Below are 72,089 nucleotides of genomic sequence, written 5' to 3' on the forward strand. Positions count from 1 at the left end.
AGGGGCACATGTACCCCAGTGTTAATAGCAGTGCTTTCAACAATAGCCAAATTATGGAAAGAGCCTAAATGTCCATCAGCTGATGAATGGATAAAGAAGATGTGGGTTATATATACAACGGGATACTTGTATACTTGTATACTTGTATACTTGGCAATGAGAAAGAATGGAATAGTGTCATTTGCAGCAATGTGGATGGAACTGGAGGGTATTATGCTAAGTGAAATAAGTCAGTCAGAGAAAGACAGATACCATATGTTCTCATTCAGATGTGGATCTTGAGAAACTTAACGGAAGACCATGGAGAAGGGGAAGGGGGAAAAAGTTACAGAGAGAGAGAGAGGCAAACCATAAGAGACTCTTAAATACTGAGAACAAACTTTGGGTTAGTGGGGGTGGGGGAGAGGGGGAAGTGGGTGATGGGCATTGAGGAGAGCACTGGGTGTTGTATGGAAACCAATTTGACGATAAATTATATTAAAAAAATAAAGTGATACACAAGTATCACTTCACATCAGATTGGCTAAAATTAAAAGGACTGCTAACACAGGATACAGGGATATAGGAAATGTAAACTCAATTTATTTATTTATTTATTTATTTATTTATTTATTTATTTCCCCCGTTTTTTTCAATTTACATTTTAGTTAGTTAACATATAGTGCAATATTGGTTTCAGGAGTAGAATTCAGTGATTCATCACTTATACACAACACCCAGTGCTCATTCCAACAAGTGCCCTCCTTAGTATCCATCATCCATCTAGCCCATCCCCCAGCCATGTCCTTTCATCAACCTCTACTTTGTTTTCTGTCATTAAGAGTCCCTTGCAGTTTGTTTCCCTCTCTTCTCTATTTTCTCTCCCTTCCCATATGTTCATTTGTTTTGTTTCTTAAATTCCACATATGAGTGAAATCATATGGTATTTGTCTTTCTCTGCCAGACTTATTTCACTTAGCATAATACATTCTAGTTCTATCCATGTGATTGCAAATGGCAAGAGTTCATTCTATTTGATGGCTGAATAATATTCCATTATATATATATATGTATATATATATATACACACATATATATATACACACACATATACATATACATATATATACACATATATATATATATACATATACATATATATATATATACACCACATCTTTATCCATTTATCAGTTGGTGGACATTTGGGCTTTGTCCATAGTTTGGCTAGTGTTGCTAATGCTGCTATAAACTTTGGGTGCATGTACCCCTTCAAATCTGTATTTTTGTATTCTTTGGGGAATTACCTAATAGTGCAATTACTGGGTCATGGGGTAGTTCTATTTTTAACTTTTGAGGAACTTCCATTCTCTTCTCCAGAGTGCCTGCATCAGTTTGCATTTCTAGCAACACTGTGAGAGGGTTCCCCTTTCTTCACATCCTCACCGACACCTGTTATCTCTTGGGTTGTAAATTTTAGCCATTCTGACATCTGCAAGGTGATATATCATTGTGGTTTTGATTTGTATTTCTCTGATGATAAGTGATGTTGAGCATCTTTTCATATGTCTGTTAGCCATATGGATACCTTTGGAAAAGTGTCTATTATTCATATCTTCTCTCCATTTCTTAACTGGATTATTTGTTTTCTGGGTGTTGAGTTTGACAAGTTCTTTGTAGACTTTGGATACTAACCCTTTATCAGATATGTCATTTGCAAATATCTTCTCCCATTCTGCAGGCTACCTTTTAGTTTTGTTGAGTCGTTCCTTCACTGTACAGAAGCTTTTTATCTTGATGAGGTCCGAATAGTTCATTTTTGCTTTTATTTACCTTGCTTCTGGAGATGTGTACAGTAAGAAGTTGCTATGGCTGAGGTCAAAGAGGTTGCTATCTGTGTTCCCCTCCAGGATTTTGATGGCTTCCTGTCTCATATGTAGGTATTTCATTCATTTTGAATGTATTTTTGTGTATGGTATAAGAAAGTGGTCCAAGTTCATTCTTCTACATGTTGCTGTCCAGTTTCCCAGCACTATTTGTTGAAGAGATTGTCTTTTTTCCATTGGATATTCTTTCCTGCTTTGTTGAAGATGAGTTGACCATATGTTTGTGGGTCCATTGTTGAGTTTTCTATTCTGTTCCATTGATTTGTATGTCTGTTTTTGTGCCACTACCATACTCTATTGATGACTACAGCTCTGTAATATAGCTTGCAATCCAGAATCATGATGCCTTCAGTTTTGTTTTTCTTTTTCAGGATTGCTTTGGCTATTCTGTGTCTTTTGCGGTTCCATACAAATTTTAGGATTGTTTGTCCTAGCTCTGTGAAGAATGATGGTGGTATTTTGGTAGGGATCACATTGAATGTGTAGATTGCTTTGGGTAGTATAGACATTTTGCCCATGTTTGTTGTTCCAATCCAGGAGCATGGAATGTTTTTCCATTTCTTTGTGTCCTCTTCAATTTCTTTCGTATGTGTCCTATAGTGTTAGAGTATGTATCTTTTCTCTCTTTAGTTAGGTTTATTCCTAGGTATCTCATTGTTTTTGGTGCAATTGCAAATGGGATTGATTCCTTGATTTCATTTTCTGCTGGTTCATTATTGGTATACAGACATGCAAGAGATTTCTGTACATTGATTTATACCCTGTGACTTTGCTGAATTCATGTATTAGTTCTAGCAAATTTTTGGTGGAGTCTTTCGGGTTTTCTACATAGAGTATCATGTCCTCCACAAATAGTGAAAGTTTGACTTCTTCCTTGCCGATTTGGATGTTTTTTTATTTCTTTTTGTTGTTTTATTGCTCAGGCTGAGACTTCTAGACTATAGTACTTCTAGTACTGTTTTAAATAGTAATGGTGAGAGTGGACATCCCTGTAATGCTCCTGACCATAAGGGAAAGGCTCTCAGTTTTTCCCCATTGAGGATGACATGAGCTGTGGGTCTTTCATATACGGCCTTTATGATGTTGAGGTATGTTCTATCTATCCCTACTTTGATGAGGGTTTTTTTTTTTATCAAGAGTGGATGCTGTATTTTGTTAAATGCTTTTTCTTCATCTATTGACAGGCTCATATGGTTCTTACCCTTTCTTTTATTAAAAAATGGATGAATTTCATAACAGCTTATGTTGAACTAGAAAAGACACAAGAAAGTCACATCATAAGATTCCATTCCAGCAGGGTTGGCCACATAATGTGGAGCCATTGTTCATAAAGCAAGAGAAAAGTGTCATTAAAGGTATATATAAAGCTTTTTGTTTCTTTCAAAGTCTTTTGAATTGTCCTGGCATTTTAAATTTGTTATTCAATCTTGTTCTAAGCAAAGAAAAATTAAAATTAAAATTGTTATATTTAAATTTAATATTAAGTATTATAATTTGTTGTTCATATTTATATTGTGCAATGCTAGTTTTAAATGCAAATGTAAGAACATTTATCTTGTATGCAGAATAATTGGTATTATAAACTGTGTATTTTGTAGCTCATGCATGCATATGTATTTTGTTCTTTTTTTAAAAAAATTATTATTTAAATTCAAGTTAGTTAACAGACAGTGTAGTGTTGGCTTCAGGAGTAGAACCCAGCAATTCATCACTTACATATAACCCCCAGTGCTCATCCCAACAATTTCTCCTTAATGCTGGTCACCCATTTAGCCCATCTCCCCACCCACCTCTCCTCCAGCAACCCTCAGTTTGTTCTCTATATTTAAGAGTCTCTTATGGTTTGCTTCCCTCTCTGTTTTTATTTTATTTTTCTTTCCCTTCCCTATGTTCATCTGTTTTGTTTCTCAAATTCTGCATATGGGTGAGATCATATGATATTTATCTGTCTCTGACTTATTTTGCTTAGCATAACACACTCTAGTTCCATCCACATTGTTGCAAATGGCAAGATTTCATTCTTCATGATTGCTGAGGAGTATTCCATTGTATATATGTACCACATCTTCTTTATCCATTCATCAGATGATGGAAATTTGGGCTCTTTCCATAATTTGGTTATTGTTTATAGAGCTGCTGTAAACATTGGGGTGCACGCACTCCATCAAATCAGCATGTTTGTGTCCTTTGGATAAATACTTAGTAGTGCAATTGCTGGGTCATAGGGTAGTTCTTTTTTCAATTTTTTGAGGAACCAATACATGGAAGTAATACAACGAGGAGAGGATATGATAGTGTTCCTTGGTCACTAATGTTTCTTAGATACACATTGCTTCCTTTCTGTGTTTGAAGCAAGTTATGATTAAGATGGAGAGTGTGACTTTTGAGGCTATGGGGGCCCGTGCTTATTCATACCTGGAGGTAACATGCTTACTTCACACTGAGTCTCACTGAATCATCACTTGTCATTTGTCCTCTGGAATTCTATCTTCATGGGGCATTGTAAAGTCCATATGAGATGGGGCAACAAGCAACAGCAGACACACACATTGCTCCTTTGTCCAATCAGACTCCACTAACAAAACACAAACTCAAAGATAAAATTATTAAGAAGAATTTCAAGAAAATAATAATATCAGAGCACTAAGCTAAATATGAAGCCCTTTTGAGCACAGTTATATGTGTATACATTTTAGTTAACATATGTATACATTTCTCAAAATTTAGCAATTTAGTTTAAAACATTTAGTTTTTCTGGTGACTAATCCTATACTAAACAAAATAGATTAAAATGATCAGTTATCAGACTCTTCCTCCATTTCCTCCCAGCTATGTGGCCACTTCAATAGTTTAGAATGGCAAAACTATTACACGGTCACAGAAGATAAATTTTTTGTCTTGTTCCATATTTTTTTTTAAATTTTTTTTTTTCAACGTTTATTTATTTTTGAGACAGAGAGAGACAGAGCATGAACGGGGGAGGGGCAGAGAGAGAGGGAGACACAGAGTCGGAAACAGGCTCCAGGCTCCGAGCCATCAGCCCAGAGCCCGACGCGGGGCTCGAACTCCCGGACCGCGAGATCGTGACCTGGCTGAAGTCGGACGCTTAACCGACTGCGCCACCCAGGCGCCCCCCATATTTTTTTTTCAACAAAGAAAATGTAATTATCCCTTTGAATAGTATAATATATGAAAAAAAGATTGTAATGATCAGGCCACAATTTCAACAAAAGTACATTTCTTGCCTCTTTTATGTCTTATGAAATATGTAATGTGTCTGCAATTCATGAAGAATTTATATTCATTTTTCTCTATGACAGTTTAAGCCCCTAGGGAGAAAAGGCTTTGATAGGGATCATGGTATTTTGCCTCAATGTAGTCATTTGTCCTGGTCAAGGATGCAAATTGAAGGATGTTTCTTTCAGTGCCATTTTAATCACACCACTGAGAAGGAAGAAAGTTCAGTATTGCTGGATTTCGGGTCACACTTATCACATCTGCAATGCAATCAAGAGCTTTAAAAATTTTCTGAAGATTTTATTTTACCATTTTCCCCATGGCTAATATGCAGCAGGATAGTGAATTATTTTTACATTTGTCTGTAATACAAAAGCTAACGTACTGTTTAATTTTCAGTTCACGGAGGCAATGTTTGAAAGAAGTACTTCATAAGGAGGAAATTTATGAGTATATATTTTCCAAGTACTGTATTATTTGTTCAGAGCTAATATCATTACCTTGAATGTTTGCTATATTTAAAAGGAAAAATCATTTTAAGAAAATATTACAAATGGAAAAGATTTCAGGCGAGAAAAAAATTTTTAAAGCATATTGCAGTCCAACAGATTTCTCAGTGCCTTTATATGTTGCCTATGTGAGCTGATGTGCAAGCTAAGTGTACAGCCAGGAAAGTCAAGAGCATTACAAACTTGTCCAAAGGAAAAGCACAAAACGTGGAAAATGCTTTTTGAATCTCAAAAACCATCATCAGAATTATTATTGTCTGAATTACGATTATTTACTAACACTTCAACTTGTCCTTTTTTCTGTGTGAAAATTATATTGTATAGTTGAAGATGCTTCTCCTCTTATTTGGAAATAATATTTTTATCTTTTCGCTGAATGGTTTATATTGTGGTCCCCCTGGGACTTAATTCAACAAGTTTGAATCCGAGAATATCATTCTCCTCCTCAAATAAGCTCTTCCTTTTCTCTTAATTCAATTTTATCATCCTTCAAACCATCAGGAGATTCTGTCTGCAAAGTGTCTCAAGAATCAGTTCTCTCTTTTCCATGCTTACTCTACACTCTTCTGCTAGGCCTTCCTTCTTTCCCTGTGACTGTTGCAATAGCACACTACTTTTCTTTCCTTCTGTAGATTCTCCCTCTTTGCACTGCATCATGTATAGTCCCAGCCAGATGCATCTTTGTAAAATGCAGTTTTGAATTTACAACTTTTAAAGAACTCAGTTAAGACAATTGATCTTTTCAAAGGAAGACTGATCATGTGAGGGAACAAATATTAGCTGTTACTCACTATCATTTGCATTGGATGGATTTGCCTCAGATGTGGAGTTGGAGAATAGTCCTCATGTAGGGGTCTTAGTGGTCAATATCCTTCATGATATTGTCAGCCTATTGGGATATAGAGAATTAGAGCTGCCAGATTCCTTTGTGTCTTTCTGACCCCAAAGAAATGTGCATTCCTAATCTTTACTCTCAAAAATAGTCCTTAATGACCATTTTATTTTTTAACATTATGGACTACACAAAAAATTATATTGGGACATCTGGGTGACTCAGTTGGTTAAACATCTGATTCTTGATTTCGGCTCAGGTCTTGATCTCATGGTTGTGAGATTGAGTCCGGTGTCAGACTCTGCGCTGAGTGTGGAGCCTGCTTGGGATTCTCTTTCTCCCTCTCTCTGCCCCTCCCCAGCTTGTGCACACTCACTCTCACACACTCTCTTGCTTCCTCTATCAAAACAAATAAGCCTTTAAAACAATTATAAAATTATAATGTATAGTACCCTGGAGTAAACTGGAGGGGACCTGGAGACATTTATATCATGTTTAGTGAAAAGATCCATTACATTTATATGATATAATTACATATATTGTAGATATTAGCTATTGAGTGTGCTTAAAATTTTCAGATACAATCTTTCAGGGTTTTTAATCAGAAACTTGTACTTGTTTCCCTGAACATAACATTTTAAAATTAGGTTTTATGTTTTCAGTGGCTATATTTAATTCCTGATTAATACTTTTGGATAATGATTTCTTCATTTTTCTTGATAGTCACCATCAAAGAAGAATTGTTGACATAGGTATGTGATTTTAAAAATTAAAGCCATTTGTTTTTCATTTTAGAGACAGAGAGTGAGTGGGGGAGAGGGGCAGAGGGAAAGAGAGAGAGAATCTTGAGCAGGTCTGTGCTGAGCATGGCTCAGCTGATGTGGGTCTTGATCCCATGACCTTGAGATCATGAACCTGAGCTGAAATCAGGAGTTGGACGCTCAGCCAAATGAACCACCCAGGCACCCCTTAAAACCATTTTTAAAGCATTCAAATTAAGTATTTATAACAGTTGAAACTGTATTTAAAGCAGCTCTTCCTTTTTTTCCTTCAGAAATGAGAAACATTGAAATAATGTTTAATGTTAATAGATATTTAAAAAACATTTTTATTTATTTTAATAAAAAAAACCATTTTATTTATTTTATTTATTATTTTGAGAGAGAGTAAGAGAGAGAGCACGCAGGGGAGGAGCAGAGACAGAGACACATACATAGAATCTGAAGAAGGCTCCAGGATCTGAGCCGCCAGCACAGAGCCCAAGGCAGGGATTGTACCCATGAACTGTGAGATCATGACCTGAGCTGAAGTCGGACGCTTAACCGACTGAGCCACCCAGGCGCCCCTAGTGTTAATAGATTTTGAGTCCACTTAAACTTTTCCATATCAGAATTTCAAAATCATCACGAGGCTCTAATTTTCAGAAGGTGGTTGCATTTTAGAACTATCACCTGAAGCTAGTTTGAATGAGAAAAGGGACAAATCAGCCACAGACACACAGAAATCTTATAAATAGGTGATGGCAGAGATTCAGAGCCACTGCATTGGTGGTGCCTGCCAAGAATTTTGCCTGACTCCCATCCCCATTCCCATTTCCTGCTAGTAAGTGTACTTAGGGTTGGCCGCTGGCCTCCCTTGGTACTTAGGACATGAACTCAAGCAGTTCTGTAGCCTCCTTGTCCATGCATGCTCCAAGTGGGCCACTGAAAGTGATGCCCCATGCTGGACACCCATGCCGCCTAGCCTCACGGCAGGGAAACAGCAGGGACTACATACAACTCATGCTCCCTTCCTGCAACTGTGAGGGCAGCCAGTTCAGTCCTTACTCTGCTAGGGCCGCCTCCTGGAAACCCTGTGCAGCAATGCTCATTGTCTGGGGCAACCGCTCTAGGAGCTCCTGGTCATCGCAAATAGAGACAATTTCTCTCCTGAACTCCTGAACCTTTGTACTTTTTATGGTTCTCCTCTCACTTTCATGTTAAAAAATTTTTTTTTAACATTCAGTTTTGAGAGACAGAGAGAGAGTGTGAGCAGAGGAGGGGCAGAGAGAGAGGGAGACACAGAATCTGAAGCAGGTTCCAGGCTCTGAGCTGTCGGCACAGAGCTGGATGCGGGGCTTGAACTCATGAAGGGTGAGATCATGACCTGGGTTGAAGTCGGATGCTGAACCAACTGAGCCATCCAGGCACCCCTCTCACTTTCATGTTTTATAGTAAATTGTTTTATTCTTCCTAATAGGAAGCAAATCTCTTTGAATACTGAAACTGTGACTGAATCCTTTTGTCTCCTAAGGCACTGCATCGGTAACATACTTAGCACTCCATGGATATTTGTGGAATTGAACGTAGGTACAGAAATAAAATCTCTAAGAAGTTTCTTTGTGATTAGCTCAAGGTTGTAATGGGCAGTCAGTAAGTCTATTAAACATATTGAGGAAAATTTGGCTTTTATAATTTGTTTTATAATGTAGTGCAGATAAGCGGAATGGAGTATTTATTTTTTCTTCAAAAACAATGCCAAGAGAGTTTTGCAGTTAGGTTCATGAACCTTCAAGTTCAAATGATTTTTAGGTTTTGTTGTTGTTACTGATATTAAACCAGGGAAATCATGTATATTTTTCCACAAATGCGATTTTACATGAGGTTCCAATATATAAAACAGATAAAAGCAGAGCAGCCTAGGGTGATGCATAGGGCAAACACGACCTTTCCCCACCAACCTGTGCGCTATCAGCATCTGTGAGGAACCTGGGGCCCCATGGAACACAGTTTGAAAACTGCCACCACGGCATTTTCACTTGCGGGGTTCTCATTGCGTAAAGACATGGCAGGTCAGACATCAGAATCGCAGGCCCCATCCTGGACCTACTGTATTGGAATATACTTTTTAAGAAGATTCCCAGGTGATTCTTACCTGTGCATTAGAAGCATTAACTTAGAGGATATGGGGGATGTTAGGATAGGAAAGGAGACCAAATAAGAATTTGCTATTACAGATACGAGAAATAAGATAGAATGAGTTGTGTTCGTGAGAAAAAAAAAATGACGCTGGAATCGCGTTTCCCGTATGATTCTGGGTGCGGACTGGGCACAGGAGAAATGTGTGCAGTAATTTGGAAGGTAGAGGAAGCAACGACAGTGACACCGGCGACTCTTGCAGGGTTGCAGTGCCGCTGCAGCTCGCGCATGTGGCGGCTGATCTGTAATCCACTTCCTTGGGCTGGGGCAGCGCTGAGGCTTGCACTACAGCTGCAGCTCGGTGTGCAGCTGCATTTGACTTTGCTGCTGCTCCTCCTGCCGCCCCTCCAAGTCCTGGGCCAGGCACTTGGGCAGCCCCGCGGGTGCCGGTCTCTGGAGGTGTCATGGGAAAAGACGCATATTCCTGCTTGTCCTTGTCGGTGTTACTTTGTCTTTGTGAATTCTGGCTGGTCTTCGTGGGTTCTAGTTTTTCCCTGATTGCTTCCACTCTGCAGCGCGACCTGTTCCCTCCCTCTGACCCAGCTGACCTACAGCACTCTCCGCCTGGCCAGCAGGCGGCTACAGACACAGCAGCTTTGCATAGACTTCTGCACCAGCTCTCCCTGTGGTTCCGGCTTAGAGATGTTTCTCGGGTTCTCCAGCTACCCCCTTCCGGAGTTTTCCTTCCCCAGCTTCTCCGACAATTAAGTTTAAACCCTATAAGGAACCCCTCACTCCATATTAGTCACTGTGGTCCTGGTTCTCCAATTAAACCCTGATATGTGTATTTGATTCTTTCAGGTCTCGCAGGACCAGTGGAGTATATAGTCAAAGGCTAATCGTTCCCCACAACTAAGGCAAATCCCATCTGATGCCCCATGATTTAGGAAGTTTTCCTCTCTGGCTGGTGGGAGCAGACACTGTTCCAGGTCTGTGAGTGCCTCGAGTGCTGTTCTCTTTAATCCTTCCAGGTGGTTCTTTTTCTGGCTTCAGATTGTTTGCTCACCTACAGGTGCTGATCAGTACTTGGCTGAGTACTTAAAGAGAACCATCTGCACATTCCCAGATTTCTCTCTTCAGTGAGAAGATTTCTTTAACCCTCTACATGGCCAGTTCTAGCCTCCTTCATCTCCCCAGAATCTTGCTTGCTTCTCCTCAACTCAAGGAGACCTTGCCCTCAGGTTGTGCCTTCCTGCACTGGGGTCTGGAAACTCTTAAAGCAGTAAACTGGGACAGCCCCAAGGATGTTTATTATCTCTTAGGGATCACTGCCCTTCACTGTCTGACGCTCGGTGTCTTTAAAATCGTTGTTCCAAACAACTTCATTTAGTATTCTTGGTTGCTTTAGGCAGGAGGGTAAATCTGATCTGCTATTTCATCTTGGCCAGAAATAGAAGACTATTGTTTTCATTCATTCATTCATTCATTCATTCATTCATTCAAAACTGCATGTTTATTTTATTTCCATTAGAAAAAATATTATCTCTTAAAATTTTGGTCTGCTTTTGTCTTCTTTACTTCTACCACTCAAACTCCAGTACTTCAATTTTACTCAAGTGAAAGCAGAAGTAGATAGCTGATGTGAGAACTAAGTATTTCACATCATTAAATTAATAGAATTTAATTGAATGAGGTGTGCGCTTTATTATTTATCAGGAATAGTAACTCATCTCTCCTGCACGTTATTTCCCTTTACTATTATTTATGAGAGTAAGTATGTAATGAGTGTCTCTTTTCCCACACGCAGTCACATGAGTGTGCTTAAGGGTGGTTTATAACACCGGGAACAGGATTTGTCCTCTGATCTTCAATTCATGCTCAATCCCCCTTATTATAGGGTATTTCCACAATAACTTCAAATGTTTTAGTCAGACGTGCACTTTCCAACATCAGCTGTAAAAATTAAGATGTTAATTTAAAAACATTATTATAATTACAGACTAAATAATGCTGGACCCACTTACAGCGATGCTGTTGTGAGAGGTCCTTGGACAGCCACTGGCTTCAGTCTCCACATGGCCTCCTTTGGCAGAACAGCAACCTGGTAAGTGGCTCCAGCAGGAAAGCTACTCTTGAAATGTTGCTTGTGGGTTTCATTGACGGTTTTGAAGCCATTTATGTCAGCCCACAAAACAGTTGTCTTTACATTTTAGTGAAATCACAACCTGCAGCTTTCAGAATTTCACCCATGTGGACAAGGGCTTGTTTGGTTTCTTCTGCCATCCCTCCTAGCACCAGCTGTCCACTGGAAGGTTCATGCCTACCTGTCCTGAAATGTAAATAGTACTACTGTTGACTAACAAAGCTTGACTGTAGGGACCAACAGCTCCTGGGGCTTTCGCAATGCTGATCACCTTTCTGATCAAAGACACCGTGGCTAACACTGCCATCTTGCTGTCCCTCCAAGAGAACAGTCCCGTACACTGTCTCTCATAGCATCTCACCTGACTAACCAGAAGACTATTGCTTTTGTTCTCTTAGTTAAGAGTCACTTATGTTTTTCCTCCCACTCTGTTATCTTATTTTTCCTTCCCTTATATTCATCTCTTTTGTTTCTTAAATTCGATATATGAGTGAAATCATATGGTATTTGTCTTTCTCAGACTGACTTATTTCACTTAGCATAACACTCTGTATTTCCATCTATGTCATTTGCATATGGCAAGATTTCATTCTTTTTGATGGCTGAATAATATTCCATTCCATTATATATATATATATATATATATATATATATATCTCACATTTTCTTTAACGATTCATCATAGGGTAGTTCTTTTTTTAACTTTTTGAGGAGACTCCATACTGTTTTCCAGAGTGGCTGTACCGGTTTGCATTCCCACCAACATGGCAAGAGACTGCATCCTCACCAACATCTGTTGTTTCCTGAATTGTTCATTTTAACCATTCTGACAGGTGTGAGGTAGTATCTCATTGTGGTTTAGATTTGTATTTCCCTGATGATGAGTGATGTTGAGCATCTTTTCATGTGTCTGTTAGCCATCTAGATGTCTTCTTTGGAAAAATGTCTATTCATGTCTTCTGCCCATTTCTTCACTGGATTGTTTGTTTCTCAGGTGTTGACTTTGATAAGTTCCTTATAAATTTTGTATACAAACCCTTTATAAGATATATCATTTGCAAATATCTTCTTCCATCCTGTAGGCTGCCTTTTAGTTTTGTTGATTGTTTCCTTTGCTGTGCAGAAGTTTTTATCTTGATGAGGTCTCAGCTCAGTTTTGCTTTTGTTTCCCTTGCCTCCAAAGATATGTCTAGTAAGATGTTGCTGTGGCCAAAGTCAGAGGTTGCTGCCTGTGTTCTTCTCTAGGATTTTGATGATTTCCTATCTCACATTTAAGTCTTTTATCCACTTGGAATTTATTTTTATATATGGTGTAAGAAAGTGGTCCACCTTCATTCTTCTGCATGTTGTTGTCCAGTTTTCCCAACAACTTTTGTTGAAGAAACTTTTTTTCCATTGGATATTCTTTCCTGCTTTGTCGAAGATGAATTGACCATATACTTGTGGGTCCATTGCTGAGTTTTCTATTCTATTCCATTGATCTATGTGTCGGTTTTGTGTCAGTACCATATTGTTTGGATGACTACAGCTTTGTAATACAGCTTGAAGTCCAGAATTGGGATGTTTCCAGCTTTGCTTTTCTTTTTTCAGGATTGCTTTGGCTATTCGAGGTCTTGTGTTCCACACAAATTTTGGGATTGTTTGTTCTAGCTCTGTGAAAAATGCTGGTGGTATTTTGATAGTGATTACCTTAAAAGTGTAGATTGCTCTGGGTAGTATCGACATTCTAACAATGTTCTTCCAATCCTTGAGCATGGAGTATTTTTCTATTTCTTTGTGTCCTTTTCAACTTCGTTCATAAATGTTCTGTAGTTTTTGTGAAGGGGACATATTTTGGGGTGTCAGGATATAGGTGGGGTGATATTTGCAGTTGAGATTCCTCCTTGGTGTGCTTTACCTTCCAAATGAGCAGGTCTGGATATGAGTCAAGGCGTTGACAACATGGGAAGGGAACCAATGGGTTTGGTTCTGTAATTTTCAGGGCATTGTGCATTTTGTCTCATTTCAGCCTAACAGTTACCTAAAGACCCTTTGAACAAATCCTAATTCCTTAAAGCATACACCTGATTCTTTTCCTAAGCAGTTTGACATACTACTTCCCTTCAGGATTAACTACTGTAATAGTCTTTTCTGCATACAAATAGACCTGCTCACTTAAATCCTAGTAATTTCTTAAGTCCTATTATCTTTTTCGGCCTCAGAACAAGTCCAAATTCCTGCACAAATCAAACACATATTTTATACTTTATTCTAATATCTCCACGTTGCCAATTTTCTGGTAGGATTCATTTAAATTTCAGTGAGAATTAATGCATATTGGACACAAGCAATATGCATGTCCAGCTGGAGTTCACAGATAATTTCTGATAATTTTTCTCTTTGAAAATTCCTGCCTTCTCTGTATTTCTCCCTCTGAAGATAGGAAGTAAGTTTTCTCTGTGAAATATAAGTTTGTGTTGCTGTTGTGACTTTTAATCAAACCTAGTTTTTGGCTTTTACTGTCACTGTAATATGTTGCAAAATTATATTACATTTTTGAAATTTTCCAAATTTGTTTCAGATACAACCTTTTCCCTTTTGTCACAGGTTAATGAACCTAAGCTTCCTGTTTGGTTTATGAATTTTATGTAATAATATCATATGAGAAACATATAAACAAATCTCCCAAGTTTGTTATGGGCCCAAGGCAATAAAAAGATCTTGTTAATTTATTAAAAAAAAAAAAAAAACCTTTTCAGATTGTTTGTCCAAAAGAAAAACCTCTACTCACCCAAAAGAAATAATAAATTACCTTTTAGTCAGCTGCAAATACATATAAACAAATCTAGTCAGGAATTATCTTGGCAGGATAGGGTCAGATTTTTCTCTGGAAGATTTCTTTTTATTTTCACATGACACACATGCTAGTGAAGTTTGAGAAATTGGGGGTGAAGTGGACTGAATGAACCCCTTGGCACACAGCATTGCTTTACCTTCCTGTGACATTTCACAGTCTCACTGTCTCTCCCTTTAGGACTCGCGTCCATGTGAGAACATCACTGCATGTCTGAGCCCAATTACGGGACTCATGCCTGGGGACCAATTCACTGCAGACAAATATAACTGTATCTCTTGTAGACAAATACTGGTTAGAATGGATTTCCAATACTTTGTTTTTCAAGAGGTACATTTTATTTCATCTGTATTCTTGCAATCTGTTCCCTAGACACATCTTTGTTATTTTAGTCAGTGCCAGAAACCCACTTGACCAGTGAGGGGGAAATTTTTCTGCTGAAGTATTCAGGGTTTTTTTAGATAAAATTATTTGTTGTCACTAAACTTATGAGTCTGATTTTTCCAAGCAATTTACATTGGGTACAGAGAGAGCAAGGTTTATTAACAGAAGTATTTAAATAGTTATATATTTAAAAATTTTTTTTAAGTTTATTTATTTATTTTGAGAAAGAGCACAAGCAGGGGAGGCACACAGAGAAGGAGGGACAAAATCCCAAGCAGGCTGCACACCATTAGTGAAGAGACTCATGCAAGGCTCAAACTCAGGAACGGTGAGATTATGACCTGAGCTGAGATTAAGAGTTGGGTGCTTAACCAACTGTGCTACCCAGGTGCCCCTTAACTAGTTAGATACATTTTGATATGGTTCTTTAATGAGAGTTTTACAATGGGGCAGTACCACTCTTAGAACTGGGCTACTAGAACCCCTACTCTGGGTGCCCTGTCCTCCATTCACCACTTCCTCACTGGGCCAGAACATCTCCAAACCAGGAGCTTCCATTCTCCTGCCTCCCCACTTCTACTCCTGCTCCAGGCTCTCCAGGACCATAGAATTCCCTGTGCAAATGCGTGGGCTTGCTTTCATGCCCCAAGCCTACTTTTAATGACTGCTCAGGAATCTTCCCCCAATGGATCACCTGAGGTCTACCTGAGTTCCAGTTGTTCACCCCTGTGGTTATAGGCCAAAGGACACTGTTGAGGGGAACATTATCAGAGCCTGGGAATGTGGTTTGGCTTCTCCCTAGTTGTGCACTGAGGACCCTTGTAATACCAAGTGGATCCGCTGGTGGTAGGTGGGAACTGCAGGGGCATAGGAACCATAGTCTGTGCTCCTCTTGGGCTGTAAATGATAGAGGAGGGCCTTGGACAGAGGAGGAAGAAATCATGAAAAAGTGAACATCGTGTGGTTTTTCTCAAAGACAGTTTATATACAGTATGCAAGGGATATGTACAATGAGAGAAGATGACAATCAAATCAATTGTCAAGGGCAAGGGAGCTTTAAATTATATAGATTGAGCTTGTTCTGGAGTCTTCTTTCACCTGTGTGCCTTTCTCCTAAGTCTTGGAGGCTAGAATGTTTCTAGTCAAGGTGAGGAAGAGCAGGAGGCATGCTGAATGGCCATTGCTAGGTGCAGGTCACCATCCAGTTGGAGCAAAGGTGAGACTGGCTATTAGTGGTAGTGAGAAGCATCATGGAATTAGCTGAAGGCAATCAAATGTTTGTTCATCAACTGGGAAGATGAACTGCTTTAATCAGTGCAGGTGCTTATTTTAATTTTCCTGTCAGAAATTAAGGTGGGAGACTTTTTACAGTAATAGGGAACTAGGTTTACTCTCTTGCTTAAACAATGAAAAACTGGATAAAATACATGAAACAATGGTTTATCAAGACACGAAACAGCCAACAACAAAGGTTAGGATTCTCTGAGAGAGGAGAAACAAGTGAGGTGAATCCTGTGATTGCCCCAGTTTACCACTTGAGAATTTCCAGGCCATGGCACAAGGAGGAAGAACCCAGATGAATGTCAGTGGTACCCCTGAGTTGAGGAGAAAAAGCTGAGAAATCAGGTGGGCTAAGAGGCTAAACTATATAGGGTATCATGCTAAGTGAGATAAGTCAGAGCAAAGCAAATACTGCATGATGTCACTTATATGTGGAATAGAAAAAAAGCTTACCTTGTAAAACATGGAGTAGAATAGTGGTTGCTAGGGACTGGGGGTGGGGGAATTGGGAAGATGTTGTTTAAGTATATATGCTTGCAATTAGTACCTCAGTTCTGGAGACCTAATGCACAGCATTGGGATTGTATTCAACAATATTATATTATAAACTTCAAAGTTGCTAAAAGACTAGATCTTAATTGGTTGCCATCATAAAAAATAATTGTGATATAATAGAGGTGTTAGCTAACACTACAGTGGTAATCATATTGCACTTATGTAAGTGTATTAAATTAGACAGGTTGTGCACCTTAAACTTACACAGTGCTATATGACAATTGTATCTCAGTTAAAAAAAAAAAAAAGGTGTAGAGGTCAGAATGCCTGAAAAGGAGCTTTCAGAGAATTTAAGAGATCTGTAGAGGATCCCCTGAATTCTTTATCTGAGTATGGGACAATGCTTATGTGTCAGGAAATTATCTGAGGCCAAAGAAAAAAAGGACACTCAAAAGGTTCAGAAGGAACAATCTCCATGTAGTCTAAATACTCATTTAAAAGGCAGAAATTCTGACTGAGTAAAAAAGCAATGTGGTTGGAATGTAAAATGGTACCTTGACAGAACAATTAAAACTTTTAATATTAAATCAAATCTTATTTGCCTGAATTTAAAAAAAAACCCAAACATTAAGTCTGTAATGAAAACAGATTTATGATCATTGGGAAGATTCGTATAGTTTTATAAAACTTGTATAAAAACTATATTTCAACGATTTTTGTATTCTGACAAAACTAATTACATATGATGATTAAAACACTTTTTCTCTAAATTTCTTTAACTCCCATCCAAAACTATGGATGAATAATTTCATGCTATAAAAAATTCTCCATATCATATGCCATGGAACATACTGTTTTCATGGCATAGAAGTAATTTTTACTTGTAAAAGACATACTGAATATTCAGTATGGTCTAAATGAAAAAATGATTTGTTAATTTTTTTGGAGTCTTTGGAGTCTATGTTTAGTCTTCTGGACCAACATTATTTATGAACTGAAATCAATATGCAGATAGGCCAGGGCGTTAAACATTAGTTGAGAATTTGCTACAAGCCAGGGACTTTTCTAAAATCCTCACGACAATTCAGTGATACAGGTACTATTATTATTATTCTCAGTTTTACAGATGAGGACACTGAAGTCAGAAAGTTAACTAATCCAGTGTACTCAGTAAGTAGCTCAACACGAATCTCATGCATTGTGATCGAAAGGGCAATTATCCTGAGTGTTCAATTTTATCATGTTGGCATTTTTATTTCAGTCTTTCATGGTAATGTGAAAAGTACAAATTTCTTATGTTTAAATTGAAATTATTTGTCAACCACTATGGTGAGTGAATTCTGAATTAATCTCTTTAGACTGGGATTCCTCTTGCCCTCTTAGTGGTGTGCCCACTTTGAGGAGGTTTTGCTGGGTCAACACGACTCATATGAGCCTCAGCAAGGGAGCCAGCAGGACATGACTATTCCTTTTTATTCAGATCTACATAAATAATTCCAGAATTGTTTTTTTTTTTTTTCAACGTTTATTTATTTTTGGGACAGAGAGAGACAGAGCATGAACGGGGGAGGGGCAGAGAGAGAGGGAGACACAGAATCGGAAACAGGCTCCAGGCTCCGAGCCATCAGCCCAGAGCCCGACGCTGGGCTCGAACTCGCGGACCGCGAGATCGTGACCTGGCTGAAGTCGGACGCTTAACCGACTGCGCCACCCAGGCGCCCCAGAATTGTTTTTTTTTTAATCTTACGACTTATTTTAAAATGTTCATGGATTACATTCAGAATAATATCTTTATTTCTGTAATAATATACACATTAATTTCAACATACTCAAAAACTTTTGGTGATAATAAAAGTATGTAGAATCCTGTTTTAGTCAGCTTCGACTGCCATAACAAACTACCATATGCTGGGTGGCTTAAATAATAGTAACTTACTTCTCACAGTTCTGGAGGCTAGAAGTTCAAGATCAAGTTGCCAGCATGGTCGTTTTCTAGTTGAGGACTCCCTTGACTTGTAGATTGCTGCCTTCTTTCTGTGTCCTCACATGGTTGGGGAGGGGAGAGAGCAAACTCTCTGTATCTTTTCTTCTAAGGGCACTAATCCCATCATGCGGGCCCAATTCTCATGACCTCATCTAAACTTAATTGTCTCCCACTGGTACCATCTCTAAATAGCATCATGATAATTTTATTTTCTTAATTTTTACTTCAGTGAAAAGATTTCCTTTTATTCTAGTGCTGTTACAGAGAGTAAATTGGAAGTAAAAACATTTAGATAAAGGAGGCTTTTCTTTGCATTTTATGTAAAATTTTGTGATCTGAATCTTTGTGACTTTCTCATTATAGCACATCACAAAAAGCATACTCATTTCAAAAACCTACTGGTCTCAGTGGTTTCTATGGACAATACAATCTGAATAAGTGTCACATGGTACTATGACTTTAAAAAAAGCAATATCACCCCAAAGTGATGTGGTGTCCAAAAAAAATCACATTGTGAAGCGCAATCTAGCAGTGAGAATAGTGCCACCCAGAAGATGGGCAGTCTGTGTACTAAATAATGAAATTACTGATCACAAGTTAATCTGTGAAACATTTTCGTAAGAGTCTTCTCTACTTCCTCTTCCTTCTAAAGCCTTTAAAATAATCCATTCTAATTATGTTAGAATGTAGTGTGGAATTTAATAGTAACAACAGTTTAAGTCCAACACAAGCCTTGCATTTGCATGACTGTGTATTAGCAATTCACAATTACCCTTGAGACAATATTTTGTTTTTTAAAAAATATTTATTTATTTATTTATTTATTTTGAGAGAGATAGAGAGAGATAGAGAGTGAGGCAGAGAGAGAGGGTGAGAGAATCCCAAGCTGTCAGTGCTGAGCCCCATGCGGGACTTGAACTCATGAACCACAAGATCATGACCTGAGCTGAAATCAAGAGTCAGATGCTTAACCAACTGAGCCACCCAGGCGCCCCAAGACACCTTTTTAGGGATTATTGCACAGAGGCTCAGAAGATTCTGTAACTGTCACAGGTTCACAGAATTAACATGGGTTTGAGATGGACTAACAGTTCAGGCGTTAGACTCTAGAGCCCAAGTTTTTAACCACTACGTTGGTGTTGATTGATTCTGATATACATACTTATTCAGGGATAATCCTCAGATATGCAGGTGGAACTTGATCTCGGACTGTCCTCTCATGTGAATTGATTATCCTTATTCTTAGCCATTGGCTGACTCCATCTCCAACTTCCTCATCAAAGAAGCCCATGCAGTAACTCACCATGAGAAACTGGTTGGTTATGCTGTTTCTGTATCCAGATGAATTAGACTCTTTCACCCTTAGGGTTGGCTGAGAACAGAAGATTTGAAACTATAAAATATCAAGTATCCAAAGGCAACTTGTTTTAGTTATTCTGACTTGGAAACTGCTCTGGAACATATCTTCAAGTGACAAAAAATCTTTACTATGGTAAGATGGAAATTTTAAGGCAATAATTTAAGGCTGGTTTTAATATCTATTGCATATGTACTTTTCCTGTAGTCTCAGAATTGTGGCTGAAACTCAAAGCTGAAGACACAACAAGGCACTAAATATTCCTAAGGCATTAATGGCTTCCAGGGCTTACTAAATGGCATTTGTCCCTTCCATCACCATTAGTAACCATCTCTTTTCTACTCCCCCATCCCATTTCCTCCTACTGCCCCAGAATTTGAGGGAGGGAGAACATTCACAATTTATGGCTGGAAGTTCCTCCCTCCCTTCAGTTGGAGGAGGAGACAGTGGTGCTTTTCCATCCATGGAGCCAAATGAGTCAGCTTCGATAAAATCTTCATGAAGATTGGGGATGTCTCAAAAATGGGGAGACTGACACCCTGTTCCTCTGATATTTATTTAGCTGCAGACTCTGGAGACTTATTCTGTCACTAAATGTGTGGCATGGTTTTGAAAGGTAACAGAATATGCCACTTCAAAATATGCCACTTTGGCATAAGAATTATTTTGAGCTAAAGGCAACTGAGAATCAACAGATACAGGGAGAATTCTCTGTTTTCCACTTATCTGCCTAAAAGAAGAACATAAGTTTCCCTTTCAGGAAAGTTTCTTCCTATCCCCCCTAAACCCCCACCAGGGTGAGAAGAGCAAGTCTTCTCGCTGTAGATGGGCAGTGGATAACAAGATGAGTTTGCAAATGCGGGTCTTCCTAAAATAGCCCTTATCATCCATTAGTTACCCCATATATTTCCTAGTCATTTCTCCATAATTTATCATCCCTTGAAGCCAAAACCCTCTTTCCTTTGTTAAAAGGATATATAACCTCATGATTCTAACCCTTCTTTGAGTTTCATTTCTTTTCTGTAAACGCCTGTGCACATAAATATTAATAAAAATTGTGTGTCATTTCTCCAGTTAAATCTATCTTTTGTTAGTTTAATTTGCAGGCCCTCAAGCACTTAAAATAAATGGGTAGGGAAAAGTTTTTCTTTCCTAACACTTTTCTTCTCAGTTCTCTCTCATTATGGGAGAGAAGAGGGAAGTGCTTGGCTGTGTTTCCTGATGTTTGAAGACATGTTATGATGAGGCTGAATGAGATGAGTTGCTCCTTGGAGGGGCCCTTGCGGCCTGGGAGGATTTCAGACAAGAGAGGTCCAGCATAAAACATCACATGTACACCACTTAGATAAAGGCTGCCACATCAGGTGAGGTCACCAGTACCAGGTGGAATCAGCCTAAACTAGAAGTAAAGCAGAGATCCTCTCAACCAACACTGTGGAGACACGTAAGGAGAATTTCGTAACTCCCTATACCCATTTCCATTTTATCCCCAAATCCAGAATAGCAAGTGTCCATAAGAAGGAATAAAAAGGGGTGTCTCAGAGACAACACACCCCCTCCCACCATTTCAAACAGTAAAGCTTACTTGGGGTGGGTCAGGGAGTAAGGGAAGACAGGAGCTTAGAGTCAAGTGTGAGATTCAAGTTAAAAAAAAAAAGCAGCATAAAATCCTAATTACCAGAAAAAAGACTGTTCTAGTAACTGAACAGGGTTATGGAACCAATGTAAGACACTATTAAGGTAGCAATTACCCAGCTGGAAAAACAAATTTCATCTAGTGTTGCTGGTGTGCATAGTTGGAAGAAAAAAGTTATCACGTAATTAAACTCCAAAAATTGAGACTCCTCCATCAGCAGGTATATTTATGAGTGAATTGTTTTTCTCAGCAAGTTCCATGTAATTTTCTTTATGGGCAAGGCTTCAATTGCTTTTTATGTTATCTAGACCAAGGCTGTCCAACAGAACTTTCTGTGCTAAAAATGTTCTCTGTTTGTACAATCCAATATAGTATCCAGGAAATACATGTGGCCATTGAACATTTAATATGTAGCTTATGAGATAGAAGAACTGAACTATTAACTAAAAATTTTTAATTTTAATTTTGATTTAAATTTAAGTATAAACAGTATCATATGGCTAGTAGTTAAAGTATTTTTTTTATATGAAATTTATTGACAAATTGGTTTCCATACAACACCCAGTGCTCATCCCAAAAGGTGCCCTCCTCAATACCCATCACCCACCCTCCCCTCCCTCCCACCCCCCATCAACCCTCAGTTTGTTCTCAGTTTTTAAGAGTCTCTCATGCTTTGGCTCTCTCCCACTCTAACCTCTTTTTTTTTTTTTTTTTCCTTCCCCTCCCCCATGGGTTCCTGTTAAGTTTCTCAGGATCCACATAAGAGTGAAACCATATGGTATCTGTCTTTCTCTGTATGGCTTATTTCACTTAGCATTACACTCTCCAGTTCCATCCACGTTGCTACAAAAGGCCATATTTCATTTTTTCTCATTGCCACGTAGTATTCCATTGTGTATATATACCACAATTTCTTTATCCATTCATCAGTTGATGGACATTTAGGCTCTTTCCATAATTTGGCTATTGTTGAGAGTGCTGCTATGAACATTGGGGTACAAGTGCTCCTATGCATCAGTACTCCTGTATCCCTTGGATAAATTCCTAGCAGTGCTATTGCTGGGTCATAGGGTAGGTCTATTTTTAATTTTCTGAGGAACCTCCACACTGCTTTCCAGAGCGGCTGCACCAATTTGCATTCCCACCAACAGTGCAAGAGGGTTCCCGTTTCTCCACATCCTCTCCAGCATCTATAGTCTCCTGATTTGTTCATTTTGGCCACTCTGACTGGCGTGAGGTGATACCTGAGTGTGGTTTTGATTTGTATTTCCCTGATAAGGAGCGACGCCGAACATCTTTTCATGTGCCTGTTGGCCAGTAGTTAAAGTATTAGTGCAGTCTAGACTCAAGGAAATTGTGGTAGAGGCAAATACAAAGATAAGGAAAGTTTGGGGCGCCTGGGTGGCTCAGTCGGTTAAGCGGCCGACTTCAGCTCAGGTCACGATCTCACGGTCCGTGAGTTCGAGCCCCGCGTTGGGCTCTGGGCTGATGGCTCAGAGCCTGGAGCTTGCTTCCGATTCTGTGTCTCCCTCTCTCTCTGCCCCTCCCCCGTTCATGCTCTGTCTCTCTCTGTCTCAAAAATAAATAAAATGTTAAAAAAAAAAAAAAGATAAGGAAAGTTCTATGTTGATAGGTGTTTTTCTTTTCCTGTGAATTTATTTATTCTTTTTCAAAAGGGTAGTATAGAAGCATCAATGTATACTAATCCAGCTAGGACTCATTTTAATCCAGTTTAAAGAAAATCGTGACAATTAAAAAAAATAAGTCACATTTTTAATGACTCATTTGTTAACTCGAGTGTTGAAAGAATGGAATGGAATGCTTGGATTCAACTCTGCAAAAAACTAAGCCATCTTTATTCAAAGATTATTTCCTCATGGGTCATTTTTCCAGAAATATTTGTTTTGACCTTAAAAGTCAAAATTTCTTCCTTAAATTTATTCTATTTTTCAATATTGCTATCTTTCAGTTTGACTGTTTATATCAAAGAATGGATAAATTAAGGAGTAAAGGAAGCCACAACGGGGAGGGAGTTTTTTTGTTGTTGTTGTTAATTTTATTTTTAACTGATCTCTACACCCAGCCTGGGGCTTGAACTCATGACCCTGAAATCAAGAGTCACATGCTCTACCAACTAAACTAGCCAGGCAACCTAGCATAAGGACCTTTCCAGTGCATAAGAATTCTTCATCATACTTCTGTAAGAATCAGATGGAAAAGATGGTGTTCTGCTCCATTTCAGAGGGACATAAATGAAAGCTATGTTCTGTTCTCTCTTCTTATCAATATAAACCAACAATCTGGTTGTTATTATTTAGATTAATTTGCATCCTTTTGTTATAACAAAGGGAAAAGCAAACAGCTTCTTGGTACTGATAATGTGGTGGTACTATCACGGATTAGGAGGAACCCATCATCCAGATTGCCTATTACTGTTAAGAGAACTAAAATAAGTTTTCGTGGCTAATGAAGCCCAACATTCAAGTAGTGAATATTTTAAATATTTTTATCCAGTAACTTGGCTGTACATTTTACAGCGAACTCATTCTGGTTGGCTTCATAGGAAGCATTGCTGCTCCAAATCAGTTATTGTCAGCAAGTGTCCCACATGGCCTCCAGTAGGCCAAATTCTGCCAGGAGACTGGCTGCCACACTATTTTTGTATTTTTGAATGTGAATGCCTTTAGGTGAGTATCTCCAATTTGCCACTCTCACGTGGGGCCCTATTGCATGGGGCCGTTTAGTGACGGCTAGGGCTTTTGAGTTGTGAAAGCCCTTTCATTCTACTCAAACTGTCCTGAGATTCCTCTATGGTCAAAGCAGCTCATTGACAAAATAGCTACCCTAAAAGGTTTGCAGGCCCAATCATCTACATCGAGCTCTCTGGGGCTCAACTTAGCGGTTATATAGGCTTTTGAACAAATTGAAAGAGTTAAAGTAAAAGTTGATCCTGCTGTCGGGCAGTTCTGGAGTTCCCAACCATTGAAGTCCTGCTAATTTATGATTAAAGGGACAGATGTTGGAAAGAAGCCATACATGGGACCATTAGAATAAGGTTCTCTAGGTTCAATTCTTGTAGCAACTTAGATCAAAAGACATCTACTTGGACTATATTAGCTTTTCCTATAAAAATCTTTCCCCTGAAATAAAATATAGTATTGTGCCTTTGGCTTTGTAAAGAAGAAAAACACTTTATTGATCACTGTCTTCATATAAAGACACATGGAATACATTTCCTTATCCCTAGTACCAGAGGAAAAGTTTGATTCTTTTGAATTGGTGTGCTTCTTTTCATCACATGGTGAGAGTTTCCTCACCTACAATGTTTACTTTTTAACCTTGGTTGTCAGAATATTGAAATTAACTGAAAATTAACCCATGGCTTCTTCCTTACACAGTTACTCTCCTCTTTCTTTATATGGGTTTTCCCCCCATCTCTCTTTTACTTTTAATCCTTTTCTACATAAATATATAAGAATTTACTGGTAACCACTTTCAATGACATTCTGAAAATATATGCATCTAAAACTGCAAATAAATCATTAATCATGAAACATAGCCATATTTAAATATGACAAATAACTTTGTTAAAGATTCTATGACTTTTTGTATTACTCTTTCTTTTTTTTTTAACAAATCGAAGAAAGTGTAGAAAAATCTAGTGTTTTAGAATATAAATTGTCTTAAGGAAATAGAGATGTGCAAATACTTAACCAGATATATCCTTTAACCGCTTTTTGTAATAAGAGAACAAGGACATATCTATCTGTATTTTTAAAACCAGAGGCAATCTGTTAAATGAATTAATGTGTATCCATGCAGTGGAATATTGTGCAGTTTGAAAAGATGCTGTTGTACAAATATATTTGTTAGATGAAAGTCGTTAGAATATTGTGATTCAAAACAATATAGTGTTGTTTGTTGTTGCTTTTGTTTTTTGTTTTTTGTTTGTTTGTTTGTGGTTTTTTTTGGCACAGAAAATCTAGAACTATGTACACCAAAGAGTTAGCAATAATTGCCTCTGGGGCAGTTGGAATTATATTTAACATGTATTTTATTTTTGCCTGTTTGTATTTTGTTTCTTTACTTTTTCTAAAATAAACATGTATTACCTTACTAATAAAAGCTAACAGATTTCAAATTAAAAAAAAAAAAAAACAGCCAGTGGTTGGGGATTTTTTGTCAGGGGTGTCTGGAATGGTAAAGGAACACAAATGAAAGACAGTGGTCCATGCCAATCTGTCAGGAAGATGGGGCCCAGAGAGGAACTTCAAAGAGCAGCTTACAGATCAGCCAGGTGCTTTGATCTTTGGTGAGGACTCCCCTGAGCACCATTTAATTCCTCTTTGTTAGTGTCTGCTGATAAGAAGACAGGATTGGAGATCCACCTGCTCAGTAAAGTAGCTTTGATTTAGCAGAGGTGGAAATCAAGGGATTTTTATTGATTTGATCCATGGATGTCTTATTATCAAAGTTTATTGATTGACATTTCTGAGAGATTTTCAGAGAGGGGCATAAAATAATGCAGTTAATGTCTATAAGATAACCTCTTTTTAAGGTAGAGGCATTTATGGATTTAGAATAAATGGATTTAGAATTTAAGTGTATCTGGAAAAAAAAACAAAAAAACAAAAAAAACAACCCTTGATGCCTAGCAGCATTGCAGGAGGAATGATGGTTGACCTGTTATAAGCCAGTCCTGTTATAAGTTAGTTCATTTAGAAGCTAGTTCTCCAAAGCTTCTCAGTGAAGTCTTTTATTCTTTTTTACTTTCTTCTGATTCTTTTAAAGTATGGGGATTTTATAAATTCCCTGCTTCCACTTCTCCATATGACAATTTGTACTGAAACCCGAGGTTTCCATTTCCAGAGCAGAATCACTTTTAAGAAACAGGACCCTTGTCATTTTCCGGAAATGGTAGCTAATCCTGACTCAGTCTTCAGGAACACTTTAAAGGTACAGTTTTCCCCACAGTCTGCTGGAAAATAAAATATCGGGCTTGTGGATGGTGTCTGACTGATGTGGAGAGTGTGGAAATGAAGGTAGCCATTTGGAGAACTGCTCTGTTCATGCGAAGATTGAGAGAAATGTGCTCTTCTAACCTGTGAGGTACCATCTGTCTATGGGTTTATGTAGTCGTAAATCAGAGATTTAGATGTTATGGTCTCTGCAGCAAAAACCTCACTTGAAATGAATCTCTCACTAGCTGTTCCCAATATGACCATTAAAGTCTACCTTCTGTGGCAGTTTATATTATTATGCCTGATCTCTGCTAGGTAGTAAGAGACCTGAAGAGACTGTGTCTTAGATTTTTATTCCATATAGTGTCTAGTAGAGTGCTTTTCACCCTGTTCACATACAGTACATGTTTATTAAAACAACTCTATTAATATTTTCTTCTCTTTAAGCTCACAAAGAAAAACTGTCAGCTAAAAACATTAGTAGTTCAAAATCTTAGGCAAAGAAAGTCTATATAAATTTGAAAGGTTGAAATCAGAGTTAGGGACTGGTAAGGCAAGTTAAATGGAAGGGAGAGTGAATTAAGGAACTGTGACTGTATTGGTGAAAACAGAGTTGAGATCATTGATCGTGCTGTGCAGGCTGGAAAAGGAAGTAAGTGAATCCAGGAGAGGCCAAATTGGCTGCAGAACTGGGAAAGGCTCAGCATCAGTGGATTTGGATGATGTTGACGAGTAGTAATAGTGGTGAAAAGGAGTTCCAGGGCTAGAAGCAGAGCAAGTTATCATCAGTCTTGAAACAAGCTCAGAAATATGGCTAAAACAAATAATGGAAAGCCTAAATGTCCTTCAACTGATGAATGGATAAGGAATTTGTGGTTTATATACACAATGGAATACTACATGGCAATGAGAAAGAACAAAATATGGCCTTTTGTAGCAATGTGGATGGAACTGGAGAGTGTTATGCTAGGTGAAATAAGTCATATAGAGAGAGACAGATACCATATGTTTTCACTCTTTTGTGGATCCTGAGAAACTTAACAGAAGACCATGGGAGAGGGGAAGAAAAAAAAAAGATGTTCGAGAGGGAGGGAGCCAAAACATAAGAGACTTAAAAACTGAGAACAAACTGAGGGTTGATGGGGGGTGGGAGGGAGGGGAGGGTGGGTGAAGGGAATTGAGGAGGGCACCTGATGGGATGAGCACTGGGTGTTGTATGGAAACCAATTTGACAATAAATTTCATATTAAAAAAAAGAAATATGGCTAAAACATTTTCATTTATTTATTCATTCATACAACAATGATTTCTAGTAGCTTACTATGAGAACCTATAGGATCCATGCTCACATTTTTAGTAGTTAAGTCAGAGAACATTGGCTGGCAAAATGTTAGAAAATTTTATTTGTGCATCATGATTGTGATTCTAAAAGAAAAATTTTTGAAAAGATATTCCAAGCCAGACCTTGGTTGTTCCCTCATGATAGCTACCCCATTCTAAAAGAAAAATTTTCATATTATATTGCCCAAGGATCGTATCTGAGTTTTTAATGTAATGGAGTCATCAGTGCCTCATGCCAAAAATAAAAAGCCTAAATTGATTACATTTTTATGTCAGATCCGAGAAACAGATATTCATATTTTTCCATTTACAATACCCATTCCCAAGGCACTCAAATTAACAAGCTTAAGGTTGAGGACATGTTACTTTAACAGAGAATCAATCCCTGATCTAACCACCTGGAAATGAAAACAAAGGGCTGGACCTTCATACCTATGTGGCCTTAAGATATTCCCAGCTAATAATGGAGAGGGTGAGTTATAATTTTTTTCTCTCCTATGAGTTTATTTCTGTCTTCATTTTAATATTAGATCTTGGGAAGTAGGCAGAGAAGGCTGAAGAAGTGAATGGGGACTAAAAGTAGACTGAGAATGGCAGGGCTAAGAGTGTGGCCTTTATTTGGTACATTAAGAAGCCAATTAAAGTTATCTTCCATTAAAAAAATGATATATTCATAATATATACCAAGGTCAAGAGATTGATGCCAAGTTGGTGTAAAGATGCAAAATATGAATCAGGACTACCTCTTATACTCCAGCATTTATTTAGTACATGTGTTGATTATAAAGTATCTATATCTTTTATGGAGGGTACCGTAAAGAACTGCATCATGTTTATATATATTGTGGCAATGGTGAAGTGTGTGTGTTTTAGGTGGTGGTTGGAAAGGAAAAATGATAGTATTAAAAATGTGCAGGTAAAGGGCGCCTGGGTGTCTCAGTCGGTTAAGCGTCTGACTTCAACTCAGGTCATGATCTCATGGTTTGTGGGTTCAACTCCCGCGTCTGGCTCTGTGCTGACAGCTCAGAGCCTTGAGACTGCTTTGGATTCTGTGTCTGCCTCTCTTTCTGCCCCTTCCCCACTCACACTCTGTCCCTGTCTATGTCTCTCTCAAAAATTAATAAATATTAAAAAATAAAAAAAAATGTTTAAAAAATGTGCAAGTAAAGAATTGGAAGTTTCCATGAGAGTTATGTTGTTGATGCTGTTAATTGAATTTACAATACCTAATTTTTGAGTAGGTATTTTTCCTAAAGAAAATGGTATTTTTCCTAAAGAAAATGGTATTTTTGTATTTAATAATTTATTCTTACAAACTTCTGACAATATGTATGTTAGCAGTGGATTTTCAAATTCCATAGGAATTTAGAAATATACATTATTGATGACAAGATACATCAAAGGCAAAAAAGGTTTTAAAGAAAAATAATATAAATCTCATATATTTTACATTTTCTGTTTGTAACTGTCTATTCTAGGTATCTCCAGAGTACTCTTTGATCTTTTTTTTGACAGAATTTACAAGCCAACTGCTGCACCAGCAGCGGTAAGGAGATGGTGTGATTTCAGAGGTATTAGAGAAAATTTTAACTTATGCAGGGTTTTTCTCCCCCAGAAATGTAATGCTATAAATGTTCTTAACTGCACCCCTTTCACCTCTTTTACTGCTTGAGCAAACTGCACCCATGTTTCAAAACCAGTTTATTTTATTTTTATTTTTTTTAACTTATTTTATTTTTTATTTTTTTAAATTTACATCCAAATTAGTTAGCATATAGTGAAATCCAGTTCCAGTTCCATCCATGTAGTTGCATATAGCAAGATTTCATTCTTTTCGATTACCGAGTAATATTCCAGTGTGTGTGTGTGTGTGTGTGTGTGTGTGTGTGTGTGTATACATATACCACATGTTATTTATCCATTCATCCATCGATGGACATTTGGGCTCTTTCCATACTTTGGCTATTGTTGCTAGTGCTGCTATAAACATGGGGGTGCATGTATCCCTTCGAAAAAATATAACTGTATCCCATGGACAAATGACTAGTAGTGCAATTGCTGGGTCATAGGGTAGTACTATTTTGTTTTTTGAGGAACCTCCATACTGTTTTCCACAGGGGCTGCATCAGCTTGCATTCCCACCAACAATGCAAAAGAGATCCTCTTTCTCCGCATCCTTGCCAACATCTGTTGTTGCCTGAGTTGTTAATGTTAGCCATTCTGACAGTTGTAACCTGGTATCTCATTGTGGTTTTGATTTGTATTTCCCTGATGATGAGTGATGTGGAGCATTTTTTCATGTGTCGGTTGGCCATCTGGATGTCTTCTTGGGAGAAGTGTCTATTCATGTCTTTTGCCCATTTCTTCACTGGATTATTTGTTTTTGGGGGTGTTGAGTTTGATAAGTTCTTTATAGATTTTGGATACTAACCCTTTATCTGGTATGTCGTTTGCAAATATCTTCTCCCATTCTGTCGGTTGCCTTTTAGTTTTGCTAATTGTTTCCTTTGCTGTGCAGAAGCTTTTTATTTTGATGAGGTCCCAGTAGTTCATTTTTGCTTTTAATTCCCTTCCCTCTGGAGACATGTTGAGTAAGAAGTTGCTGCAGCCAAGATCAAAGAGGTTTTTGCCTGCTTTCTCCTTGAGGATTTTGATGGCTTCCTGTCTTACATTTAGGGCATTCATTCATTTGAGTTTATTTTTGTGTCTGGTGTAAGAAAGTGGCCCAGGTTCATTGTTCTGCATGTCGCTGTCCAGTTTTCCCAGCACCGCTTGCTGAAAAGACTGTCTTTATTCCATTGGATATTCTTTCCTGCTTTGTCGAAGATTAGTTGGCCATACGTTTGTGGGTCCATTTCTGGGTTCTCTATTCTGTTCTATTGATCTGAGTGTCTGTTCTTGTGCCCGTACCATACTGTCTTGATGATTACAGCTTTGTAGTATAGCTTAAAGTCTGGGATTGTGATGCCTTTTCTTTTTCAAGAAAAAGAAAAGGGTTTTCTTTTTCAAGATTGCTTTGGCTATTCGGGATCTTTTCTGGTTCCATTCAAATTCTAGGATTATTTCTTCCAGCTCTGTGAAGAATGCTGGTGTTTCTTTGATAGGGATTGCATTGAATATGTAGATTGCTTTGGGTAGTATTGACGTTTTAACAATATTTGTTCTTCCTATCCAGGAGCATGGAATCTTTTTCCATTTTTGTGTGTCTTCTTCAATTTCTTTCATAAGCGTTCTATAGTTTTCAGTGTATAGATTTTTCACCTCTTTGGTTAGATTTATTCCTAGGTATTTTATGGTTTTTTGTGCAACTGTAAATGGGATCAATTCTTTGATTTCTCTTTATGTACCTTCATTTTTGGTGTATAGGAATGCAACCAATTTCTGTGCATTGATTTTATATCCTGCAACTTTGCTGAATTCATGAATCAGTTCTAGCAATTTTTTGGTGAAATCTTTTGAGTTTTCCATATAGAGTATCATGTCATCTGTGAAGAGTGAAAGTTTGACCTCCTCCTGGCCAATTTGGATGCTTTTTATTTCTTTGTGTTGTCTGATTGTGGAGCTAAGACTTCCAATACTATGTTGAATAACAGTGGTGAGAGTGCACATCCCTATCTTGTTCCTGACCTTAGGGGGAAAACTCAGTTTTTCCCCATTGAGGATGATATTAATGTTGGGTCATTTTTTATGGCTTTTATGATCTTGAGGTGCGATCCTTCTTTCCCTACTTTCTTGAGGGTTTTTATCAAGAAAGGATGCTGTGGTTTGTCAATTGAATTTTCTGCATCTATTGAGAGGATCTTATGGTTCTTGTCCTTTCTTTTATTGATGTGATGAATCACATTGATTGTTTTGTGGATATTGAACCAGCCCTGCATCCCAGGTATAAATCCCACTTGGTAATGGTGAATAATTTTTTTAATGTATTGTTGGAGCCGGTTGGCTAATATCTTGTTGAGGATTTTTGCATCCATGTTCGTCAGGGCAATTGGTCTATAGTTTTCCCTTCTAGTGTGGTCTCTGTCTGGTTTTGGAATCAAGGTAATGCTGGCTTCATAGAAAGAGTTTGGAAGTTTTCCTTCCATTTCTATTTTTTGGAATACCTTCAAGAGAAAAAGTGTTAACTCTTCCTTAAATGTTTGGTAGAATTCCCCTGGAAAGCCATCTGGCCCTGGACTCTGATTTTTGGAATATTTTTGATTTCAAATTCGATTTCCTTACTGGTTATGGGTCTGTTCAAATTCTGCTTCTTCCTGTTTCAGTTTTGGTAGTGTATATGTTTCTAGGAATTTGTCCATTTCTTCCAGATTGCCCATTTTATTGGCATATAATTGCTCATAATATTCTCATATTATTGTTTTTATTTCTGTTGTGTTGGTTGTCATCTCTCCTCTTTCATTCTTGATTTTAGTTATTTGGGTCCTTTCTTTTTCCTTCCTGATCAAACTGGCTAGTGGTTTATCAATTTTGTTAATTCTTTCAAAAAACCAGCTTCTAGTTTCCCTGATCTGTTCTACTGCTTTTTGGTTTTGATAGCATTAATTTCTGCTCTAATCTTTATTATTTCCTGTCTTCTGCTGGTTTTGGGTTTTATTTGCTGTTCTTTTTTCCAGCTCCTTAAGGCGTAAGGTTACATTGTGTATCTGAGATCTTTCTTCGTTCTTTAGGAAGGCTTGGATTGCTATATACATTCCTCTTATGACCGGCTTTGCTGCGTCGCAGAGGTTTTGGGTTGTGGTGTTATCATATTCATTGATTTCCATATACTTTTTAATTTCCTCTTTAACTTCTTGGTTAACCCACTCATTCTTTAGTAGGATGTTCCCCAGTCTCCAAATATTTGTTACCTTTCCAAATTTTTTCTTGTGGTTGATTTCAAGTTTCATAGTGTTGTGGTATGAAAATATGCACGGTATGAGCTTGATCTTTTTGTACTTACTTAGGGTTGATTTGTGTCCCAGTATATGGTTGATTCTGGAGAACGTTCCATGTACACTGGAGAAGAATGTATATTCTGCTGCTTTAGGATGAAATGTTCTGAATATATCTGTTAAGTCCATGTGGTATAGTGTGTCATTCAAAGCCATTGTTTCCTTGTTGACTTTTTGATTAGATGATGTGTCCATTGTTGTGAGTGTGGTGTTGAAGTCTCCTACTATTATGGTATTACTATCGATGAGTTTCTTTATGTTTGTGATTCATTGATTTATGTATTTGGGTTCGTCCACATTTGACACATAAATGTTTACAATTGTTAGGTCTTCTTGGTGGATAGACCCCTTGATTATGATAAAATGCCCTTCTGCCTCTCTTGATACAGTCTTTATTTTAAAGTCTATATTTTATGATAAGTCTGGCTACTCCGGCTTTCTTTTGTTGACCATTAGCAATATAGATGGTTCTCCATCCCCTTATTTTCAATCTGAAGGTGTCTTTAGGTCTAAAGTGGGTGTCTTGTAAACAGCATATAGATGGATCTTGTTTTCTAATCCATTATGTTACCCTATGTCTTTTGATTGGAGCATTGAGTCCATTGATGTTTAGAGTGAGTACTGAAAGATATGAATTTGTTGCCATTATGATGCTTGTAGAGTTGGAGTTTCTGGTGGTGTTCTCTGGTCCTTTCTAGTCTTTGTTGCTTTTGGTATATGTGTATATATATGTATATATATATATATATATATATATATATATATATATATATATTTTTTTTTTTTTTTTCCCTCTTTTCTCCCCTCAGAGAGTCCCCCTTAAAATTTCTTGCAGGGGTGGTTTAGTGGTCACAAAATCCTTTCATTTTTGTTTGTCTGGAAAAATTTTTATCTCTTCTTCTATTTTGAATGACAGCCTTTCTGGTTAAAGAATTCTTGGCTGCATGATTTTCTGATTCAGCACACTGAATATATCCTGCCACTCCTTTCTGGCCTGCCAAGTTTCTATGGATAGGTCTGTTGCAAACCTGATCTTCTTCCCTTGAATGTTAGGGACTTTTTTTCCCCTTGCTGTTCATTATCACCCCTTGTCACCTTCTCTTTTTAAAAAGATTCTTAAAAAGAGCTTTATTGAGGCATAATTGACATATAATAAACTGTACAAATTTAAAGCATACAATATAAATTGAGATACAAATATATAGATATATTAGAAACTATCACCATAATTCAAAAATAAACAGAGAGAGGGGTTAAGATGGTGGAGGAGTAGGGCAACCCTAAGCTTACCTCCTCCCCTAAACAGCTGGGTAAATATCAAATCATTCTGAACACCCAAAAAATCGAAGTAGAGAACAAAGATGCATGTCTACAAAAAATGACCCATGGAAGTTAGGAACTGTAGAGAATTGATCTGTGGGAGAAAAGAGCTGTAGGTGCTTCAGTGAGGAGGGAGCCTGACTTCAGAGAGATGAGCTAGAGAGAAAGAGAGAGAAAGAGTGGGGGAAAAATGAAAACATGTGCAAAGGATTGCCCAAGAAAACTTTTCCCCAAAACCATTTACAGGGAAAAAGGAAAGGGTTTCAATATTGTCAGTTTTTTTTTCTTAATAAACAGAGGACAGAGTCTGAATTTTTTGAGATCAGCATCTGGCAGTGCTCTGGTGAGGAAGCAGGACAGGGTCCCAGAAAAGGGCAGCTCAGTGTGAGGATTCCCTGAGTCACATGGGGAGAAATGTATTTTCTAGAGGCGATAGGGCCTCTCCATGGGTAAAGGACCCAGCAGGCACCATAGAGTGCCCCATTCACTGGTATAGGAACAAAGATGCCAGCTGAGGGCAGTAAACCCTCACACCAGGTTGCAATTTACCATAAACCCTGAGTCTTTGCATGGTCACTCAACTGTTTTCTGGGACAATCCGGCACTAGCCACAGTTCAGCAACCCCTCAGTGTGGGTCCAAGCCGCAGGAATCTCTGAAGTATGGGGTTTTGAAACATAACCATACTTGGGATAAAACCCAGGAGGGTAGTGCTGCCTAGTCAGGTGAACAATTTGGTCAAGTACAGGGTGAAAGTGGGGATCTGATAGTAGTTGGGTCACAGGAGGGGTGATTGTTTTGTGCATCTGTGAGGGTGCAAACTTTTTGTTCTGGAGATTAGAGAGTGGGGCAAAACCACTTTCATCCCTAACCCACCAGCAAAAATCACCTCAGTGAGCTAAACAGTGCCACCAAGTGGAGAATGGAGCCATTACACCGAGCCCCGCACTGCTGCGCCCTACAGGCACATCTCCATTAGGGCATATCCACCTGAGAATCAGAGCAGCAGGTTCTTCCCCCAGAGGACCAATACAAACCCCTTTCATTCACTAAGTCTACTGATCATAGAGTGCTACAAAGCTTCAGCCCTAGGGAAAACAGGAACTAGCTTCCTTTGGGTTTTTTGTTTGTTTTATTTTGTTTCTTTCTGTTGTTGCTTTTGTTTTTTCTTAGATCCAGAAAAGGAAAACTTTATTTTATTTTATTATGTTTTTAATTTTTTTCTTTTTTCTCTCGAGCTTCTCTTAACAAGCATACCAAAACATACTTGAGATCTAAAATTTTTATTTTATTATTATTATTATTATTTTTCCTCCAAAATGGCAAGATGGAAGAATTCACCCCAAAAAAGAACAGGAAGAAATGATAGCCAGGGATTTAATCAATAAAAATATAAGATGTCTGAACTAGAATTTAAAACAATTATAAAAATTCTAGATAGGCTTGAAAAAAGCATAGAAGACACTAGAGAATCCCTTACTGCAGAGATAAAAGAGCTAAAATCTAATCAGGCCAAAATAAAAAATGCTGTAACTGAGATTCAAACCTGAATGGAGGCCATAACAGCAAGGATGGATGAATCAGTGATTTAAAGATAAATAATGGAGGCGTCCCTGGGTGGCTCAGTCAGTAAGTGTCCGACTTCAGCTCAGATCATGATCTTGCAGTCTGTGAGTTCAAGCCCTGTGTTGGGCTCTGGGCTGACAGCTCAGAGCCTGGAGCTGCTTTGGATTCTGTGTCTCCCTCTCTCTCTGCCCCTCCCCGACTTGTGCTCTGACTCTCTCAAAAATAAATAAACATTAAAAACATAAAAAAAGAGTTAAGATAATGGAAAATAATGAGGCTGAAGAGGGAAACAAAGGTAATGGATCGTGAAAGTAGGTTGGGGATCTCATCCACTTATTGAAATGGAAAAACATTTGTATCATAGGAATCTGAGAAGATAAAGAGAGAGAAAGAGGGGCAGAAGGCTTATTCAAAAAATTATAGCTGAAAACTTTGTTAATCTGGGGAAGGACAGACATCAAAACCCAAGAAGCACAGAGAACTCCCACTCAACAAATCCAACCATCTCCAAGGCATATCAAATCACAAAATACTCAGACAAGGAAAGAATTCACAAATTCACAAAATACTCAGATAAGGAAAGAATCCTGAAAGTAGCAAGAGAGAAAAAGTCCTTAACCTACAAGGGAAGACAGATCAGGTTTGCAGCAGATCTGTCCATAGAAACTTGGCAGGCTAGAAGAGAGTGGCAGGATATATTCAATGTGCTGAGTGGGAATATATGGAGCCAAGATGATTTTATCCAGCAAGGCTGTTGTTCAGAATAGAAGGAGAGACAGAGTTTCCCAGGCAAAAACAAAAACAAAAAACAAAAACAAAAAACTAAGGAAATTCATGACAACTAAATCAGGTCTATGAGAAATACTAAGGGGGACTCTTTGCATGGGGGGAGAAAAGACCAAAAGCCACAAAGACTGGAAAGGAACAGAGAACATCACCAGAAACACCAACTTTACAGATAACATAATGGTATTAAACTCATATCTTTCAATAATCACCCTGATTGTAAATGGACTAAATCCTCCAATCAAAAGATATAAGTTATCAAAATAGATTAAAAAAAATAAGACCCATTTATATGCTGCATACAGGAAACTCATTTTAGACCTAAAGATATGGAGAGATTGAAAGTAAGGAGATATAGAAGCATCTATCATGCTAATTGACATCAAAAGAAAGCCAGAGTAGCCATACTTATATCAGACAAACTAGATTTTAAACCAAAGACTGTAAAAAGAGATGAAAAGGGCACTGTATCATAATTAAGGGGTCTACCCATCAAGAAGATCTAACAGTTATAAATATTTATGTATCTTACTTGAAAGCACCAAAAAACATAAATCAATTAATAACAAACATAAAGAAAGTCACTGATAATAATACAATAATAGTAGGGGGCTTTAACATCCCACTTATAGCAATGGACATATCATCTAAGCAGAAAATCAACAAGAAAACAACGGCTTTGAAGGACACCATAGACCACATGGACTTAACAAATATATTCAGAACATTTCATCCTAAAGCAGTAGAATTCCATGTGGACATTCTTTTCGAGTCCACATGGAACATTCTCCAGAATAGATCACATTCTGGGTCATAAACCAGACCTCAACAAGCACACAAAAAGATTGAGATCATACCATGCATATTTTCAGACCACAACACTTTAAAAGTTGAAGTCAACCACAAGAAATATGTTGAAAGACCACAAATACATGGAGGTTAAAGAACATCCTACTAAAGTATCCAGCGACATGCAGAAGAATGATCCTGGACCACTTTCTTACAACATACACAAATATAAGCTCAAAATGGTGAAAGACCTAAATGTAAGACAGGAAGCCATCAAAATCTTCGAGGAGAAAGCAGGCAACTACCTCTTTGACTTCAGTGGCAGCAATGTCTTACTTGACATGTCTCTGGAGGCAAGGGAAACAAAAACACAAATAAACTATTGGGACTTCATCAAGATAAAAGCTTTTGCACTGTGAAGGAAACAATTAACAAAACTAAAAGGTAACTGACAGAATGGCAGAAGATATTTGCAAATGACATATCTGATAAAGGGTTAGTATCCAAAAATCTATAAGGAGATTATCAAACTCAACACCCCCCCCCACACAAAAACAAATAATTCAGTGAAGAAATGGGCAGAAGACATGAATGGATATTTTTCCAAAGAATACATCCAGATAGCAAAGAGAGATATGAAAGGATGCTGAATGTCACACATCATCAGGGAATAAAAATCAAAACCACAATGAGATACTACCACACACCTGTCAGAATGGTTAAAATTAACAACTTGGGCAACAACAGATGTTTTCAGGGATTCAGAGAAATGAGAACCCTCTTGCACTGTTGGTGGAAATGCAAACTGGTACAGCCACTCTGGACAACAGAATGGAGGCTTCCTCAAAAAAAAAAATAGAACTATCCTATGACCCAGCAAATGCACTATTAGGTATTTATCCAAAGGATACAAAAATGTTGATTTGAAGGGCACATGCACCCCAATGTTTATAGCAGCACTATAAACAGTAGATAAAGTTTGGACAGAGCCCAAATGTCCATCAATTGATGAATGGACAAAGAAGATGTGGTGTATATATATATATATATATATATATATATATATACACACACACAATGGAATATCACTTTGCAATAAAAAAGAATGAACTATTACCATTTGCAACAATGTGGATGGAACCAGAGTGTACTATGCTAAGTGAAATAGGTCAGTCAGAGAAAGACAAATTTCATATGATTTCATTCATATGTGGAATTTAAGAAACCAAATAGATGAACACAGGGGAAGGGAAGCAACAATAAGATAAAAACAGAGAGGGAGAAAAACCATAAGAGACTTTTAAATATAGAGAACAAACTGAGGGTTGCTGGTGAGGTGTTGAGTGGGGGGATGGGCTAACTGGGCAATGGGCATTAAGGAGGGCACTTGTTGGGATGAACACTCTATTTTACATGTAAGTGATGAATCACTAAATTCTATTCCTGAAATCATTATTACACTATATGTTAATTAATTTGGATTTAAAGAAAAACATAACTAGAAAAAGAAGATCCTACTAAAGAATGAATGGGTTAACCAGGAATTAAAGATGAAATTAAAAAAAGTACATGGAAGCAAATGAAAATGAAAACACAGCAGTCCAAAACCTTTGGGATACAGCAAGGCAGTCCTAAGAGGGAAGTATATAGCAATACAGGCCTACTTCAAGAAGCAATAAATGTGAAATATGCGACTTAACCTTACACCTAAAGGATCTAGAAAAGAAACAGCAACTAAAGCCTAAAACCAGCAGAAGAAGGTAAATAATAAAGATTATAGCAGAAAGAAACAATACAGAAACAAAAAAACCCAATGGAACAGATCAACAAAACTAAGATCTGGTTCCTTGAAAGGATTAATAAAATTGATAAACCATTAGACAGACTTATCAAGAAGAAAAGAGGAAAGAAGCCAAATAAATAAAATCATGAATGAAAGGGGAGAGATCACAACCAACACCACAGAAATACAAAGAACTATGAGAGAATATTATGAAAAATTTTATGCCAACTAACTGGGAAATATGGAAGAAATGGCTAAGTTCCTAGAAATACACAAATTACCAAAACTGAAATAGAAAGAAGTAGAATATTTGAATAGACCCATAACCAGCAAAGAAATTGAATCAGTAAACAAAAGTCCAGGGTCAGATGGCTTCCCAGGGAAATTCAACCAGGCATTTAAAGAAGAGTTAATAATTATTCTTCTCAAAGTGTTTCAAAAAAAATGGAAGGAAACTTCCAAACTCATTCTATGAAGTGAGCCTTACTTTGATTCCAAAACCAGATGAGGACCCCACTGAAAAAGAGAATTAGAGGCCAATATCCCTGATGAACATGGGTGCAAAAATTCTCAACAAGATACTAGCAAATTGAATTCAAGAGTACACCAAAAGAATTATTCACCACAATCAAGTGGAATTTATTCCTGAGATGCAGGGATGGTTCAATATTTGCAAATCAATCAATGTGAAACACCACACTAATAAAAGAAAGGATAAGAACCAAATGATCATCTCAATAGAGGCAGAAAAAGCATTTGACAAAATAGAGCATCTGTTCTTGATAAAAACCCTCAACAAAGTAAGAATGGATTGAACATATCTCAATGTCATAAAGTCCAGATAGGAAAGACTCACAGCTAAATTCATGCTCAATGGAGAAAAACTGAGAGCATTCCCCCTAAGGTCAGGAACAAGATAAGGATGTCTACTTTTACCATTACCATTTAACATAGTACTGGAAGTCTTAGCTTCAGCAATAAGACAACAAAAAGAGGCAAAAACATCCAAATTGGCAAGTAAGAAGTCAAATTTCACTATTTTCAGAGGACATAATAATCTATGTAGACAACCTGAAAGACTCCACCAAAAAAAAAAATGCTAGAACTAATACATGAATTCAGCAAAGTCACAGGACATAAAATCAATATACAGAAATCTGTCCATTTCTATACACCAATAATGAAGCAGCAGAAAGAGAAATCAGAAATTGATCCCATTTTAAACTGTACCAAAAATAATTAGATGCTTAGGAATAAACCTAACTAAAGATCTAAAAGATCTGTACTCTGAAAACTATAGAGCACTTATGAAAGGAAATGAAGAGGGCACAAAGAAATGGGAAAAAAAAAAACATTCCGTTTTTATGGATTGGAAGAACAAACATTGTTAAAATGTCTATGCTACCCAAAGCAACCTATACATTTAATGCAATCCTCATCAAACTACCACTAGAGGTTTTCACAGAGCTAGAACAAATGATCCTAAAATTTGTATGGAACCACAAAAGATGCCAAATAGCCAAACCAATCCTGAAAAAGAAAAACAAAACTAGAAGCATCACAGTTCTGGACTTCAAACTATGTTACAAAGCTGTAGTCATCAATACAGTATGGTAACGGCACAAACACAGACACATAGACCAATGGACAGAATAGAAAACTGAGAAATAGACCCACAACTATATGGTCAACTCAACTTCAACAAACAGGAAAAAATATCTATGGGAAAAAAGATAGTCTCTACAACAAATGGTGTTGGGAAAACTGGATGATGACATGCAGAACAATGAAACTGGATAACTTTCTTACACCTTTCAACAAAATAAATTCAAAATGGATGAAAGACCTAAAAGTGAGACAGGAAACCATAAAAATCCTAGAGGAGACCACAGGCAGCAACCTCTTTGCCCTCAGTCGTACCAACTTCTAACACTTCACCAGAGGCAAGGGAAACAAAAGCAAACATGAACTATTGGGACTTCATCAAGATAAAAAAGTTCTGCACAGTGAAGAAACAATTAACAAAATCAAAAGGAAACTGACAGAATGAGAAAAGATATTTGTGAATGACATATCAAATAAAGAATTAATATCCAAAATCTATAAAGAACTTTTCAAACTCAACACCCAAAAACCAAATAATCCAGTTAAGAAACAGGCAGAAGAATAATTTTTCCAGAGAAGACATCCAGAGGCTAACAGACACATGAAAAGATGCTCAACACCACTCATCACCACAGAAATACAAATCAAAACTGTAATTAGATAACATCTCATACCTGTCAGAATGACTAAAATTAACAACACAAGAAACAATTGTTCACGAAGATGTGGAGAAAGGGGAACAGTCTTACACTGTTGGTGGGAATGCAAACTGGTGCAGCCACTCTGGAAAACAGTATGGTATGGAGTTTCCTCAAAGTTAAAAATAGAACTACACTATAATCCAGCAATTTCAGTATTAGGTATTTATTGAAAGGATACAAAAAATGATTTGAACTGATTTGAAGGGGTATATGCACCCCATGTTTATAGCAGAATTATCGACAATAGCCAAACTATGGACAGATCCCAAATGTTCATTGACTGATGAACACATACAATGAACATGTTCATGAATAAACAAGGTGGAATATTACTCAGGCATCAGAAAGAATGAAATATTGCCATTTGCAATGGCATGGATGGAGCTAGAGTGTATTATGCTAAGTGAAATCAGTCAGAGAAAGACAAATACCATATGATTTCACTCATATGTGGAATTTAAGTAACAAAACAGATGATCATATGGGAGGGGGAAAAAGAGGTGGAAACAAACCTTAAGAGACTCTTAAAGATAAGTTTGATGGAGGGATGTGGGAGGGGTATGGATGATGGGTACTAAGGAGGGCTCTTGTTATGATGAGCATCGGGTATTGTATGTAAGGGATGAGTCACTGAATTCTGCTCCCGAAACCAATATTGCACTGTATGTTAACTAACTAGAATTTAAATAAAAATTTGAAAATAAAAAAAACAAGAAATGAACAACAACAACAAAAAAACCATATCCTTCAGCCCTAAAATTGCCTACATACCATTGTAATTCCACCCTTCAATTGGACCCCTTCTTCAGACAACCACTGATCTATTTTCTAACGATCAATGGGCATTTTCTAGAATTTTATAAAAATGGAAACACACAACATGCATTCTGTTTGACCTGAGTTCTTTTACTCCATATAAATACTTTGTTATTCACCTATGTTGTGCATGTCAATAATTCATTCTTTTTTGTCTTAGTTCAGGGTGATATAACAAAATATGACAGACTAGGTAGGTTATAAGCAATATACATTTACTTCTCGTAGCTCTGGAGGCTGTAAGTCTGAGATCAGGGTGCCAGCATGTTCAGGTTCTGGTGGGAGCCCTCTTCTAGGTTACAGGTTGCCAACTTCTTGTTGTATCTTTACATGGTTGTAGGCGTTAGGCAGCTCTGTAGGCTCTCTTTTCCAAGAGCACTATTCCCACTCATGCCGGCTCCACACTCATGACCTAAGCACACCCAAGGGCCCCATCTCCTAATACCATCACACTGTGCATTAGGACTTTAACAAATGAATGGGTGGGGCCAAGCACTCAGACCATAGGATTTTTATTTCTGAATGGTATTCCATTATACAGATCAGGACTGGCTTTTACACTTCCATGTAAAATTTGGTATCAACTTGTGAATTTCTATGAAAAATGTCTAATAGGATTTTGATAGGGACCATGTTTATTATATAGATCAATTTGGGGATAACTGCAATCTTGACAATATTGAGACTTATAACCTATAAACATGAAATGTCTCTTCATTTATTTAGCTCTTTATTTTCTATCAATAGTGTTTATAGTTTTCAGCGTGCAAGACTTGCTCTTCTTTAGTAACATTTACTCCTTTTTTGTTTTTGATGCTACTGAGAATGTAATTTTCTTAATTTCATTTTTGTTTCTTTCTCTCCGTTACATATAAATAAGTTGCTTTTGTATATTGATCTTATATCCACCAATCTTGCTAAACTTGTTTAATTTAGTTCTGTCTCCCTACCACCCCGCCTTCACACTTGGGATTGTCCATACATAGGATCATCTATAAATAAAGTTTTACTTTTCCTGTCCCATGTGGGTGCTTAATTTCTTTCTTCCCCCCCCCCCCACCTTTTTTTTTTTTTTTTACCTTACTTGACAGGCTAGAACAACCAGAATGTTGAAGAGAAGTGAGGAAAGCAAACATCATTGCCTTGTTTCCAATCTTAGGGTGAAAACATGTAGTCTTTCACCAAGTGTGATGTTAGCTGTCATATTTATTTCCTTCATCATGTTCCCTTCTATTCCTACTTGGAGAGTTTTTTTTCTTCCTCACAAGGGTTGGATTGTGCCAAACACTTTTTCTGCACCTGCAAAATAGTCACTTTCTGATGGGAAAAGAGAATAACAGCTAATTTTGATGGAAGTTCTTTGACAGAAATTGGTACAATAGACAGACAGCCACCACTTGATAGAGCAACAAATATTTCCACAATGGAAGGATCAAAGGTAAGAGGTGAATCCAGAAGCAAAAACATTTTCTTGTGTAATTTCAAAAAGTACCTGGAAATGTTGAATGTTTCGAATTATACATTCACGAGGGACTCTGACAATCTTAGGTATCACCGCAGTGGCTGACGTATGGAGAACATAGGGCAAGCAATGCTTTGAACTGTTCTGACTTTTCTTCATTGCTGTTCTCAGAATTTGTGCTGTTTGCCATTTTTTTTCTTGTTCATATTTATGCTTTCTTTCATTTAGCATCAAGCCCACTTCAATGTTTTTCCAGTTAAGTCTGAAGAGTACAGGTCATTATGTTCTGCAAGCATATCATGTTCAGTAATGTTTCATAGGAAGATTTGTATTTATTAATTTGCTGTTTTTTTCAATGAGAATATAGCTTAGATTACATTTTTTCATAAGATGAATTGATAATTCTGGTGGTGAGTCTGGACCAATAGGAACATACACAGCAGGGACTTGGAGAAAGTATTCTTTTGTTTTTTTTGTCCTTGTATCATGGTATGATTACTAAACTGCATTCCAGACAACAGAGCCACAGCAGAAACAAACGCCTATAGCAATTGTTAGTAAACCTGTTAGCCCACTGGAATCATCTGGAAATCTTTAAAACATACCAATCCCTGGGCCTTGTACCTAGTTATTTGAATTTAACTTATCTGGGTTGAGGTCCTGGTATCAACATTTTGAAAAAGCCCTCTTTGAGATCTAATGTTAAGTCATGTCAGAGATCCACTGGTCTAAAGCCACGGAGATAATGAGAGGGAATCCAAGCCAGGAATGACAGCTGTATAGGCCAAGGCAAACAGGTAGGAGAAAACATGGATCAAAAACCAGGCAGATATCCTCAGAGGCAGATACTTCATCAACCCTGACCAGTATCCTTAAGCAGCTAGCCTCCTATGCTTGGTTATGAATCTGAGTCATGAAGGTCTGTGGATTTCTTACCACTTAGCAAGTAGATATCAAATTTTTTCTTCTAGATTTTTTTTTAAAAGTAATGAAAGCACATTGATTTACTTAAAATGTACTTCTTTTTTTTTAATATGAAATTTATTGTCAAATTGGTTTCCATACAACACCCAGTGCTCATCCCAACAGGTGCCCTCCTCAATACCCCTCACCCACCCTTCCCTCACTCCCACCCCCCATCAGCCCTCAGTTTGTTCTCAGTTTTTAAGAGTCTCTTATGTTTTGGATCTCTCCCTCTCTCACATTTTTTTTTCTTCCCCTCCCCCATGGTCTTCTGTTAAGTTTCTCAGGATCCACAAAAGAGTGAAAACATATGGTATCTGTCTTTCTCTATATGGCTTATTTCACTTAACATAACACTCTCCAGTTCCATCCATGTTCCTACATAAGGCCATTTCATTCTTTCTCATTGCCAGGTAGTATTCTATTGTGTATATAAACCACAACTTCTTTATCCATTCATCAGTTGATGGACATTTAGGCTGTTTCCATAATTTGGATATTGTTGATCGTGCTGCTATAAACATTGGGGTACAAGTGCCCCTATGCATCAGTACTCCTGTATCCCTTGGGTAAATCCTAGTAGTGCTATTGCTGGGTTATAGGGTAGATCTATTTTTAATTTTTTGAGGAACCTCCGCACAGTTTTCCAGAGCAGCTGCACCAGTTTGCATTCCCACCAATAGTTCAAGAGGGTTACCATTTCTCCACATCCTCGCCAGTATCTATAGTCTCCTGATTTGTTCATTTTAGCCACTCTGACTGGCGTGAGGTGATATCGGAGTGTGGTTTTGATTTGTATTTCCCTGATGAGGAGCGACGTTGAACATCTTTTCATGTGCCTGTTGGCCATCTGGATGTCTTATTTAGAGCAGTGTCTATTCATGTTTTCTGCCCATTTCTTCACTGGATTATTTGTTTTTTGGGTGTGGAGTTTGGTGAGCTTTTTATAGATTTTCGATACTAACCGTTTGTCTGATGTGTTATTTGCAAATATCTTTTCCCATTCCACTGGTTGCCTTTTAGTTTTGTTGATTGTTTCCTTTGCTGTGCAGAAGCTTTTTATCTTCATGAGGTCCCAATAGTTCATTTTTGCTTTTAATTCCCTTGCCTTTGGGTAAATGTCAAGTAAGAAATTGCTGTGGCTGAGGTCAGAGAGGTTTTTACCTGCTTTCTCCTCTAGGGTTTTAATGGTTTCCTGTCTCACATTCAGGTCCTTTATCCATTTTGAGTTTATTTTTGTGAATGGTATGAGAAAGTGGTCTAGTTTCATTCTTCTGCATGTTGCTGTCCAGTTCTCCCAGCACCATTTGTTAGAGAGACTGTCTTTTTTCCATTGGATATTCTTTCCTGCTTTGTCAAAGATTAGTTGGCCATACTTTTGCTGGTCTAATTCTGGGGTTTCTATTCTATTCCATCGGTCTATGTGTCTGTTTTTGTGCCAATACCATGCTGTCTTGATGATTACCGCTTTGTACTAGAGGCTAAAGTCTGGGATTGTGATGCCTCCAGCTTTGGTCTTCTTCTTCAAAATTACTTTGGCTATTCGGGGTCTTTTGTAGTTCCATACAAATTTTAGGATTGCTTGTTCTAGCTTCGAGAAGAACGCTGGTGCAATTTTGATTGGGATTGCATTGAATGTGTAGATAGCTTTGGGTAGTATTGACACTTTAACAATATTTATTCTTCCAATCCATGAGCACAGAATGTTTTTCCATTTGTTTATATCTTCTTCAATTTCCTTCATAAGCTTACTATACTTTTCAGCATATAGATCTTTTACATCTTTGGTTAGGTTCATTCCTAGGTATTTTATGGTTCTTGGTGCAATTGTGAATGGGATCAGTTTCTTTATTTGTCTTTCTGTTGCTTCATTATTAGTGTATAAGAATGCAACTGATTTCTGTACATTGATTTTGTATCCTGCGACTTTGCTGAATTCATGTATCAGTTCTAGCAGACTTTTGGTGGAGTCTGTTGGGTTTTTCATGTATAATATCATGTCATCTGCAAAAAGTGAAAGCTTGACTTCATCTTTGCCACTTTTGATGCCTTTGATTTCTTTTGTTGTCTGATTGCTGATGCTAGCACTTCCAACACTATGTTAAGTAACAGCGGTGAGAGTGGACATCTCTGTCATGTTCCTGATCTCAGGGGGAAAGCTCTCAGTTTTTCCCCATTGAGGATATTAGCTGTGGGCTTTTCATAAATGGCTTTTATGATGTTTAGGTATATTCCTTCTATCCCGACTTTCTCGAGAGTTTTTATTAAGAAAGGATGCTGAATTTTGTCAAATGCTTTTTCTGCATCAATTGACAGGATCATATGGTTCTTGTCTTTTCTTTTATTAATGTGATGTATCACATTGATTGATTGTGAATGTTGAACCAGCCCTGCAGCCCAGGAATGAATCCCACTTGATCATGGTGAATAATTCTTTTTATATGCTGTTGACTTCGATTTGCTAGTATCTTATTGAGAATTTTTGCATCCATATTCATCAGGGATATTGGCCTGTAGTTCTCTTTTTTTGCTGGATCTGTGTCTGGCTTAGGAATCAAAGTAATGCTGGCTTCATAGAAGGAGTCTTAAAGTTTTCCTTCCCTTTCTATTTCTTGGAACAGCTTGAAGAGGATAGGTATTATCTTTGCTTTAAATGTCTGGTAGAATTCCCTAGGGAAGCCATCTGGTCCTGGACTCTTATTTGTTGGGAGATTTTTGATAACTGATTCAATTTCTTTGCTGGTTATGGGTCTATTCAAGTTTTCTATTTCTTCCTGTTTGAGTTTTGGAAGTGTGTGGGTGCTTAGGAATTTGTCCATATCTTCCAGGTTTTTCAGTTTGTTGGCATATAATCTTTCATAGTATTCCCTGATAATTGCTTGTATTTCTGAGGGATTAATTGTAATAATTCCATTTTCATTCATGATTTTATCTATTTGGGTCATCTTCCTTTTCTTTTTGAGAAGCCTGGCTAGAGGTTTATCAATTTTGTTTATTTTTTCAAAAAACCAGCTCTTGGTTTCATTGATCTGCTCTACACATTTTTTAGATTCTGTATATTTCTGCTCTGAACTTTATTATTTTTCTTCTTCTGCTGGGTTTGGGGTATCTTTGCTGTTCTGCTTCTATTTCCTTTAGGTGTGCTGTTAGATTTTGTATTTGGGATTTTTCTTGTTTCTTGAGACAGGCCTGGATTGTAATGTATTTTCCTCTCAGGACTGCCTTTGCTGCATCCCAAAGCATTTGGATTGTTGTATTTTTATTTTCATTTGTTTCCATATATTTTTAAATTTCTTCTCTAATTGCCTGGTTGGCCCATTCATTCTTTAGTAGGGTATTCTTTAACCTCCATGCTTTTGGAGGTTTTCCAGACTTTTTCCTGTGGTTGATTTCAAGCTTTATAGCATTGTGGTCTGAAAGTGTACACGGTATGATCTCAATTCTTGTATACTTATGAAGGGCTGTTTTGTGACCCAGTATGTGATCTATCTTGGAGAATGTTCCATGTGCACTTGAGAAGAAAGTATATTCTGTTGCTTTGGGATGCAGAGTTCTAAATATATCTGTGAAATCCATCTGATCCAATGTATCATTCTTGTTTCTTTATTGATCCTGTGTCTAAATGATCTATCCATTGTTGTAAGTGGAGTATTAAAGTCCCCTGCAATTACCACATTCTTACCAGTAAGGTTGCTTATGTTTGTGAGTAATTGTTTTATATATTTGGGGGCTCCCATATTTGGCGCATAGACATTTATAATTGTTAGCTCTTCCTGATGGATAGACCCTGTGATTATTATATAATTCCCTTCTTCATCTCTTGTTACAGCCTTTAACTTAAAGTCTAGTTTGTCTGATATAAGTATGGCTACTCCAGCTTTCTTTTGACTTCTAGTAGCATGATAGATAGTTCTCCATCCCCTCACTCTCAATCTGAAGGTGTCCTCAGGTCTAAAATGAGTCTCTTGTAGACAGCAAATAGATGGGTCTTGTTCTTTCATCCATTCTGATACCTGTGTCTTTTGGTTGGAGCATTTAGTCCATTTATGTTCAGTGTTATTATGGAAACATATGGGTTTACAGTCATTGTGATGTCTGTAGGTTTCATGCTTGTAGTGATGTCTCTGGTACTTTGTGGTCCTTGCAATATTTCACTCACAGAATCCCCCTTAGGACCTCTTGTAGGGCTGGTTTAGTGGTGATGAATTCCTTCAGTTTTTGTTTGTTTGGGAAGACCTTTATCTCTCCTTCTATTCTAAATGACAGATTTGCTGGATAGAGGATTCTCGGCTGCATATTTTTTCTGTGCATCACATTGAAGATTTCCTGCCATTCCTTTCTGGCCTGCCAAGTTTCAGTAGATAGGTCTGCCACTAGTCTTATGGGTCTCCCTTTATAAGTTAGAGCGTGTTTATCCCTAGCTGCTTTCAGAATTTTCTCTTTATCCTTGTATTTTGCCAGTTTCACTATGATATGTTGTGGAGAAGATCTATTCAAGTTACCTCTGAAGGGAGTCCTCACCTCTTGGATTTCAATGCCTTTTTCCTTCCCCAGATTAGGGAAGTTCTCAACTATGATTTGTTCAAGTACACCTTCAGCCCCTCTCTCTCTCTCTTCCTCTTCTGGAATTCCTATTATACAGATATTGTTCCGTTTGATTGCATCACTTAGTTCTCTAATTCTCCCCTCATACTCCTGGATTTTTTTATCTCTCTTTTTCGCAGCTTCCTCTTTTTCCATAATTTTATCTTCGAATTCACCTAGTCTCTCCTCTGCCTCTTCAATCTGAGCTGTGGTCGCCTCTATTTTATTTTGCACCTCATTTATAGCATTTTTTTAGCTCCTCGTGACTGTTTCTTAGTCCCTTGATCTCCGTAGCAATAGATTCTCTGCTGTCCTCTATACTTTTTTCAAGTCCAGCAATTAATTTTATTACTATTATTCTAAATTCTTGTTCTGTTATATTGCTTAAATTGTTTTTGATCAATTCATTATCTGTCACTACTTCCTGTAGTTTCTTTTGAGGACAGTTCTTCCATTTTGTCATTTTGGGTAGTCCCTGTGGTGGCGCAGAACTGCAGGGCACTTCCCCTGTGCTGTCTGGAGTAACTTGTGTTCATGGGTGGGGCTGCAGTCAGACCTGATGTCTGTCTCCAGCCCACCGCTGGGGCCACAGTCAGACTGGTGTGTACCTTATCTTCCCCTCTCCCAGGGTCAGGACTCACTGTGGAGTGGTGTGGCCCCTGTCTGGGCTACTTGCACACTGCCAGGCTTGTGGTGCTGCTTGGATGGAATCTGGTGTATTAGCTGGGGTAGATTCTCTTCTGTGCACACTTGGCTCTGGAGAGTCCATTCTGCTAGTCTTCTGGCTGTTTTCTGGGTTATTTAGGCAGGTGTGGGTGGAATCTATGTGATCAGAAGGATGAGGTGAGCCCAGCACCCTCCTATGCTGCCATCTTCCCCTGGATCTCTTAAAATGTACTTCAAATGGGTAATGGGCATTAAGGAGAGCACTTGTCAGGATGAACCCTGGGGGTTATATGTAAGTGATGAATCACTAAATTCTACTTACTCCTGAAATCATTATTACCCTATATGTTTACTTGGATTTAAATAAAATGAAAAAAAGCAAAAAAGGGGGAAAAAAGTACCTAATTATCATTAGTTAAATCAAACTTAAGTTCTGGATTTTTAAAAAGACAATACAGTATTTTTTTCCTTTGGGTTCCTTAAACTTAAACATTAAAAAAAATAATGCATGTTCATTACTTATAATAAAAGTTTATATTGAAAAAGAAAGGGATGGCCCTTGGCCTAACACTCTCTGTCCTCAGTCCTGGTCTCCCAAGGCAGCAATTGTCAACTCTTCTAGCTGTTTCTTCTGGTGTTTACTTTCATATTTTTCAATGACATGTTCCTACAGTTACTTTTATTGATGAACATTAGACCATCTCTTCAACTTCCTGTTTTGGTAGATGAAGATTCAGCCCTTCCTGATATAGTTATATCAGTACATCTTTGTCTCCATTTCCAGGAACTCTGCTCTTTAACCACTGCAATCCCAGGATCCCAGATGCTTTGGGTACTGGTCAGAGCTGACATAAGTATCTGCGCCTGAGGAATCCAGCAACAAGCTCCCTTTCTTACACCCACAGGGATCATTAGGAACAAGAAGCTTTTTCTCATAAACACTTCAAATGAACAAATAAAAAGTTTGAATAACCTCCCTTTTACTGCACAATGGGACTATTAAACATTTTCTTAAAAGATACTCTCCTCAACCTTTCATTTTTGGACACACCCCCCATTCAGAAGGGGGTTACCTTTTATGTCTCAGAAGTGACTTCCTGTTCTTGGCATTAGCCTCCAATTACTCTAAGTTGCCCACTACCCTTTGGGTTGGGGCTACCTCCAGTGATTCCCAAGAGAATATCTGACATGTGTCAAGCCTGAGAAGAGAACAAGACAAAAATAGAACCCCAAATTTTATTTGTAGCAGGGAATCTCACCATAATGATAAATGATTTTCCTGGGTGATTATTAAAAGACAATCCTTCATTACAACTGCAGTTTCAGACAGGTATGTCTAAAAACGAATTTCATTGCTTTATAGAAATGCCTGTATATACTCTAGACACAGGCATGTGGGAATGCAGAGCTGAGCAATAGTTAATGAAGGTGATCAAACAAGAAAAGATTTAACATGTTTAACTTTAAGAAATGTGAATGTTGGGGCGCCTGGGTGGCTCAGTCGGTTGAGCATCCGACTTTAGCTCAGGTTATGATCTAGAAGTTGGTGAGTTTGAGCTCTGCATTGGGCTCTGTGCTGACAGCTCAGAGTCTGGACCTGCTTTGGATTCTGTGTCTCCCTCTCTCTCTGCCCTTTCCCTGCTCATGCTCTCTCTCTCTCAAAAATAAATAAACATTAAAAAAAAAGAAATGTGAATGTTTTAATTTTAAATTTCTCTCTCTAGTGAAGAGCTTGATTTTTTTCTCTGCTTGGACTACAGCTGCCTCCTCTTCTCTTCCAGAACTTTTTCTTCTTCAATAGTATAAATCTATATGTCATATTCTGGGTGCGTGACCCCTGGCTTTCCTTAGGAGTATAGCCAACAGTACTCAGGGACTCTACAGGGTTGCCACCTGGACCAGGAGGAAGATCGGTGGTTTCTTGGACATGGCTATTTCTGGTTTGTTTTACTCCCTTTTGGTATTGTCAATTCAAATAGCTTTCTTAATCTTCACCATGACAAGTATGTGAGTTGTAATTAATTTGAGTAAGGCCAATTCTCCCTTTTATGCCAGACAACACACATTCCTCTTTTGCAAGGTGTGTGAGAATCCTGGATAATCTCGTACTCTCTGGCCTTTGTCCTCATACTCCCCTCTGCCTTCTTCATTTTTCACATGGCAACAGCTTCCTCATTGGCCCCTCCTGGAGGCCTGGTATGGTGGTGTCTTTATAAGTCCTTCCAAGCAGAGTTACTTTTCCATTCTTTTTGTGTTCATAACATTTTGTCCATATCTCTGTAGTAGTTCTTTTTAATAACACACTGTAATTTACTTCCTTATTCTGCAATTCCTCTATCTGTTTGAGGGAAAGGCCCATCTTACATGATTTGGTGTCATTGTACCTAACTCAGTGCCAGAGTCAAAAAGAGGCGAAGTAAGTATTTAATGAACAAGTTAATGAAAGAATTCTAAGATGGAGGCATCAGGAATATTTTATGATTTATGATTCTTTTTTCCACAAGAATATACTGCCAGACTTATATTATACTTAAGGAGAAAGTGACACTTGTGACCCCAAATTGGCATAGACTGTGAGAGAACTCAACTAAAACTATTCAGGTAAATTTTTGAGGGTTATTTTTCTTCCAAGGACCCAAGGTCTTTCTTCTGCAATTCAGAGACAGAGAACAGAATAATTGTCTAGGTATCTGCTCCTCTTTTGCACTGGGTAACACAAGAAACATCCTTTTTTTTGAGTTGCCAATGACATTCATCAGAGATCTGCGGGAAATATCCTTTCCAAATTTGCCCTTGGCAATTAACTTAGTGGAACTATTTTTTTTTTTTTTGAGATAAAGCAAAAGGGAACAATCTGGTAGATAAGACATGCTATAATAAGAAGATAAGAGGATATTTTCCAAGGAGTTTTTAAAATTTAGAGGATCATGCCAGCCATCTAGCTTGAAAACTGAATACTATTGAAAGTATTGATGTACAAATTTGTATAAGTGAAACTGCAGGTAGAAAGGAGAAATTGCGGTACTTTTTAAAATTAGTTTTCAGATCCTTTGCAGCCAATATTTGTCTTATTACTTAACTATTTTTATTAGTTTCCTAGGGCTGCTCTAACAAATTACCACAAATTTAGTGGCTTAAACAACAAAAAGTTATTCTCTCACAATTCTGGAGGCCAGAACTCCAAAATCAAGGTATTGGCAGGACTAGTTTCTCTGGAGGCTCTGAAGTAGAATCTGTTCTCTGCCTCTCTCTTAGCTTCTGGTGGCTGTTGGGAACACTTGATATCTTTTGGTGTGTAGACTTATCATAGTCATTTCTGTTCCATCTTCAACTTACCTTGCTTGTGTGTCAGTGTCTCAAATCTAACTCTTCTTTTTCCTGTAAGGACACCAGTCATTATATATAGGGCTCACTTGAATTTACAATGATCTCATGTCAAAATCCTTAATTTTAGGAGCGCCTGGGTGGCTCAGTCAGTTGAGCACTTGACTCTTGATTTTGGCTCAGGTCATGATCCCAGGGTCATGGGATTGAGCCCTGCATCTGGTTCTGTGCTGGGCATGGGAGCTGCTTGGGATTCACTCTCTCTCTCCTTTTGCTCCTCTCCCCCACTTCCACTCTCTCTCTTAAAAAAAAATCCTTAATTTTATTAAATCTGCAAAGACTGTATTTCCAAATAAGGTCATGTTCATAGATACCAGGATTAATATCTGGACACATCTTCTGGGGGGAATAACATTCAACCCACTAAACCATCTATGGTTTTCAAAAATTTCTGTACTATGTAAAAAACATGAGTACAATTTTGTATACATTAAGGATATGATGACAGAAGCAAAGTAAAGTGAAAAGTTGAGGTAATTGTGTGGAAAATTCCAGGAAACTTATCAACTTAGATTGATATGGCTGAATATTTTAGGCCAAGCATACTTGAAAATTTGTATGATACTCTGGTAAGATTCTCTTAGCCTTAAGAGATATGAAGTTGAGAAAAAGATAAGGCAATAGCTAGGAGGGGGGAGGCATCAGTAGAGAACAGAAATGCAAGTCTTTTCAGGCTCAAAAACATTCTGAAAGTCTGGTGACTTGTAAAAATGACTTGCAACACTGCAAAATTGCTTGACCATGGGTTTTTTTTTTATTAAAAAACATTTTTTTTTTTATTTCTTACAGTCTAGAATTTATGCTTTGGTCTGTAATTCTGCAACTTAAGAAATTAATTGGAGTAAGTAAGTTGGTTAATGTTTATTGAACTCTAGATGTTCAATTATGAGAGAATCGATAGACATATTTAGTTCTTCTTTTCTAGCTTCCATTGGTCAGTGATGTGTACATGATTGGATAAGGTTTTGATTGCTTTAATCTCAATTCCTCTTAACAGTTTATGTGGCCTGTGACAGATCAGTGTAGTGAATTTTCAATAGCAATGGAGAAGTGGATTTACATTTTCTTTTCTTTTTTTCAATGTTTGTTTATTTTTGAGAGAGAAAGAGACAGAGCACCAGCAGGGGAGGGGCAGAGAAAGAGGGAGACACAGAACACGAAGCAGGCTCCAGGCTATGAACTGTCAGCACAGAGCCTGATGTGGGGCTCAAACTCATAAACTGTGAGATCATGACCTGAGCCTAAGGTGGATGCTTAACTGACTGAGCCACCCGAGCACCCCTGGATTTACATTTTCTTAAACTTAGCACTCTAATTTATAAAACTTCTTCCATACATTGAATGCTTTGATGAATTCTTCTAAAACATGCTTTGCTTGGTTATAGAATAAATAAAACATGTTTAACATAATGCATAGTTGAGTTCTTATGAATAAAAAAAATAAATTATAATTGTTAGTTAATGAAATTGCACTACAATGAGTCATTGTTTGAATAATTTGTTTTTATGAAAGTGGTGAATGAGAAACCTTTTAAAATATTAAAGACCAAGGCAGTAAAAAAGATCATGTTAGCCACATTGGGCCCGTTTCATTAACCAGAACACATGGAATATTTACTGCACTGTAAAGGAATTCTTGGTGCATTTAATATTGTGGGTTTCTTGACGCATCTGGTTAATGTTGAATCAGAAAATATGAGAAAGGGTGAAATCAGAGTAAGTGGAGTTGGAACAAATTTGGTACAGAAAGAAAATAGAATCATTGGGGTGAGTGTAAACAGTCATCAGAAAGATGGGTGTGGGAAATGGATCGTTTAATTGATTGTTGACTGGAGAAAAATAGAAATATCCTACCTTCTTACTGCTTCATTTTTCTCCTCTCCAGCTTTTTAACACATTCTAAAAAGTGTTCATATTAATTATTGAAAGCAAGATGTATGTGATTGGACTGAATTAAGAGTTGTAATCATATGGTCAGACAATATAGTATGTTTCGACTTTAGTAGAAGAAAAGAAACCTCTCTCATTACTTTTACATATCCAGCTTAAAGATGGAGACACTGGGAAAACACAGTCTACCCTATCAGGTGGGCTGGAGTAAGGGATGTGGAAAATGTTATCTGCCTAGTAGTTCTTTACTGCATGTGGGAAAGGGATGTGTACCGAAGGGAATGCACTTGTCATCTTTGTGCTCTCACCTGTGCTTTTTCTCCAGTAAGCAAGAAAAAGTCCGAATAACTCCTGGTTAGGTTTCCAAACAAGAGGCAAGACATAAAAATAAAGGTTTGTTAAGAAGTAGAATAAAGAGAACATAATCCTTTATCATTAGCATGGTGATTTATGAATATAGAAACCAATGAACCCTAAGTTAAACCAGTGTGAGAAAGTGGAAAGGATTAGGAGGTTGGGCTCCAGCCCAAGAACCACTTCCCCTAATTATATGGGTGGATGCTAGTAAACCAGCACCCTTTTCTCATCCTCAATTACAGACTCAGTAAAATGAGGGTATGGTGTAGAATGAGAATATCATGGTGTGTGGCTGAACAAAAAAGCACTAATGAAGTCAAAGCTGCACACGTAATTTGATCTTTGGGTAGAACAGTGATATCATTATGGTCACTAAAGTCATTAGCTTTTTTTGGAGATACTATTCATTATTTATAATAATGCCTGGGCAAGAGATGATGAGTTATCCAAAATGCATCACCATTATTAGGAAAACAGCTAAAACTTCATGGCTCTCTCATTTAAGAAAGGATTGATATATTTGACTACTATATAAAAACAATTGCATGGTAAATCACCATAAACGAATCAAAAGAAAAATCACACACTGTGAAGAAAATATTTGCATTTTATATTCTAAGAAACAAAGAAGGTACTAAAAATAGACAAAGGAAAACTAATAGAGATAGAAAATGGGCGAAAGATATGACATACAAGAAGTGAAAATTGAGTTTATGATATTTAAAAATATTTAAAGAAAATCAATCTCACTTATAATAGAAGAAAGGAAAATTAAAACTGTATTGAGGTACTATTTATCACCTATCAGACTGGTAACAATCCATATGTTTAGCAGCATATTCTGTTGGTAGGGTTGTTATGAAACAGGCGCTCTTATATAGTATGGGCAGGAATGCAAAATTGTTACATCCCTATCCAAAGAAATTGGCATTATTTTTCCAAGGTATATTTTCATTTACTCTTTGATCCAACATTCCAACTCCTAGGAATATAATCTAAGAACACACTGGTATAAATGGAAATGATATCAGCAAAAGATTATTCATTGTGTTATTTTCTGTATGAAATAGGTGTTAAGTATGTATCATATAAAGAATTACATATATAATTATATATAAATGTACAAAAGTGTAATTACATATGTATGTAGTAATAGTAAAGAAAAATAAAACACAAGCCAGATGGCATGGTATATCTCACATATTTTACGTATATGTACATATGTATCATTATTATATTGTATACTATATTATATATTATATATCATAAATAATATTATGTAGTTTCACTGCTTTAATAATTCTCTGTGCTCCATATATTTATCCTTCACTCCCCACACACTAACCCTTCTCAACTAACAATCTTTTTACTGTCATCATAGTTTTGTCTTTTCCAGAATGTCGTATAGTTGGAATCATACAGTACGCATATATGTATGTTTAAAGACTTGTGTCTAGATTGAACATAATAGGTTGCACATAATACATGAAGAGAAAATAAATAAATAGAGAACTATAACATTAATGAGGAGAAAGGACCATTGTGAATTTTTGGAACTACATGTTACAAATACAAAGCAGAGACATGTATATGCAACATCAGAGATATAGCACATGAGGCAGAGAAAGACATTCTTTTTTTAAGTTTATTTATTTTGAGAGAGAGAGAGTGAGAGAGAGGGAGAGAGAGAATCTCCTGCAGGCTTCATGCTGTTGATGTGGGCCACCTCTTGGCTTGGGCCCCAAACATGGGCCTGACCTCATGAACTATGAGATCATGACCCGAGCCAAAATCAAGAGTTCTTTGCTTAACTGACTGAGCCACCCAGGAGCCCCATAGAAAGATATTCTTTATTAAAGAATATTTATTTATTTTTGAGAGAAGGAGAGCAAGCAGGGTAGAGGCAGGGAAAGCGGGGGGAGGATCCAAAGCAAGTTCTGTGCTGATGGCAGCAAGCCCGATGTGAGGCTCAAACTCGTGAACTGTGAGATCATGACCTGAGCTGAAGTTTGCAGCTCAACTGACTGAGCCACCAAGGTGTACCCCAGAGAAAGATATTGTTTTTAATATTATTTTTTATTTTTAAAAATTTACATCCAAATTAGTTAGCATATAGTGAAACAATGATTTCAGGAGTAGATTCCTTAGTGCCCCTTACCCATTTAGCCCATCCCCCCTCCCACAACTCCTCCAGCAAACTTCGGCTTGTTCTCCATATTTATGAGTCTCTTATGTTTTGTCCCCCTTTCTGTTTTTATATTATTTTTGTTTCCCTTCCCTTACGTTCATCTGTTTTGTCTCTTAAAGTCCTCATATGAGTGAAGTCATAGAAATTTTGTCTTTCTCTGACTGACTAATTTCACTTAGCATAGTACCCTCCAGTTCCATCCACGTGGTTGTAAATGGCAAGATTTCATTCTTTTTGATTGATGAGTAATACTCCATTGTATATATATGCCACATCTTCTTTATCCATTCGTCCATCAATGGACATTTGGGCTCTTTCCATACTTTGGCTATTGTTGATAGTGCTGCTATAAATATGCGGGTGCATGTGTCCCTTTGAAACAGCACACCTGTATCCCTTGGATAAATGCCTAGTAGTGCAATTGCTGGGTCCTAGGGTAGTTCTATTTTTAGTGTTTTGGGGAACCTCCATACTGTTTTCCAGAGTTGGTGCACCAGCTTGCATTCCCACCAACAATGCAAAAGAGATCCTCTTTCTCCGCATCCTCGCCAACACCTGTTGTTGCCTGAGTTGTTAATGTTAGCCATTCTGGCAGGTGTCAGGTGGTATCTCATTGTGGTTTTGATTTGTATTTCCCTGATGATGAGTGATGTGGAGCATTTTTTCATGTGTCGGTTGGCCATCTGGATGTCTTCTTGGGAGAAGTGTCTATTCATGTCTTTTGCCCATTTCTTCACAGGATTATTTGGGTTTTGGATGTTGAGTTTGATAAGTTCTTTATAGATTTTGGATACTAACCCTTTATCTGGTATGTCGTTTGCAAATATCTTCTCCCATTCTGTCGGTTGCCTTTTAGTTTTGCTAATTGTTTCCTTTGCTGTGCAGAAGCTTTTTATTTTGATGAGGTCCCAGTAGTTCATTTTTGCTTTTAATTCCCTTCCCTCTGGAGACATGTTGAGTAAGAAGTTGCTGCAGCCAAGATCAAAGAGGTTTTTGCCTGCTTTCTCCTTGAGGATTTTGATGGCTTCCTGTCTTACATTTAGGGCATTCATTCATTTGAGTTTATTTTTGTGTCTGGTGTAAGAAAGTGGCCCAGGTTCATTGTTCTGCATGTCGCTGTCCAGTTTTCCCAGCACCGCTTGCTGAAAAGACTGTCTTTATTCCATTGGATATTCTTTCCTGCTTTGTCGAAGATTAGTTGGCCATACGTTTGTGGGTCCATTTCTGGGTTCTCTATTCTGTTCTATTGATCTGAGTGTCTGTTCTTGTGCCCGTACCATACTGTCTTGATGATTACAGCTTTGTAGTATAGCTTAAAGTCTGGGATTGTGATGCCTTTTCTTTTTCAAGAAAAAGAAAAGGGTTTTCTTTTTCAAGATTGCTTTGGCTATTCGGGATCTTTTCTGGTTCCATTCAAATTCTAGGATTATTTCTTCCAGCTCTGTGAAGAATGCTGGTGTTTCTTTGATAGGGATTGCATTGAATATGTAGATTGCTTTGGGTAGTATTGACGTTTTAACAATATTTGTTCTTCCTATCCAGGAGCATGGAATCTTTTTCCATTTTTGTGTGTCTTCTTCAATTTCTTTCATAAGCGTTCTATAGTTTTCAGTGTATAGATTTTTCACCTCTTTGGTTAGATTTATTCCTAGGTATTTTATGGTTTTTTGTGCAACTGTAAATGGGATCAATTCTTTGATTTCTCTTTATGTACCTTCATTTTTGGTGTATAGGAATGCAACCAATTTCTGTGCATTGATTTTATATCCTGCAACTTTGCTGAATTCATGAATCAGTTCTAGCAATTTTTTGGTGAAATCTTTTGAGTTTTCCATATAGAGTATCATGTCATCTGTGAAGAGTGAAAGTTTGACCTCCTCCTGGCCAATTTGGATGCTTTTTATTTCTTTGTGTTGTCTGATTGTGGAGCTAAGACTTCCAATACTATGTTGAATAACAGTGGTGAGAGTGCACATCCCTATCTTGTTCCTGACCTTAGGGGGGAATCTCAGTTTTTCCCCATTGAGGATGATATTAACGTTGGGTCGTTTTTTATGGCTTTTATGATCTTGAGGTGCGATCCTTTTTTCCCTACTTTCTTGAGGGTTTTTATCAAGAAAGGATGCTGTGGTTTGTCAAATGAATTTTCTGCATCTATTGAGAGGATCTTATGGTTCTTGTCCTTTCTTTTACTGATGTGATGAATCACATTGATTGTTTTGTGGATATTGAACCAGCCTTGCATCCCAGGTATAAATCCCACTTGGTCATGGTGAATAATTTTTTTAATGTATTGTTGGAGCCGGTTGGCTAATATCTTGTTGAGGATTTTTGCATCCATGTTTGTCAGGGCAATTGGTCTATAGTTTTCCCTTCTAGTGTGGTCTCTGTTTGGTTTTGGAATCAGGGTAATGCTGGCTTCATAGAAAGAGTTTGGAAGTTTTCCTTCCATTTCTATTTTTTGGAATACCTTCAAGAGAATAAGTGTTAACTCTTCCTTAAATGTTTGGTAGAATTCCCCTGGAAAGCCATCTGGCCCTGGACTCTGTTTTTTTGGAATATTTTTGATTTCAAATTCGATTTCCTTACTGGTTATGGGTCTGTTCAAATTCTGCTTCTTCCTGTTTCAGTTTTGGTAGTGTATATGTTTCTAGGAATTTGTCCATTTCTTCCAGATTGCCCATTTTATTGGCATATAATTGCTCATAATATTCTCATATTATTGTTTTTATTTCTGTTGTGTTGGTTGTGATCTCTCCTCTTTCATTCTTGATTTTAGTTATTTGGGTCCTTTTTTTTTTTTGATCAAACTGGCTAGTGGTTTATCAATTTGTTAATTCTTTCAAAGAACCAACTTCTGGTTTCATTGATGTGTTCTGGTTTTTTTTGTTTGTTTGTTTGTTTTGATAGCATTTATTTCTGCTCTAATCTTTATTATTTCCTGTCTTTTGCTGGTTTGGGGTTTTATTTGTTGTTCTTTTTCCAGCTCCTTAAGGTGTAAGGTTAGGCTGTGTATCTGAGATCTTTCTTCCTTCTTTAAGAAGGCCTGGATTGCTATAAACTTTCCTCTTATGACCGCTTTTGCTGCATAACAGAGATTTTGGGTTGTGGTGTTATCATATTCATTGACTTCCATATGATGGGGGGTGGGAGGGAGGGGAGGGTGGGTGATGGGTATTGAGGAGGGCACCTTTTGGGATGAGCACTGGGTGTTGTATGGAAACCAATTTGTCAATAAATTTCATATATATAAAAAAATAAAAAAAAAAAAAAGAAATGCAAAGTAAGCTGACCAAAAAAAAAAAATAATAATTTCCTCTTTAACTGCTTGGTTAGCCCATTCATTCTTTAGTAGGATGTTCTTCAGTCTCCAAGTATTTGTTATCTTTCCAAATTTTTTCTTGTGGTTGATTTCCAGTTTCATAGCATTGTGGTCTGAAAATATGCACGGTATGATCTCAATTTTTTAGTACTTCTTGAAGGCTGATTTGTGTCTCAGTATATGGTTGATTCTGGAGAACATTCCATGTACACTGGAGAAGAATGTATATTGTGCTGCTTTAGGATGAAATGTTCTGAATATATCTGTTAAGTCCATATGGTCCAGTGTGTCATTCAAAGCCATTGTTTCCTTGTTGATTTTTTGATTAGATGATCTGTCCATTGTTGTGAGTGGGGTGTTGAAGTCTCCTACTATTATGGTATTACTATCGATGAGTTTCTTTATGTTTGTGATTCATTGATTTATGTATTTGGGTTCGTCCACATTTGGCACATAAATGTTTACAATTGTTAGGTTTTCTTGGTGGATAACCCCTTGATTATGATAAAATGCCCTTCTGCCTCTCTTGATACAGTCTTTATTTTAAAGTCTATATTGTATGATATAAGTCTGGCTACTCTGGCTTTCTTTTGTTGACCATTAGCAATATAGATGGTTCTCCATAGCCTTATTTTCAATCTGAAGGTGTCTTTAGGTCTAAAGTGAGTGTCTTGTAAACAGCATATAGATGGATCTTGTTTTCTTATTCATTATGTTACCCTATGTCTTTTGATTGGAGCATTGAGTCTGTTGACATTTAGAGTGAGTACTGAAAGATATGAATTTGTTGCCATTATGATGCTTGTAGAGTTGGAGTTTCTGGTGATGTTCTCTGGTCCTTTCTAATCTTTTGTTGCTTTTGGTATGTATTTATATATACCCTCAGAGAGTCCCCCTTAAATCTCCCCTCAGAGAGTCCCCCTTAAAATTTCTTGCAGGGCTGGTTTAGTGGTCAAAAACTCCTTTAATTTTTGTTTGTCTGGGAAACTTTTTATCTCTCCTTCCATTTTGAATGATAGCCTGGCTGGATAAAGAATTCTTGGCTGCATATTTTTTTCTGATTCAGCACACTGAATATATCCTGCCATTCCTTTCTGGCCTGCCAAGTTTCTGTGGATAGGTCTGTTGGAAACCTGATCTGTCTTCCTTTGTATGTTAGGGACATTTTTCCTTTGCTGCTTTAATGGTTCTCTCCTTGCTTGAGTATTTTGTGAATCTGACTATGATATGCCTTGTTGATGGTCGGTTTTTGTTGAATCTAATGGGGGTCCTGTGTGCTCCCTGGATTTTGATGTCTGTTTCTTACCCCAGGTTAGGAAAGTTTTCTGCTATGATTTGCTCACATAACCCTTCTACCTCTATTTCTCTCTCTTCCTCTTCTGGGACCCCATGATTCTGATATTTTTCCTTTTCAATGAGTCACTGATTTCTCTAATTCTTAAATCATGCTCTTTTGGCTTCATCTACCTCTTTCTTTCTGCTTCGTTATTCTCTATAATTTGTCCTCTATATCGCTGATTCTCTGTTCTGCCTCATCCATCCTTTCCATAGCTGCGTCCATCCGTGATTGCAGCTCAGTTATAACATTTTTAATTTCACTGTGGCTTTTTTTTTAACTTTTTTTTTTATGTCTGCAGAAAGGGATTTTAATCTGTTTTCAACTCCAGCTAGTATTCTTATTATTGTGATTATAAATTCTGGTTCAGGCATCTTGCTTTATCTGTGTTGGTTAAATTCCTGGCTGTCATTTCTTTGTGCTCTTTCTTTTGGGGTGAATTCCTTTGTTTTGTCATTTTGAAGGGAGAAAAGGAATTAATGAGGTAGGAAAATTGAAATAAAAATTAAAATTAAAAAATATTGAAATTAAAAATTAAAAACTCTCTCTCACACACACAGACAAATCGAATAGATGATGCTAGATCCTAGATGTGTTTTGGTCTGGGTGTTGAAAGTGGTTTAAGAGATGAGAGAAAAAAGGGGGGGATTACAAAAAAAAGGAAATCATTTGAGAATCTGAAAAAATGAATACACTGAAGTAGAGTAAAATGAGATGATGGGGGTAAAATAGAATTTGAAAAAATACACACAGAGTAAAGAATATAAAAAAAAATTATAGGAAAATATTTTTAATAAAAATGAAAAATAAATATTAATTTTTTCATTTTTATATTTAAGGTAAAAGAAATGAAAAAGAAAAAAGATATAAAAAGAAAAAAGAAAAAAGAAATCATTTGAAAATTTGAAAAAGGGAATACACTGTAGTAGACTAAAATAAAATGATGGAAGTAAAATACAATTTGAAAATTTACATAAAAGCAAAAAATATAGTAATGAAAATTAAATAAGAATATTTTTAATAGAGATTGAAAATAAAAATCAAGTTGTTCTCTTTCTGAATTCAAGAAAAAGAAAAGAAATGAAAAAGAGAAAAAAAGACAAAAAAGGAAATTGTTTGAAAATGTGAAAGGATGAATACACTGAATTAGACCAAAATAAAATGATGGAAGTAAAGTAGACTTTGACAAAATTTACACAAAAGTAAAAAAATATAGTAATAAAAAATAAAGAAAGATATATATTTATATATATATATATATATATATATATGAAATTTATTGACAAATTGGTTTCCATACAACACCCAGTGCTCATCCCAAAAGGTGCCCTCCTCAATACCCATCACCCACCCTCCCCTCCCTCCCACCCCCCATCAACCCTCAGTTTGTTCTCAGTTTTTAACAGCCTCTTATGCTTTGGCTCTCTCCCACTCTAACGTCTTTTTTTTTTTTTTTTCCTTCCCCTCCCCCATGGGTTCCTGTTGAGTTTCTCAGGATCCACATAAGAGTGAAACCATATGGTATCTGTCTTTCTCTGTATGGCTTATTTCACTTAGCATTACACTCTCCAGTTCCATCCACGTTGCTACAAAAGGCCATATTTCATTTTTTCTCATTGCTACGTAGTATTCCATTGTGTATATAAACCACAATTTCTTTATCCATTCATCAGTTGATGGACATTTAGGCTCTTTCCATAATTTGGCTATTGTTGAGAGTGCTGCTATGAACATTGGGGTACAAGTGCCCCTATGCATCAGTACTCCTGTATCCCTTGGGTAAATTCCTAGCAGTGCTATTGCTGGGTCATAGGGTAGGTCTATTTTTAATTTTCTGAGGAACCTCCACACTGCTTTCCAGAGCGGCTGCACCAGTTTGCATTCCCACCAACAGTGCAAGAGGGTTCCCGTTTCTCCACATCCTCTCCAGCATCTATAGTCTCCTGATTTGTTCATTTTGGCCACTCTGACTGGCGTGAGGTGATACCTGAGTGTGGTTTTGATTTGTATTTCCCTGATAAGGAGCGACGCTGAACATCTTTTCATGTGCCTGTTGGCCATCTGGATGTCTTCTTTAGAGAAGTGTCTATTCATGTTTTCTGCCCATTTCTTCACTGGGTTATTTGTTTTTCGGGTGTGGAGTTTGGTGAGCTCTTTATAGATTTTAGATACTAGCCCTTTGTCCGATATGTCATTTGCAAATATCTTTTCCCATTCCGTTGGTTGCCTTGTAGTTTTGTTGGTTGTTTCCTTTGCTGTGCAGAAGCTTTTTATCTTCATAAGGTCCCAGTAATTCACTTTTGCTTTTAATTCCCTTGCCTTTGGGGATGTGTCGAGTAAGAGATTGCTACGGCTAAGGTCAGAGAGGTCTTTTCCTGCTTTCTCCTCTAAGGTTTTGATGGTTTCCTGTCTCACATTTAGGTCCTTTATCCATTTTGAGTTTATTTTTGTAAATGGTGTGAGAAAGTGGTCTAGTTTCAACCTTCTGCATGTTGCTGTCCAGTTCTCCCAGCACCATTTGTTAAAGAGGCTGTCTTTTTTCCATTGGATGTTCTTTCCTGCTTTGTCAAAGATGAGTTGGCCATACGTTTGTGGGTCTAGTTCTGGGGTTTCTATTCTATTCCATTGGTCTATGTGTCTGTTTTTGTGCCAATACCATGCTGTCTTGATGATTACAGCTTTGTAGTAGAGGCTAAAGTCTGGGATTGTGATGCCTCCTGCTTTGGTCTTCTTCTTCAAAATTCCTTTGGCTATTCGGGGCCTTTTGTGGTTCCATATGAATTTTAGGATTGCTTGTTCTAGTTTTGAGAAGAATGCTGGTGCAATTTTGATTGGGATTGCATTGAATGTGTAGATAGCTTTGGGTAGTATTGACATTTTGACAATATTTATTTTTCCAATCCATGAGCAGGGAATGTCTTTCCATTTCTTTAAATCTTCTTCAATTACCTTCATAAGCTTTCTATAGTTTTCAGCATATAGATCCTTTACATCTTTGGTTAGATTTATTCCTAGGTATTTTATGCTTCTTGGTGCAATTGTGAATGGGATCAGTTTCTTTATTTGTCTTTCTGTTGCTTCATTGTTAGTGTATAAGAATGCAACTGATTTCTGTACATTGATTTTGTATCCTGCAACTTTGCTGAATTCATGTATCAGTTCTAGCAGACTTTTGGTGGAGTCTGTCGGATTTTCCATGTATAATATCATGTCATCTGCAAAAAGCGAAAGCTTGACTTCATCCTTGCCAATTTTGATGCCTTTGATTTCCTTTTGTTGTCTGATTGCTGATGCTAGAACTTCCAGCACTATGTTAAACAACAGCGGTGAGAGTGGGCATCCCTGTCGTGTTCCTGATCTCAGGGAAAAAGCTCTCAGTTTTTCCCCGTTGAGGATGATGTTAGCTGTGGGCTTTTCATAAATGGCTTTGATGATCTTTAAGTATGTTCCTTCTATCCCGACTTTCTCAAGGGTTTTTATTAAGAAAGGGTGCTGGATTTTGTCAAAGGCCTTTTCTGCATCGATTGACAGGATCATATGGTTCTTCTCTTTTTTTTTGTTAATGTGATGTATCACGTTGATTGATTTGCGAATGTTGAACCAGCCCTGCATCCCAGGAATGAATCCCACTTGATCATGGTGAATAATTCTTTTTATATGCTGTTGAATTCGATTTGCTAGTATCTTATTGAGAATTTTGGCATCCATATTCATCAGGGATATTGGCCTGTAGTTCTCTTTTTTTTCCTGGGTCTCTGTCTGGTTTAGGAATCAAAGTAATACTGGCTTCATAGAATGAGTCTGGAAGTTTTCCTTCCCTTTCTATTTCTTGGAATAGCTTGAGAAGGATAGGTATTATCTCTGCTTTAAATGTCTGGTAGAACTCCCCTGGGAAGCCATCTGGTCCTGGACTCTTATTTGTTGGGAGATTTTTGATAACCGATTCAATTTCTTCGCTGGTTATGGGTCTGTTCAAGCTTTCTATTTCCTCCTGATTGAGTTTTGGAAGAGTGTGGGTTTTCAGGAATTTGTCCATTTCTTCCAGGTTGTCCAATTTGTTGGCATATAATTTTTCATAGTATTCCCTGATAATTGTTTGTATCTCTGAGGGATTGGTTGTAATCATTCCATTTTCATTCATGATTTTATCTATTTGGGTCATCTCCCTTTTCTTTTTGAGAAGCCTGGCTAGCGGTTTGTCAATTTTGTTTATTTTTTCAAAAAACCAACTCTTGGTTTCGTTGATCTGCTCTACAGTTTTTTTAGATTCTATATTGTTTATTTCTGCTCTGATCTTTATTATTTCTCTTCTTCTACTGGGTTTAGGCTGCCTTTGCTGTTCTGCTTCTATTTCCTTTAGGTGTGCTGTTAGATTTTGTATTTGGGATTTTTCTTGTTTCTTGAGATAGGCCTGGATTGCAATGTATTTTACTCTCAGGACTGCCTTCGCTGCGTCCCAAAGCGTTTGGATTGTTGTATTTTCATTTTCGTTTGTTTCCATATATTTTTTAATTTCTTCTCTAATTGCCTGGTTGACCCATTCATTCGTTAGTAGGGTGTTCTTTAACCTCCACGCTTTTGGAGGTTTTCCAGACTTTTTCCTGTGGTTGATTTCAAGCTTCATAGCATTGTGGTCTGAAAGTATGCATGGTATAATTTCAATTCTTGTAAACTTATGAAGGGCTGTTTTGTGACCCAGTATATGATCTATCTTGGAGAATGTTCCATGTGCACTCGAGAAGAAAGTATATTCTGTTGCTTTGGGATGCAGAGTTCTAAATATATCTGTCAAGTCCATCTGATCCAATGTCTCATTCAGGGCCCTTGTTTCTTTATTGACCGTGTGTCTAGATGATCTATCCATTTCTGTAAGTGGGGTGTTAAAGTCCCCAGCAATTACCACATTCTTATCAATAAGGTTGCTTCTGTTTATGAGTAATTGTTTTATATACTTGGGGGCTCCGGTATTCGGCGCATAGACATTTATAATTGTTAGCTCTTCCTGATGGATAGACCCTGTAACTATTATATAATGTCCTTCTTCATCTCTTGTTACAGCCTTTAATTGAAAGTCTAGTTTGTCTGATATAAGTATGGCTACTCCAGCTTTCTTTTGGCTTCCAGTAGCATGATAAATAGTTCTCCATCCCCTCACTCTGAATCTAAAGGTGTCCTCAGGTCTAAAATGAGTCTCTTGTAGACAGCAAATAGATGGGTCTTGTTTTTTTATCCATTCTGATACCCTATGTCTTTTGGTTGGTGCATTTAATCCATTTACATTCAGTGTTATTATAGAAAGATACGGGTTTAGAGTCATTGTGATGTCTGTATGTTTTATGCTTGTAGTGATGTCTCTGGTACTTTGTCTCACAGGGTCCCCCTTAGGATCTCTTGTAGGGCTGGTTTAGTGGTGACAAATTCCTTCAGTTTTTGTTTGTTTGGGAAGACCTTTATCTCTCCTTCTATTCTAAATGACAGACTTGCTGGATAAAGGATTCTCGGCTGCATATTTTTGCTGTCTAGCACCCTGAAAATCTCGTGCCAATTCTTTCTGGCCTGCCAAGTTTCAAAAGAGAGATCAGTCACGAGTCTTATAGGTCTCCCTTTATATGTGAGGGCACGTTTACCCCTTGCTGCTTTCAGAATTTTCTCTTTATCCTTGTATTTTGCCAGTTTCACTATGATATGTCGTGCAGAAGATCGATTCAAGTTACGTCTGAAGGGAGTTCTCTGTGCCTCTTGGATTTCAATGCCTTTTTCCTTCCCCAGATCTGGGAAGTTCTCAGCTATGATTTCTTCAAGTACCCCTTCAGCACCTTTGCCTCTCTCTTCCTCCTCTGGGATACCAATTATGCGTATATTATTTCTTTTTAGTGTATCACTTAGTTCTCTAATTTTCCCCTCATACTCCTGGATTTTTTTATCTCTCTTTTTCTCAGCTTCCTCTTTTTCCATAACTTTATCTTCTAGTTCACCTATTCTCTCCTCTGCCTCTTCCATCCGAGCTGTGGTGGTTTGCATTTTGTTTTGCATTTCCTTTAAAGCGTTTTTCAGCTCCTCGTGACTGTTCCTTAGTCCCTTGATCTCTGTAGCAAGAGATTCTCTGCTGTCCTGTATACTGTTTTCCAGCCCAGCGATTAATTTTATGACTATTATTCTAAATTCACTTTCTGTTATATTATTTAAATCCTTTTTGATCAGCTCATTAGCTGTTGTTATTTCCTGGAGATTCTTCTGAGGGGAATTCTTCCGCTTGGTCATTTTGGATAGTCCCTGGTGTGGTGAGGACCTGCAGGGCACTTCCCCTGTGCTGTGGTGTATAACTGGAGTTGGTGGGCGGGGCCGCAGTCAGTCCTGATGTCTGCCCCCAGCCCACCGCTGGGGCCACAGTCAGACTGGTGTGTGCCTTCTCTTCCCCTCTCCTAGGGGCGGGATTCACTGTGGGGTGGCGTGGCCCGTCTGGGCTACTTGCACACTGCCAGGCTTGTGATGCTGGGGATCTGGCGTATTAGCTGGGATGGGTCGGCAAGGTGCACGGGGGCATGAGGGGCAGGCTTAGCTCGCTTCTCCTTAGGTGATCCACTTCAGGAGGGGCCCTGTGGCAGCCGGAGGGAGTCAGATCCGCTGCCGGAGGTTTGGCTCCGCAGAAGCACAGAGTTGGGTGTTTGCGCGGAGCGAGCAATTTCCCTGGCCGGAACCGGTTCCCTTTGGGATTTTGGCTGGGGGATGGGCGGGGGAGATGGCGCTGGCGAGCGCCTTTGTTCCCCGCCAAACTGAGCTCTGTCGTCCGGGGGCTCAGCAGCTCACCCTCCCTTTGTCCTCCAGCCTTCCCGCTTTCTGAGCAGAGCTGTTAACTTATGACCTCCCAGACGCTAAGTCGCGCTTGCTGTCGGAACACAGTCCGTCAGGCCCCTCCGCTTTTGCAAGCCACACTCAGGGACTCTGCTTGGCCGGCGAGCCGCCCCTCCGCCCCAGCTCCCTCCCGCCAGTCCGTGGAGCGCGCACCGCCTCGCCGCCCTTCCTACCCTCTTCCGTGGGCCTCTCGTCTGCGCTTGGGTCTGGCGACTCCGTTCTGCTAATCTTCTGGCTGTTTTCTGGGTTATTTAGGCAGGTGTAGGTGGAATCTAAGTGATCAGCAGGACGCGCGGTGAGCCCAGCGTCCTCCTACGCCGCCATCTTTCTCAAACTCTGTCGAAAGATATTTTTAATAAAAATTGGAAAAACCGATTTTTTTCTCTTTCTGTATTCAAGAAAAAGAAAAGAATTGTAAAAGAGAAAAAGAAAAAAAATAAAGAAAATTGAATAGATGAACCTGCTAACAGATGGAAGTAGGACTGAAATTGCTTCGTTTTCCCCTAGAAGTCAGTCTATTTAGCTCTTTATAGTCCATTAATTAAGCTGGTGGTGAGACTTGTGTTCTTTAAGAGCAAAGTTGGCCCTGTTGGGTGGTGCTCAGCGTAACATCTCTGCTCTTCACTAGATGGCGCTGCTAGCCAACTGAGGTGGAGTGTTGCAGTGCTCGTAGATGCCTATATGCATGCGCAGGAGCGGTGAAAATGGTGCCACCCAGCTACCTAGTCTGTTCTCCCAGATCAGCAATCGTGCACCCATCCTCTGTCTTCAGCTTTCATCTACTCGTTGCTTTTTCACTCTTTGTGACCAGGCCTCAGGCAGTACTTCTCTCCCGAGTTTTGTCTCAGATGTGGCTCTTTTCCCTGGCCCCTTCAGTTCCGAAGGACTGCGGCTTTGACCCAGTCACCCATCTGTGGGAGGGTCTCACCGAGCAATGGCCGAATGAGCAATGGCTGAATATCGGCTGCACACAGGAATCCCGCTGGACCCTGTTGTTGCCAGTGCCCTGAGACTGTGGCCAGTTGCCAGCCTGCCCCAGAAAATGTTCACGAGACAGTGTAGCAGCAGCGTTTCAGAGATTATGGAAAATCACAACACACATCTGGCACCAAGCTTCACCCTTAATGGCCTTGCCCCAGCACCAACAAATGTGGCCATTTTCTGGGGTCTGCTAGGACCAGGTGGCTTCAACAGTCTCTACTAAATGTCCTTCCAGCTGTGGAACCGCTTTTCCCCGTGTGGTCCAAGAACCTCCCGGACCCCACTCTGTTCCTGGGGATTCGCCCTTCCCACCAGAGTACCACCAGGTATCGAGCTGCAGAGTTGGAGACTTTGCACTCCCCTTGTTTACAGTCTTAATGGAATTTAAACCCTCTCCTCTCCTTTCTCCCGTTTTAGTTTAGTCCCTGTGGCTGTTTCCAATTTTCCACTTTCTCTCCAGCTGCTTTTGGGGAGGGGTGTTTTTCCCGTATTCTTCCCCATTCTCCAGTCTCCATCCTCTCTCTGCCCACAAAAGCAGTTCCCTACCTTCCGCAGCTTCTCACTCCCCAAGTTCATCTCTCCGTGCCGCATACCTGCTGAATTCTGTGGTTCAGGTTGTGAATATTGTTGTGTTATTCCTCCAATCAGTTTTCTAGGTGTGTAAGATGGTTTAGTGTTGGTCTGGCTGTATTTCATGGACACGAGACACACAAAAAACTTTCATGCTGTTCCTCCTCTTGGCTTCTTCCCCAGAGAAAGATATTCTTAAGAGCACCTACATTGAAAGACATGAGAAAAGGTAAGAAATACCATATTCCTTAAAAAGTACTTAAATATTTACTTTTGTGAAAAGGGTCTAAAATTCCTATATGTAGGGGCGCCTGGGTGGCGCAGTCGGTTAAGCGTCCGACTTCAGCCAGGTCACGATCTCGCGGTCCGTGAGTTCGAGCCCCGCGTCAGGCTCTGGGCTGATGGCTCAGAGCCTGGAGCCTGTTTCTGATTCTGTGTCTCCCTCTCTCTCTGCCCCTCCCCCGTTCATGCTCTGTCTCTCTCTGTCCCAAAAATAAATAAACGTTGAAAAAAAAATTTTTTTAAATTCCTATATGTAAAATGCATCTTTTTTGGCTTAGTTTTCAAACAGCTCTTTATAATTTCCCCAAACAGTAATAATCTGACAGCATTTGCACCTAACTTGACTAGATTACTTGCTGACAACTATGTGGGAATAATTGTTCCTATTGAATCTTCGGAGATTAAATTTATGCAGGTGGACCATTTTAATTATTTTGATTTGAAATTTGGATGGAAGGGTTAAAACCTTTAGATAGTCAAATATCAGAGCCCCATTATATTTTAAGATACGAAATCAAGGGAAGAGAGCCCTGAAAACAAATAAGGAAAAGTCATATACTTTTCTTCTTACATAAAACAGCAAGTAATTTAACATAAAATCAGTGTCGAATATACTTCTATAGTTATAGAATTGCCTTCAGTCTACTTATTAGAATTTCTTGCAATTGAGCCTTCTGCTTTCACTCATGTAGCATGGGCTTTTCTTCCAGAATACACCAGTGAAATCAAATGCACCAACTCATTGTTTTGAGTGGAATCACACAAGAGAAAAATCTATACCTAAACTCCTGGTCTACAGGGCCCTTCATTACCTGTCCTTTATGTATCTCTCGAGTCTCATTCCCTTTCAACTCTTCAAATACATGAAAATCTCTTCTGCCAGTAGGCACTTGGATGTTTTCTCTGTGTGGAGTACTTCCCACCTCTCCTAGCTAACTCCTACATAGCACTTTGGCTCCCGGCTCAATTGTCAACTTGCTCAGAAAAGTATTCTTTGCCCCTTTGGACTAAATCAGGGCTCCTTGTTATATGTTCTCAAAATTTCTATTAAGTGTTCTTTCAAAACACTTGTCACAATTTTTAATTACATATTTTATGATGTTTTTTTTTCTACCTCCTCTTTTAGACTGCATGGTCCATGAAGGCAAGGACCTTTATATTTTCTGCACTTAATATAGTACCTGGGACATGTCTATGTAGT

The 72,089-nt window shown here is 38.0% G+C and overlaps 1 pseudogene; it reads right to left on the minus strand.

The window, feature by feature from the left end:
- Positions 1–11,360: 11,360 nt before the first annotated feature.
- LOC115512981 lies at positions 11,361–11,790 on the minus strand (annotated as a pseudogene).
- Between the last annotated feature and the right edge of the window lie 60,299 nt (positions 11,791–72,089).

The sequence above is a fragment of the Lynx canadensis genome, chromosome B1 (genome assembly GCF_007474595.2).
Source record: "Lynx canadensis isolate LIC74 chromosome B1, mLynCan4.pri.v2, whole genome shotgun sequence".
Lineage (NCBI taxonomy): Eukaryota > Metazoa > Chordata > Mammalia > Carnivora > Felidae > Lynx > Lynx canadensis.